Source organism: Solanum dulcamara, chromosome 12 (assembly GCF_947179165.1).
Source record: "Solanum dulcamara chromosome 12, daSolDulc1.2, whole genome shotgun sequence".
NCBI classification, from domain to species: domain Eukaryota; kingdom Viridiplantae; phylum Streptophyta; class Magnoliopsida; order Solanales; family Solanaceae; genus Solanum; species Solanum dulcamara.
The window spans coordinates 60,135,337-60,207,425 of NC_077248.1; the positions used below are offsets into that span (position 1 = coordinate 60,135,337).

Sequence of the window (72,089 nt, forward strand, 5' to 3'; positions counted from 1 at the left end):
GATGTTCCCCTCTCTCCTATGGCCATAAATGAATTATTGGGCACTCTTGAGATGCCAACCGCCGCACTGACGGACCTAAACATTCAGCTACTATAACAAGATATCAGACACACTTTGTGTGGGCCTCTATCTACGGCTAAGTCATCATGGGCTACGTGGGTACCACAATATATTTTATTATGCACATCTTAATAAAGAAGTGCGATTATGGACAAAGATTGTAATACACAGTCTAATTCCGGGCCTACACTGCATAGAGCTAACATAAGACAGGATATGCTTAGTCTATGCCTTTATGAAAAGGATAGATGTGAATATTGGTACGGTGATCAAGTCCACCATCCGGAAGTGCAGGGTGCATAGAGGCAGGGGATATGCATTTCATGGGCTTATTACAGAAATATGTCGGCGAACAAGGGTCCCCGAGGAACAATATGATAATATGGACCCTCTCCCATCAGATTCATTTGATGTCACAAATATCAAGGGGCCAACTACACTTATGGCCTAGTCCTCACTACACAAGAACACGCAATGCGCGATGACATGATCACGACCCATATGTTTGTCCTTGAAATGTTGTGCCACAGCATAAGAGGACGTCTGTCAACTGATGAGGAGCTCTAGGAAGTCGAGAGGCGATACCCACTGAATGAACACGCCATGGCTATTCTTGGATTGGGACCGGACTTCTACGAGCCAACTGAAGATGACATCCCTACGAATGAAGACAAGAGAGGGAGCGACTCGGATGTAGAATCAGACTTGGAAGCCACAGACTTTGAACCACTGGCAGAGGAGGATACAGATGCAGGTGGTCAGAAGGATGAGTAGACAGGGAAGTCTACTATTCTGTGCTCTGAAGACAGTGCCCAACTTAAAATGTGGGGTGGACGTCTGTTTAATTCTATTTATTTTTTTCTAATAGTTTGATGATTTTTTTTAGAATGGATTGACAAAGTGTGGTTGTTTTTTTTAGATTTATGTGTGAGTTATCTAGAGTTATGCTTGTTTATTTTTGTTCTCACTGATATTTTCTTTTGTTGATTTTGGGTTCCATGGCATTTGTTTTCGGTTCTTTGGCCATGAATAGTCTCTTTGAACCATACAAAAAAAGAAGAGAGTTTAGATAGTTATAAGGTATATAAAGTATTTTGTTAAACTACCAGAGTGCAATAGATAGCAGGAACATGAAAAAGTAACTAACTGAAGCACCTAAAACTTGATTGTTAGATTTTGAATGATATTGAGTTCATGTACTGTGGTTAACATTTTTGAAGAATTGTCATCTTGAAATTAAACATGTGCAATGTGTGTTAGATCATTTGTGTAATTCTGGTTGTTTTTAATTGCTAGAACTTGCCCGGCGTGTTGAAGTAGTGAAAATAAAGAAAGTTTTGTCTTCAAAGAAAGGATCTAGGCAATTCTTTGGTAACCTCATTCTAAAACCACCTATGTACCTACATGAAATTAAATCCTAAGTTAGCCTTGTTGAGCCTTTAACTTGATTCTTTGGTAGCCTAGTTTGAAATCTATTCCCATTTCTTTGTCTGAGACCATACTTTTGATCCAAGAAGCCAAACGCTTTAAAAAAATTAATTGGGGAAATAGGAGGTCCATAACTTTAGGTTGTAAAAAATAAAATCAAGGGTGATATGAATTGACATAACATCTTATGTTGGAGAAGATAAACCTGTGGAAAATGAAAAGAATGTCAACCACATCACGGTTAAAGATAAAAAGAAAAATTCCTCTACACAAGGAAAATTAAGTGAAAAGTTGAGCCAATAAAAGATCTCAGTGGTTGGGGTAAGGTTATGGACTACTTTAATGGAATAAAAGAACGTAATGTGTTGAAAGCGCTTGAAAATCAAGACTAGACATGTCCAGTTTTGTACCCACTCATCTCTTTTCCCACATTACAACCTGAAAAGTTCTAAGTGATCCTTAAGTCTTAGCTGCCTCAATAGAACTTCTTAATACACTAAGGGAAAACCTATGGTTCATTATAAGCAACCTGTGATTTCATTTGAGAGAGTGAGCAAATTGTTGTCTAAATACCCATGAATATAATTGTGAGAGTATAGGTAATTCTTTCTCAGTGAGGGCACATGTTAACAAAGGAATGAAAATTCAGAGAAGATTTTAATTCATCAAACCATATGAACTACTACACCACAAAGTTAACTTTTGAGTTTATAAGGTGCTGAAGTAGTTAAGTGCTAAGACAATAGATGTTTGTGAAACGAACTATTTGTGCACTCATGGTGGTTTGACAGAAATTGCTTTATATATCATATAATTGATTAGTATAGAAATAAAACTGGGAGTTTGTTCGAAGACTAACAAAGTCATAAGAGTGGGGTGGTGATCTTGGGCACATTTACGTGCCCAATAGCAACTAAAACCCATAAATTATTGCTAGATTCAAAAACAAAATTCCTATAGTTGAGTTCATATTGTGCATATTTTGTATTGTTGTAACTAAATAGCATGTTTAGAAACTTTCAGGTCTAAGTGAGTACAACTGGACATTAAAAGCATGATTTGATGGAAATTGGAACTCAAGGAAGAAATAAATCACAAGGCGAGTAAAATACACTGCAACAAAGCAAATCGACATCACGGAGTAAGGATCTACACTTTTTGTTCCAAAACATGGAATGTATTTTTCAAAATAGAGTAGTTCGCGCCAGGTACGCATCGCAGATCTGGCCATAAAGAATCAACAAACGAAGAAATGAAATTATTTTACGAGGCGGTATTGTCCATGACAAGTCTGTGTTGCGGACCTTGGAAATATGTTGATCAGAAATCGAAACATGAAATTATTTGGCAAAACAGTGTTGTCCCCGAAAGTCCGCATCGCGGACCTTGGACATGTGCAAGCTGAATTCATCACAAAAGCGAGAAAATGAAATGTTATATTGGAATAAGAAAGGTCCGCATTGCTGACTTCAGTGCGATTGCTTTAACCACGCATTTTTTTGTGCTATAAAAAGCACTTTTATATTTTTTTTATAACAGCACTTGTTCTTGTCGGAAGAAGGCGGAAGAAAGACGAAAGAAGACCTAGTTTGGTGATATTTTTCTCCTTTCTTTTCATCTTAGATTTAAGTTTATGTTACAAATATTTCATTTAATTATCTCACAAACTATGAGAGGCTAAATCCCCTTGTTCTTGGGTTGTAGCCATAACATGAAAGTTTAATTCTTGTTTGCTTTGGTTGAAAATGGGTTTCATATGAAGTTACTCTTATATTCTTATTTTAATTGTTTTAATGCTTTATCACCATTGAAACATATTTGTTGTCTATCCTTAACTCAGAAGATGAAAGAAAGATGGAACACTAGAATATAAGGAGTATGTTTGTTTTAGAGTTGTCTAGAATAATTAGCGTATAGAATGATTGTGACACATACCTATACACCATGTTTGGTTGCTAAACAGGATAAAAAGATTAATGCATTTTTGTTGGTTTATGCTTATCCTCGCTCAACGATGTAGTTAAGATGTCAACAAGAATAGGCAATTAGAGATTAGAAAATTATTATTGTAAAATCAACCCAATAAATCAGTAATTGGGAACCCCTCGGATACCAAGGTAAAGGAGATTAAACCGGAAATCATAAATTGCTACAACCCAAGGACTCTTCTTTAAATTGATAACTCTATTTGACAGCTTTTAAGTAGTTTCACCTAGTTTTGGTAGTATCATTCATAGATATAAACAAACTCAACTTTTTGAGACACACATTAATAATTCAATTCATTGGAAAGTTAACTAAGCCTAGTTGCATAGTCCCTGTGGGTCCGACATTCTGCTCTCAAAAAGAGCCACTGTATTACTTTTGAAACCACGTATACTTCCGTGTGCATTTGGAGACAATAGTGCAGAAGGAGCACGGTTGACAATATAACAAGCTGTGGAGACAGCCTCTGCCCAAAAAATATTTGTCAACCTAGCATTTGAAATCATGCAACAAGCTTTTTCCAAAAGAGTTTTATTTATCCTTTCTGCAACACCATTTTGTTGAGAGGTCATCCTCACAGTGCTATGTCGAGCAATTTCTTCATTTTTGTAAAATTAATTGAACTTGTCATTATAAAATTCTAAGCCATTATCTGTTCTAAGCCGCTTAACATGTTGTTCTATTTTCTTCTCAATCAAAACTTTCCATTGTTTGAAAGTTAAGAAAACATCACTTTTATTTTTCAGGATATAAACCCAAGCTTTCCTTGAATAATCATCAATGAAAGTTAATATATACCTGGCACCACCTTTTGACCGGATACAAGAAGGACCCCAAATATCTGAATGAATATAGTCCAAAGTATCTTTTGTTCGATGGATTGCTGGAGATTTGAAGGTGACCCTTTTCTGCTTTCCGAACACATAGTGTCCAAAGAACTACATGTTCCCGGTACTTTGTCCACATAAGAGACCTCTTTTGCTGAGGATGGAAAGACCTTTCTCACTCATATGCCCTAATCGCATATGCCACAATTTGGTGATGTCGGAATTAGATTACTACCGCTCTGTCCAACTCCTACGTCTACCACGAACTTGAATCATCACATGGCTTCTAGTAGTGGATCCCAATAAAGTGTACAACGTATCAAATCTGCGTGCTTTCATGATCAGCAGAGCACCTAATAAGATTTTCCTATCTCCACCTTCGCTTGTGTATTTGTACCCCCAAGAGATTCCAGAGTACCTAATGAGATGAGATTTCTCTTTAAATCATGAACATATCTTACATTAGTGAGAGTTCTTACCACACCATCATACATTCTTATTCAAATTGTACCTTTACCAAAAACTTTGTAAGGAGCATTGTTGCCCATCAAGACAACTCCACCTCCAACAGATTCTTATATAGTACACAAATCCTCATTGGGAAACATATGATAAGAACAACTCAAATCCAAAATCCACTCATCGTTAGATCTAAAGTTATTACTAGTAGCTAAAAATATTATTCTATCAGACTCATCAGCAGCTACACTTGCTTCAGCGGAGTTAATATTTTGGTGCTCATTTTTATTTTCCTTATGCTTTTCTTTGTTTTTCAACTTATAACATTCAGAAATAATATGACCTTTCTTATGACAATATTTGCACACCACATTTCTGTATCTGGACTTTGACATTGATTTAGACCTCTCGCTACTTGATTTTTTCTTATTAGATCTATCTCTTACAAATAAACCTTCCCATGGATTTCACTACTTTCCCCAGTAATATCTTTATCTATTTGTTCTTTTAATTTTAAGATAGATTTGATTTTCCTATAAGAGATATTATCCTTTCCATAAAGCATAGTATCACTAATATGCTTAAATAATTGGGGTAAGGAAATAAGTAATAATACGGCTTGATCCTCATCGTCAACTAAATGCATCGATAGCACTCAAATCCATAAGAATAGAATCAAATGCATCAAGATGTGCGAGTATAGAAGTACCTTCAATCATACAAAATATGTAAAGATTTTGCTTTAGGTAAAGTCTGTTTTCTACTGTCCTCTTCATATATAAGGTTTTTAATTTTTCCCACATGCCTTTGGCTGTGGTTTCTGTAGATACTTCACGTAAATCCTTATTTGTGAGATTTAAAATAATACTTGATTTTGCCTTTTTGTCTATTACGGCAAACTCCGTGTCCATCATATATTTTGGCTTCTTCTCCTTTTCTTCCAGTGCCATATCTAGGCTATCTTGAATTAGGATAGCCTCCATCTTTAATTGCCACATCCCGAAGTTTGCACTTCGGTCAAATTTCTCAACAGAAATCTTTGTTACTATCATTTTTGGCTACTGAAATTTACCCGATTAGATTCGACTCTGATACCAATTTGTTAGGATTGAGAACTCGGGTAATGCGGAATTTAGCCAAATAATTTTATAATGACAATATCAAAGACAATAGTAAGTTGATAATAATGAAAATAAAAATAAATAAAGAAGACACAAATTTTACGTGATTCGATCTGTGTGACCTGATCCACAGGCGGAGAGGAGGATTTTACTATATCAACAAGAGTACAAAAGAGAGTACAAAATTAGAGTAAATACTCTAATTAATCCCAAATACCCCAAGAGAATAACCTCACAAAATCACTCCAAAGATAGGGTTCACACAAGTGTTTTCCAACACTAACTCTCTTACAAAATAACTCTTAATGAAAATACAAAGAAAGAAAACAATCAAATGTTTTCATATGCTTCAAGGTGTGTTTCAACTAATGATCAACTTCCCTATTTATAGAGAAAAAATGGGTTGCATGATGTCATGGATGATACAAAAATTCAACATCTTAGTGTGAATATATCAAATATTGTGGCTACCAAATCTTTGACATTTATGGTTGTCAAATGTTAACCTTATCAAGTATACCAAATCTTTGACAAATATAATTGTCAAATTTCAACATTTATGGCTTCCAAATCTTTGACAAACAAAGGCCATATTACAATTTGAAATTTACACTTATGCATCAATAAAGAAAAATCATCCGAAAATTCTCAAATCATCTCTCATTTTTTTAGTTTTTCTATATAGTCTATCATATAATATTTTAATTTCCTCATTCAAATATTTTATTTGTACATTAATTAATTATGTTTATTTTATTGTACTTTTAGTCAGTTTTATAACTAAGAGGGTATTCTTGTTATTAGGAAGATATCTGTTATTTTCTTAAAGTTTAATCAGTGAGACTTCTAATTATTATTACTTTCCATAATAAAAATGAAGAAGTTTTCTTTAGCATACACTAGTAGATTTTTAGGGGGGGGGAGTTCAATAGGTAGACATCTTCAAGATATTTGAAGATTAAAAAAAAAGAATGATAACGATTTATAAAATTTAACGATAGCTTATGGTGTTAAGACTTTAGAAGTTAATAATATAAGTCTATGATTAAAAAGTAATTACCTAATTAAAATACATTTTATCTAAATAAGGAAAATTAGAAAAACAATATTAATTTGCTACAAATTTATTTGATGAATAAAAACATGACATCATACTTTCACTTTAATTTTATGAATTATATAATTGTTAATTTAGAAAATTTCAAAGTTCTAATCCCCCCCCAAATAAATGCTCAATAAAACAAAAAAAAACTTCTTTAATATAGAGCAATATAAAGAAGAAGAAAATAGAATTTGGTTCCTCTCCATTTTTATTGTCTTCATTTTCTTCGAGTTCTTACTTGGATGATAGACACATGACATGGGTTAAAATTAATAGTTAAGATTGAGAAAAGACATAAAGTGACACTCAAAGTATCCCGAATTTTTAAAAAGTCATCTTAACTATGCGGGCGTTCTATAACCCCTAAACAATTTTGAATTGACATTATTACATTACTTTTTTTCCTCATGGTATAGAAAGTGTATGCACTCTCTTAAAGAGTATGAGCAACCTAAAACAATGAATATAATTTTATTTTTACAAGTATTTTGTTACAAAATATATTTTCTTGTTTTTCTTGTTACTTTTTCTTTTTCAAAAATTTTGTTGCCATCTCCATTGAAACTCCTCACTTTCAATGCCACCATTTTTACCACAACTAGTCCACCCTCCTTCTTTTACTACTATTAGTTAAACTCTTTTCAATTTTAAAACTTTATCTAAATATTTTTTTCTTACATTTCGAACAATTTGATAAACACATTAGATTTCAAGTTGATCGGGAGGCATCATTTATTTTTTTTTATTCGAATTTCAATCAAGCTTCTTTTAATTTTTGGGGAGTTCATTGATTATTTCAAAATTATCATTTCTAATTTGAAGTTATATGAAAAGGAGATAAAATAATTGACGGTACCTTCAAAATTTTGAATTTGTTTAGAAAAATAATTAATTTTTATATCACAAAATCTATAAAATAGTATAATTTCTTTTTAAAAAATTCACTGAGAAGAAAGAAAGTGGCTAAAGAAGAAGAAGAAAAAAGAAAAAAAGGGGGGAGGGGCTCAACTTGAACGTGAGGGTGGGAGGTGAAGAAGAAGAAAGAAAGAAAGGAAGAAAGAAAATTGGGGGTGGATGTGTGGGTGAAGTGGAATTTAAGGTGAATTCAAAATTAAAGTAAAAAAATAAGTCAAAAAGTAAGAGAAATTTTTTTTAAAAAAAAATGATAAAAAAGCTTTAAATGAAAAATATATATTATATTTTAAATTAAATCAACACGTGCCACATAATAAATGATGCGTGACAAAACTTGCTTTTTAAAATCTGAGCCTGGTCGAAAAATGTTGTAATAATATCAGTTCAAAATTGTTTTAGGGGTGTAATAAAACGCATGCATAGTTGAAGTGGTTTTTTGAAATTTAGGACAATTTCATATGTTACTTAATGTCTTTTCTCGTTACGATTTAATTAACAAAAGTAAATTCTGCCTTTTTTTCTCCCAATTTCTTTGGAAAAAGAACACTTATACCTCAAAAAGTAAAATATTTACCTTTAAATGCCCTTTACTTTCATACCATTTTTTATTTTAAATTCTCCTATTAATATCATGCTGACGTCAGTTCCCAGCTTTTCCCCCTCTCTGATACCATCACGATATATTAAAATATATGAATATACTCTAATAGTATTAAAGAGTAGATGAGTAGCATTTTCATTGAAGGATTGCTTCTTCCTCATTGATACCATCAAAATATAATATACTCTGGTGATATCAAAGAGTAATTGAGCAATGTTTTCATTAAAGTTTGCTTCTATTCTTCGATGAGATTACTCAATCATCCATAATACCATTACGATATATCTACATACTGTCATGGTATATTTCAATTCTTCAATATTTTAATTTAACAACAGTTAAAAAAAAGTCACAATTAGATACAATGTATTTAAAATTTGGAAAAAGACCAAAAAAATATAAAAATATATTTTCTATTAATTTATTATTTAATAAATAAGATTATGACTTTCATAATTTTCTATTAATTATTTCTTATTTATTTCTTATAAAAAGAGACCAATCATATATGATACTGATAAGGTATAAATATACCAATGGAGTATCACAGAGGATTAAGCTCATTCATATATGATACTAATATGATATCACTATACCGAGAGAGTATCACACATAATTAATTCATAGTTATGATGCTGACGTTTAATGCGTGAAATAAGAAAGAGAAAGTGAGGTAGGTACATAAATAGTTTGGGTCATAATTCCATGTAATACCCCCTAAAATGTTGTATGTGATGTTTCAATTCTCGACGAAAATGATATTGTTTCTGTATTTTGGGCATAACTTTTCATAAAATAGTCCATATTAGGTGATTCAAATTTTTAAATAACACTAACAACATGAAAATGAAAGTATACTTCTAGATCTACAATTCATATGAAGAAACCAAATTCTAATTAGGAAGTTATCTTGTTCAAACGCAACTCCAAAAAATGGTATTCCGTTAAAAGAAGATTCATCTCACCAACTATGGAAAGATCTAGATCCATTTAACATCATCCATGAGATCACAATCCTCCATTCAATTTTTAAAATCATTCATTGTAATTATTTTTATTTATTGTTAGGTCCATCCTCCACACCTATAAATACCACCTTATTTCCTTATTTTATTCATCAAGCTTTCTCAAACAACTCTTCTCTCGATATACTTCTTTAATCATTCTCAAATATAGTTTTAGTTTTTAGTAGTGTAGAAATACTATTCTGATGATTCTTATACTCCGAGTAGTACACAAAATGCTCCGGCGAGGAGAAAAGACTAGGGGTTCAAGAGTGGTCATTGAGTTCTTCAATTCAAAGTAAAGCTTCGAATTCCAAGTATGTAAGGCTATTCATAGCATTTGATTGAGTTCATCCATGCGCCCAATATTTAAATTCATCGTAATTAATTTATAGTTGAGTTTTACCCAAATCTTGAATTCTAAATAAATTAATTCTTCTTCTATTGAGTTAGATATATTTATGCATTGAGATTATTATTATTTGTATCCTTCATATTATTGGAATTATTGTTTATTACTATTTTCTCATTAACCCTAATTGATTTGATGTTCATGAATATTTTTATCTGTGTTTTGAATAAAGATGTTGGCTTTTAATATTTATTGACAAAAAAAGTGATTTGAATTAATACTATATATGTATTTTATTGAGTTTTGAAAGAGCAAAAGAATTGAGTTTAAATGAATTTGAGTAAATGATATTTTGAGCAAGATATTTTGATGAGATGTATATAATGTTTTGAAGTGCAATGATTGATGAAGAGGTAATAAGATGAATTTGATATTTTTCCAATAAGACTAGATGATGATGTTAATATGAGCACATATTTTGGGAGTAGTATTGAGTACCGAGTTGGGTAAGAGTTTAATTGACTCAAATTCCAGAACTACGTAGCCAGCGTAGGATGGAGGCTATACCTCTTAAGTCCCAAAACAGGACTTTGATGATTGGATCCAAGATGGTGATGTTTTTTACCCTGGCAAGATATTGGATAGATGTGGCAACGACATCGCTTCATTGTATCATCACTAGCTCATAAGTGATAGTTGTTGGTTAGAGAAACTCCCAACCGAGTAAGCATTGCTTATTATTATTATTATTATTATTTTAAAACTTGCATTACATATTGATGTTGAGATGATGTTGAGTTCTGAGCCGAGTCTTCCTGAGAGGAGTTTCTTGATATTTGTCCTTACTTTCCTGCCATTTTACATACTCGTACATTTCATGTACTGACGTCATTCAACCTGCATCATTTTATGATGCAAATACAAGTGTTAAAGATCCTCAACAGACGCATCGTTGAAGATTATTACTTTCCATCTATATGGTGAGTCCTTCTTGTATTCGGAGGAACTATTTATCCTTTTATTATTGTTGAGTATTATGTTTCTTTTGAGGTAGCCATTGACATGTCATTGGCACCGTCTCATAGTGTTAGAGGCTTCATAGACAAAGTTTGATGATGTAATTGGAATAGTTCTCCTTTGAAACTACTTCTTCTAAGGATTATTTCTTTCATTTGATGTTGATGATGGTGAGCCCACATAACTATTCTTATTTTCACTTAAGTATTCCGCAGATGAACGAATGAGTGATGAGACCAAGTGGTTTTCTCGGAGGCCAGAGATGGTTTCTGAGTGTCGGCCACGCCTAGGGTATCCTCTCAGAGCGTGACAGTCCATTAAGAATAAATATTTTAGATTGAGTCAAATTTGGATAAATAGTTTCACTAATCAATCCAATTTATGTAGTTTTCCCTAAGAACTTTCAAAAATAGGAAAGATTTGAAACATAATTAAGTTTCTTAGCTACATTTTGCTTAATTACGTTCCATAACTATAGTTTCAGTTGTTATGCTAATTTTCGTTTGTATATCTCGCCGCATTATACAAATTGGGCTTTTCTGTTTGTATATCTAGCTGCATTATACAAATTAGGTTTTCAAAGAGATTGCATATGTTCACTTCCAGATTTATATATTCACTTTCAGATTTGCTTTATAGATTTGTATATGAACCCCCATATTTGTATAATAACAAATTTTATTAAACTGTAGTCAATTCACATAATTAATTGAAACTATACCCTTATTGCATAATATAATAGTAATGTTTGCCAATCTACGTAATTTTTCTTTTTATATATGGAAAAATTAGTTATCTACACATCCTTATTTATCATATTTTTTATTATTTCCAACTATTCTAAAATATTTCAAAAATCCCTCTTTTTCCTCCAAAACCCCACAGATCCGGATACATTCTTCCTATTTTCTCTCTTTCTATTTCCGTTCATCCAATCTCTCCTATTTTTACTCCTCTATCAATAGTTACTTTATTCATTATAATTTTGAATTTTAAATTTATTTTCTCTCCAGTCAATTGATTTCAACTTCTTGAATAGATAGTTTTTCGTCTTCTCCATATGAAAATTCATACATTTCTTTCTTTTTTGATTTTGCTATTCAGAGTCTTGATACATATGGATGATGCTCCTTCTTTTAGCATTGGGAGTACCCAATTAAACTTACCTAATATTGATCATGTTTATGATAGATCTGATGACGAAAATTGGGCTAAAATATATCAAACAATTGCACGATCCATTATCAATGACGAATCAGAAAGTTGAGAAGGCGAAGAGAATAAGGATGTATCTTCATCCTTTAAAGTGACCGTGGAAAAGATGCACCCTCCCCCCCCTCCCCCCCCCCAAAAAAGGGTAGAAAAGTTAATTTGTTTTTGCCTTCAACAGATCAGATTGTTGTTTTTTTCGATTTTTGTTGTTCATCTTTTTATGACACATATAGATTCAAATTTTAATGTATCTAGTTATTTTTGTTTGTTAAATTAATGTGTAATGCCTTCGTTTTAACATTATGATACATTAAATTTGAATTGCGTTGTCGAGATGGGTAGCTTTATCATGATACATTACTATTTATGTATCTTGTTTAAATTGATAAGTAGATCTCTACTAAATAAATTAAATAAGTAATTATTACCTAAGATATTAGATTTGATATAGATACATTACTGTGTGGCAGTCGCTATGTATCAAATACATTTATTATAAATTTGAATTTACATATCATGTCCAAAAAAAGAGTGCATGATACATTACTATCCATGTGCATTATTTTGTTAGAGAAATACCGTATTTTATAAAAGATACATTATTAATGTAATTATTAACAATAGCATTTTTTGTGTGTGTAGTACATAACACAGTTGTGAGTTGATATGTATATGATACATGTAATAAAGTTTGAAACTATTGAATTTTAATATATATTATGTATCACGTACATATCAATTAATTTGATACACAGTGCTTTAGCTATAGAACATTAAGATTTATGTATCAAGTGTATTTTTTGGGTAATGTGCACGGACATCTAACCTTCTAATTTGAATAAATCTAAAAAAAGTTAAAGACTGCAGATACATAACAATAATTGATACATGGTAGATTATACAATTTTTAATAATTATGTATCAGGTAAATAATTAAAGGCATGAATACATAAGTTTAAATATGAAAATAGACCAGAACTCATATGTATCAGAAAAAGATTAACAACAAAAATCACACAAAAAAAAATCAATCAGTTGCTCTATCAATGTTGTGTCATATACATAACTATGAATATCATACAAACTAATATTGTTATAAAAACATTAATGTTTATGTATCAACAATTATATTTGATAATGTCTACATATACATAACCTTCTAGTTGGATAAGTTTGGGTGTATGTATCGAGTAGTCAAAGATAACAATTTTTTTAATAATTATGTATCAAAAACATAACTATAAACATGATACATGCTAATTTGTGTTTCAATAAATTAAACAAATTGAGGTTATCAAAACTAATATTTGAACACGATATATTATGCATGATAAAAATATAATGTATCATAGTGTTGAAACGAAGATATTATACATTAATTTAAGAAGAAAAAACTAGATTCATAAAAAATCTGAACCTATATGTATCACAAAAAGATGGACAACTTAAAATTGAAAAAAATTGATAACTGATGAATAAAAAGTAAAAAATGGATGAAGAAGAAGGTGAACAAGAAAATTTGTTAAGATTTGGAATAAGTTGGGGAGAAGAACATTTGAAATTTGAATTATTTGAAGTTTATAAAATTTTGGATGAGATTGTTATCAATTTGTTTTGCATGATTGGTGGAATTAACATTTAATTTTACCTTTAATTTCTTTTTTAAACATAACAACCGAGCTGTCTAATGTATCAGGATGGCTCTTATGTATCCGGATGACATAAATTTAAAGGAATTTTTGTAAATTGAAAAAGGAAAGGAATAGAATGTAATTTGCTCCTTACAGTATGAGATTTATGTAAGTTATACTTTATATATTGCTTTTGAAAAAGCCCACAATTGTAGCTCATGAATTATTTTATCAATAAATAGTTTTCTTTTAAATTCTCTTTCTTCCTATCTTTTTTTTTCCTACGTTATTCTTCATTTCTTACTCACAGTCAACTTCTCTTCAAGTTAATATTTTGATTTCATTTTAATGATCATTTGGCTCCTTTTCTTTCAAATTATCTATAAGTAGAAATGATAACACTTCAATATACTCAATTATCAGATTCCTTATAATTAGGACCGTCTCGGCCATAAGGCCACTAAAACAATTGAATTGGGGGCCCGCACTTTCTCCCAAAGATGTATGTATATGTGTATATTATTAAACAAATGGAAAAACTAAGGTCATGCCTCATAAAAGCAAAATAATTACAAATACAATTCGTAGTCATGCCCCATAAAAGCAAAATAATTATAAACAAATACCCCTTTACAATTCATACCTCTCAAGGCATGAGATTTGCAAGCAAGATACCATCGCAATATCAATATACTGATATGGTATCATTGAAGCTGCTTCAGTCCTTAATGATATCACCATAATATATTTATATACTGTAATGATATCATTGATGTCTACTTCAATTCTTCATCTACATCTCCATGAAAACCATCATATACTCGCATGATATCATTAAGGATCATTTTATATAATCATTAAGGACCCTTTTATACAAATATTGAATGATACCATAGTATTATATATATATAATATGATGGTATCATAAATATTTTTCTAAGTCATTCGATATTACATGAATGTTACTACCACAGTATATTCGTATATTATAATGATATTAAATTTTTTTAATGAGACACTTTTAAAATCATCAATGATACTATAATAATATATTGATACCTTATCAGTATCATATAAGATTGAGCTCTTTTTTTGAGAAATAAAAATAAAACAATTAAGAGAAGATTATTAAAATCATAATTTTATTTATTAAACTAATTAGTAAATATATTCTTTGTGATACTCCGTCAGTATGTTGATACCATATCGATATCATACAGAACTAAGTTTAATCCTCTGTGATACTCCATCAGTATATGATACCCTATCGATATCATGTAGGGTGGACGCTGACGTAAACATGACGTCAGCACGCAAATTTAAAAATAATTTAAAAGAGGTACAAGGGTAATTAGTTTGGCCGAAAGGGGTATAGAAGGGAATTATTTAGGGAAGGGGTATGGAATGATAAAATAATTTATTTAAAGGGTCCGTTTTGTGTAGTTTTTCCTTAAAAAATCTCACGTATTGATAAATTTGAAAAGAATCTTTTGGTTGGAAAAAATACAATAATTATTAACCTCATTCAATATAAGGACTGTTGTAATAATTCAAATGGAATAGTGTTAGTTAATTGTAGCATCATTTCTTATGTGACTATCTATTTTGTTGTCTTATTTATATTATGACTGTCACACCCCGGGAGGGTAACCTAGACGTGGCCGGCACTCAAAAATCATTGCTGGCCTTCAAGAGAACCACTTGGTCCAATCACACTCTCATTCAGTCACATTCTATCAGCGTAAAATTCAACTCACAAGGATTCTATTCATAAATAAGGTCAAAGGCCAACCACATATCCAATTTAACAACTAGTAAGAATGAACTAGTCAAAACGAACAAATCAACATCATCCACACTCTAGTCTATGAAGCCTCTATCAACAATCTAAGAGGTGCCAATGACAAGATCATTGCTACCACAAATCAAAATAAAGGAAAACAAACTTAAAGCTGAAAAGATAACTGCGGTATCCTCCGGAAACAGGGAGGACCACCAACTAGCTGGAAGTGAATAGATCTTCAACGGTGCGCCTGTTGATGATCTCTAATACCTGTCTCTGCATCATTTCATGATGCAGACCAAATAGCATCAGTACATGGAATGTACGAGTATGTAAAATGGTAGGATGAAATATGCATCAGGGTAGGATCACATCAACTCAGAATCTCAACTCAGAAGAAGGAACAACTAAATCAATATGTCCTAAGTTTAAACAAGAATATGATTTAGACAAGACCAATAATATACAACCCAATCCAATCTATTCCAATCCGACTCAGAGTACTATCACGACTATTATGGGAGTTTCTATTATCCGACAACTATCACTTAGGAGCCAGTGATAGTACAACAAGTCGACGTTGTTGCCACGTCCGTTCATACCTTGCCAGGGTAGGAATGAATCAACAATCATGGATCCACAATCAATCAAGTTCTATCATGTCAAGACGGGAAACATCTGATTTTAACGGTCCAATCCTCTCCTACGTTTGGCGACGTAGTTATTGGGTTCGAGTTATTACTTACTCTTATCCAATTCGGTGCTCGATACTCCTTCCAAGACTCAATGCTCATAAAACTCTATCCAATCAGTTTAATCTAATCATATCGACAAGTCTCATGTGTACCCCTATCAATTTATCAATTTTATCACAATCAAACCTTTCAACAAATCATACTATCCAATTAGTCTCAATCACATTTTTCAAGAGTAGTTAGATATACTTGTATGACAACAATAAGTTATGTTCCTATTTTATGTCATTCACATTCCTAGCTATCCCAATTCATGCTTTTCATTCCAATCAATACATATACATAATCATTTACAATCAATATATATATGGCTACAGTTTATGAAATATCATATGAAAAGTAATTGTTCAAGAATTCAAGTCATGAAGATCATCAATCAATTAATACTATGTAAAGATATTCTAGGGTTTTAGGAAAATTCAAGAAAACGTTCATGGAGGGTTCAAGTCTTTCACAATTCCTATCCAACACATATATGGGGCATATGGAAGAACTCAATCCATATTTTAGGTTAGCCTTACATACCTTTAAAGCTCCATAAATCTTGATGAAAAATCTTACCTTGAAGAAGAACAATCAAGAGACCCTTTCTTGAAATTCTTGGATTTGTTTTCTTGAAAACCCTATGGTTAGAATTTAATATTTCTCTTAGCGATACATGAATAGATGAAGAAGTTTGGTTTGGAAAGCTTGAAATCTATGAAGGAGTTACCTTGTTGAAGAATCTTGAAAAAGAACCCTAACTTGATGCTTTCTTGAAAATTCTTAAGTGTTGATGTTTAGAAGTGAATGAGAGGGTTTTAATGAGGAAAACTGATTTCTACAAGTTTAGGGACATTAGAATAACTCCCCAAAGGGTTATAGGACAAAAATACCCTTAAAAATAAAGGGGGCGTCATTCTTCTTAGGCAGTGGAGTCCGTGTCCTCTCCGCGTTGCGGATCCATCGCGGACTTCTGCCAGGATAGAGCATCTCCAGTAAAATAGTCATAACTTTTTACTCCGAACTCCAAATAAGAAAAACATGTAGCGTTGGAAATAATACTAAAAGACCTTTACTTTGATAGGTCATGAGCCACCCAATTCATTATATTTTAGGAGATATGATTATTTGAAGTTGACTCTTATACGGACTCATCAGAAAACTTAGCCGATAGAAATTCTTTGGACTCGACTTGATGTTAGGGATCCCTTATGACCCTAAAACATATCTAATACACTTAAAATACTTAGGAATTGATCCTAAATCATATATACAATTAAAATTCACTGAGTTCGATCCTACACGCTAATGAAGAATGGTTCGAGTCTTGGCGAAAAAAATTAGGGTGTTACAATGATGATTATCATGAACCAATATTATTATTCGTATATTTAACTTTTTTATTCCTCTTTCACTATTTTTATTCTCTCATTATTGAATATTCTAGAGTCTCTCAAACGATCAAACCTTCTACATTATGCAAAATCTATCACTATATGTTTATAAAGACATTAAATATTTTTTTGGTATCTTCTTCAAATTTTAAGCACTAAAACTAATCAACACTATTTTAATATCATTATATCAACTTATCAAATTCAGCGCAATATTATTTCGATATCATTGTATAAACTTTTCTTATTTTTGAGTCAGATTTTATTTATTCTAACTTTATATTATATATTTTTCATTGAAAATTTACATTATTTATATTATTACTTCATAATTTCACGTATATCCTACCTCTCCAGACCTCATTTGTAGGATTACACTCAGCATGTTATAATTATTCAATTTATATATGCCAACTAAAAAAACTAAGGCTTCTTTATAAAGTTTGACTTTAGGCCGCTAGACCTATTGAGACGACTCTGCTTATAAATGTGCTAATTGATTATTTTTTATAATAATATCGCTAATGCTTAATTGTGTTATTATAATAATAATAATATTCTAGACGTATAGATTTATATTCACGAGAATAAAAATTGTGGTCATGTTTTTTTGGTGTTGTCAATTTCTTTTTCCAATAAATGTTGTTTTGGACGAAGAGGAGAAAAGAGAAATTTGAAAGATAAGCGCATATTTATTAATTAGCTAAATCATGGTTAGATACTTACTTTAACTAATTAAATATTAATCATTAATTTTAACTCATGCCATGTGTCTCTCATTCAAGTAAAAACTCTGAGAAAATGAAGACAATAAAAATGGAGAGGAGTCAAGTCTAAGAAATTAGAGGTTGTCCCTGTATAAATTTTATTTGGGAAAAAGCTCAAATATGCCATTGAACTTTGAGAAAATGCTCATTTATGTCATTCATTAAAAGTTTGGCTCATCTATGCCATTGCCGTTTGAAAAAAAGGCTCATCTATGTCATTATTTTTAACTCCAATTTTGCAAAACCACCCAAACAACTTTTAACACTTTTCTATTGGAGTTTTGAATCAAATATACTCTTTTTGCTTCTTCTTCTTCAAGAACACATGAAGAATACCAAGAACTCCAAATTTTGAACTTCTTCAATTTTTTCACGAAATCACCTCAAATTTCAATAGTAGCATCCCTCCGATCTAGATATCAAAACTCAATATCTTTTAAGCTAGAATTTAACCTAACCCAACAAGACACACTTAAAATATCTTCAAAATTTTAAAACTTTAATCTCTTCTAATGGTAGAATTTTCCTCACAACTCCAATGTCATGGCCCAACCCACCAGGCGTGCAGGTACCTACTCTAACACCTAGATAGAAAAACCCTTATAGAAATAACATGTGGAAGTATAACCAATACTAATAATAACTTTAAGAGTCAGGAATACATCATAATTGAATTATCAAAATTTTAGAGTCTATTACAAATCTCTTTTAACATCTCAAGGATACTAGTCTAAACAAGTACAAAAGCTACTAAGAGTAGGAATAAAATACAAGGTCAAGGACCCATCTTCCACCAAGATAAAGAAAAAATAGAAGCTTCTAGAGGATCGCCTTCGTCTTCACCTACGAAACATAATTGACCCTGCAACCAAACTATGTCAAGTGGCATAGCAAGAGTAGTATTAGTACAAATAATACGTACTGATAGGCATCATCATTCAATTTGATACCCACCATATAATATATTAATAGAAAGATAAGAGATATCATAATGTTTAACTTTCTCAATTTAGTCGCCCAGCCCAATAAGTGTACTCCTTATTCTCACCCTTAGGGTATTCACCACCCTAAACAACACGGTTTCACTACCCCCTTAGTCACAACTTAAAACTGTGGGTTAGGGACCCACCTCGCTGTTATTCCTTCACCCCAATAGTCCCCACCTAACAACCGTAACCGTTCAATGATTCCGCCCAACCCTTACTAGTTGGTCTAACTGCCTCACAACACAAAGCATACCCATCTCACCACCACACTCTTCAACTCACCTGATTTCTAAGTGCCCACTACCCCTACCTCCATCATTTATGAAAATCATAATGGTAACATTCTCGAGCAACTAGAAGCCTCAACTCCTAGGGGTATAAATATAGAACAAGATTATATCATAGAGGTCACATCCAGTCCTAACAGAGCCCATCCTCTTACCCATCAATAAGTGTATTTATGATCCTAAATCTCTAATTTTAGCGCACCTCAACCCAAGAATTCATTTATAGTTCTAAGTCCATGATTCATCTACCACTGACCTTACCAACACATGAAAATGCATATATTATCAGTTCCTCTCATGGAACCATCCACACACACATACTTGGCCCTCTCAAGGAACCTAAACCAATCATATTTGTGTCGGAGCGTGATATCCGATCCAAAATATGTATCAAAACATGATACCTAATCCAGATATAACGTGTCGGAATGTAACACTTGATCCAATTCATGTGTCGGAACATGACACCCGATTCCAAAATATCACAATTACAAGAACATGCAATGTTTACAATATTTATACCACCAAGAACAGGTTCATCACAAAAATAGGCCAGCCAATTCTCATTTATATAAAATCTAACCTGTTACCCTTATCTGTACACGTTTAGGTATATCATAAGTAACTCAATTACATATTTAAGACAACTTCGAGAACAATCAACATCCCCATTACCAACCCTTACAGGTCTAACCTTAAAGTCTACTGGTGTTACTTTTCTGTAAAAAGTTTTATGACCTATATAAATTACCTAGTTGCATACAATCATCATGATCGATAACTTCTCAATTTATCGCAACACCTTTATACCCAGGTCTTATTTTATTTTGATCCTATCATAATCGGATCTCTGTTTGTAACCCATAACCCATAGTTTAGTATATGAATTCTGATTAATTTTCCTTTTATATTACAAAGTAGGTATAGATTTACTACTCAGAAGAGAGAAACCTAGCCTACCTGGCATCAGGTAATTCGTGGAGAGCTAGTATTGTTGAAACCATTGATCCTCAACGTCCTACGGTAAGACCAGATTGAATTTCACTAGTTGAAGCCTTCCGATTGCAGAGATTCCCTTCCCTCTTCGCTCCAGGTCAAGAGCAACCTTTTTGGAGGATTTTGCAGAAATCCTCGCTTCTAACATCAACTTGGGAGAAGTGGAGAAAATAAGAAAATTCGCGACTTAAGTTCTGTCCCACGAGTTTCCGCTATGGCGGCCTTATTTCCGCTCTGGCGGCGCCTCCCCAGCGGGATCATCCCGCTCTGGCGAGGTGGTGGGACCTAATCACACCAAATTCTTGTAATTCTTTTTAATAAAAAATAACAATGGTTCGGATCATTACATCCAAATCACTTGAAATTTTGAACAAGACATAGTGAACTTTAACATATTTCTTTTGAGTTTATGTTCTAAATTTTAAGTGATTTGGAGTTGTGGAAAAAATTCTACCATTAAAAGAGGTTAAAATTTTGAAACTTTGAAAAATTTTTAAGTGTGTCTTGTTGTTTAGGTTGAATTCGAAATCAAAAGATATTGGATTTTGATATCTAGCTCGAAGGGATGCTACTATTGAAATTTGAGGTGATTTCGTGAAAAATTGAAGAAGTTGGAAATTTGGAGTTCTTGGTGTTTTTCATGTGTTCTTGGTGTTCTTGAAGAAGAAGAAGCAAAAAAAGTACATTTGATTCAAAACTCCAATAGAAAAGTGTTAAAAGTGGTTTGGGTGGCTTTGCAAAACCAGAGTTAAAAAATAATGGCATAGATGAGTGTTTTCTCAAACGACAATGACATAGATGAACCAAACTTTTAACGGATGGCATAAATGAGCCTTTTCTCAAAGTTTGATGGCATATTTGAGCCTTTTCCCTTTTTATTTTAATAAAAAATTCAATTCAACATCAGTTTTTTAACTTCTATTAGTTGAAATGATATACACCCTCTATTCCATAATAAGTGAATTATTGGACTTTTTTTCAATATTCAAAATAATTGAATTGTTCAAAGTTCAAGAGAGTTGTTGGAAATTTCTTTCACTTTTGCCCCTTCATTTACAATTTCTAGGTAATAATTTCAAGAAAGTTAATTGCTCATATTTATGATTTTACTTTGAATTATTTATATTTTCAAGAATAGTTTGAAGATATCTAAAAAAGCAAAAGTGGAAAATGGTGTTCAATTTATATCCTAATTTTTTTTCTTTACAGATATGTATTGCCTCATAAATTCACTTAATATGAAATAGAAGAAATATTTGTGTCATTTCTATAATAATAGGAGTTTATGTGAATCGTTTTTTAACTAGAAGTATATTACCTATAAATCACAGAGTTAAGGGTTATATATATCACACACTTTTCCTTTTATTATTTTCAATAACTTGTAATATTTTCAACTTTTCTTTTATAATTCTTATAATTTTTTTTAAAAAAATAGGGTAAATCTAACATTTTTCTAAGAGTATAAGAATAAATATACATCTTTTCTGTATTCGTAAATTAGCCTAATGAAAATAGTAAATAAAGACCAAATGGAGTGTGGTGCAGTAATTGATTGATTCACTCTTAATCAGAGATTTTGAATTCGAACCTTGATTATGGAGAAAATTTTATTGGGAGCCCCCAATAGACTATGCAGTGCGCGATCTTAAATTTAGGTGTCATTTGACCCCAAATAGTTTTTGAAAAAAACTTGGGAATTAGTGGAAGTTTTAAAAATTTAAAAATTACCCCAAATTTTTATATTTTATAAAAACACTCATCATTTATTAATTCTAACTAATATTTATCTACCAACTTATTTTATTAATGTGGCCAACCAACACCATTAAATAACATTTTTATCAAGTAATAAAAATGAAAACTTGTCGGAAGAGATTGTTCAAAGAACGTGGGAATATTTTATAAAAGAATAGTTTGTTATTATCTCATTCGAAAAAGAATAGTTTGAATGATAAGATTGGAAAAAAAACAATTTATTTTTAATTCAATTAATTTATTGTTCTTACCCATATTGTTATTTTGTTGTTGTTGATTGTTATTAATTATGTTATAAGATTTTTTTAATGGAACATGTTCATTATAAAGTGATAACACAAATTTATAAGTATTTTAAATAAGTTTTAGAATTTACGGATATAAAATAATACTTTTTAAAAAAACCAAATATTCTTGAGAAAATTTGTGGCTAAATATAGTGAAGTTTCACTAAAACATCATCCAAAAACAACTTACTACGAATATTTAAAAATTTAGGAAAAACAAATAGTAAATAAAGACGAAGAGTATAATAAGACAAAACTGAGTAACCACCCTCTTCCAAAAAGTTCACACTCTTTCTCTCCCCCTCCATTAACTGCATGCACAGTTGATGCAGAGTACTATCTCAAGGAGGAAAGGAGAGAAGACAGCACTCTGTAGCGCAGGTGGCAGAGAACGCCTGCAGAGAAGGAGACAAGCTGGCTATGTCTACAGCCAATTTTTTCACCATTGAAGCTAAAGGACAAAATAAAGCTTAAAAAAAACAATAGAGACTATAAGAGAGAAAAACTGGTGAGTTATTTGAGAGTACAAAAGGATTATGGTCATGGAGATGGAGAAAAACGAGGAAAGTAATTTGAAGAAGAGAATGACTGGGCGCAGCTATAAACAATGGCTGAAACAACGAGCACAACAAAGATCGAAATCATCTGGTGATTTTTTTATTTTTTGGAAAAGAAATATGTAATTACTAAATAAATATAGTTACTGTAGTCTGTATATATAAATATATGTATGAAACCATGAGATTTTATATACTATATTTTATTAATTATATCTGCTTTTTTTTTTTTATATAAAAAAATCTGTTCAGAAGATGCTGCTAAAAAGGAAAATCAGTCGGCTCAAGAACAAGATGACAAGGTGGAAGAAGTAACTGTAAAAGATGCACACAGGTATGTGCTTTAGAGGCGGAGTTAACATTTTTAGTTTATGAATTTTGAATTAATTTTTTATAAAATTATATTATATAAATAATAAGTAAAAGCGTCACTCATTTATGCTATTCATTAAGAAAAAACTTATACACATTATTTGTTAATTGAAATGAATAGATGAGCCAAACTTTTAACGAACGACATTTATGAGTTTTTTCTCAAAGTTTGATGGTATATTTGAACATTTTCAATTTTAAATAATAATTTAGTTAATGAAGTGGTCGAATCATATATCCATTTTGTTTTATTTGTTTCCTATTCCTTTGCGTAAGGGCTAGTGCCAATGTTTGTAAATTCAACTGATGCTATGTTGATTATGTTACAGTCTCTTGGTGGCTCGGGTGTTATTTCCATAGGGGATATCTTGGATGATTTTATTTATCGGAAGTTTGGTGGGGATTCTTATACGAGCATTAGTGGGAATGTTACTCGTAAAATGAAGCAAGCTACCTTGAACAAGTTCAACAATAAGGGGAGTGGGAAATTTTCTGTTTTGATGGAAACTCGTGCTTGTGTTCCCAGTGTCAAGCTTTCGGGAATAGATATAATTATTTTGTTTAACAGTGACTGAGACCCAAATAATGATTTAAGATCCCTGCAGAAGATTACAGTTTATTCACAGTCGGAGCATATAAAGGTACTGCGTCTATATTCATGTTTTACTGTTGAAGAGAAAGCACTAATTCTTGCAATGCAAGGTCTGACAATTGACAGTAATATAGAGAATATGAAACAAGCAGCTTGCCATGGGCTGCTAACTTGGGGTGCTTTTTATCATTTCAATATGCTTGATTGTTTCCATGTACAATCTTCTATCTCAAAGAGATCATCTGAAGCTGCTGCTTTAGATGATGTCTTTGCTGAATTTTTAGGCTTAATGTCTAGTAACTGTGAGAACAGTGATTATAACAGCTGTTCAAAGATATTGAAAGTACAGCAGAATGGAGGGACTTATCCAAGTAAAATATATCTACTTGGTGAACTGGAAATGCAACAAATGGATGATTCTTCTTTTGTGATAGGATTGGTGGAGAATGAATCTCCCCACGTTTTCTGGACAAATCTGCTGCACGGAAAGGTTCCTAGGTGGAAACAATTGCCTAGTCCATCACGAGGAATTAGAAGGAAAGAAAGACTCCAGGGTGATTTGAATCAGCCATCTAAAGGGGAACAGGTTTCTGAAAAAGAGGGCAATAAAGTTCATCTTACTCCAGAGCCCAAGTTAAGGAAGAAAAGGAAATTGCATGTCCAGGGAAAGAGACACAAAATTGGTAACGTAGTGCCTATTTTACGTCTTTGTTTCCAGTAATTCTCCTTTATCATCAGACACTGACATATTTGGTTTTTGATGCCAACCCCATTTTCTAGGAACGCCTCATCTTTCTGCTGGTGATAAACATAAATGCTGGCGTCTTGCAACTAATTCCAGTCCTCAGTGTGATAAACCAGCTGAAGACAATCATCAGAGCCATAAGAATTGTATTAGTTCTTCCGGTCGCCAGGTTTTAGATTCCATGAATTGGTCATAGACTCTTCTATGCAGTGGTCTATAGGAAATTTGCCACTGCAACAACATACAAGTATTGGTGCAGTGAATGGTACTAGTATGAAAATCAGAAACAACCACGAAGATCAATGCCGTCCTGATGCCTCTCCAAACACACTAAACCTGCCTCAATCCCTTTACCTACACCCACTTCATATGGAGATGGAGAGGATACAAAAGGAGAGAACAAATTACGAAATAGCATGAAGATCTGGTTTGTCCTTCTGACTTCTGTTCTTTTCTTGTTCATTTGTCTTTTCATTTATTGTTTATTTTTTTATTTAAATATAACAATGTTTCACATTGTAAAGCTTACTAAAGGTTTCAGTTATAAATGTTATGCAGAAATTGCTCCTGAAATCTGAATTTGAAAAAGAGCTAGATTCAATTATGAAGAAGTATGATTTGCTGCTTCAGATTGCTGAAATGGAATTAGCTCAAAAGCAAGAAGATCTTGATACGATCTACAACAAAGTGCATGTGCATAGGTTACTAGCCGAAGCCATGACACAAGTACAAGATACTGCTGATTCAGTTGGGTCACTGGAGATGACTGTAGGTATGCATTCCTAATGATTCATTTCTTGATTATAACTATGTTATCTGCATATGCTTCAAAAGAGAAGCACTTCAATCTATCTGTTAGTGGAGCCTAGATTTTTAGAACTTCTATTTTTAGCAGTGGACTGTGGACGACATGTTCAAATATAAAGCTATAGTGTTATATTTCTCCTTTTTCTCTGTCCTGATTCTGTCTATCAAAAGCCCGAACTTGTCTAGTCTTGATATAACTTTGGGGTATAAATGTGAAATATAATTAGGATAAATAGCATCTCAAGCTCTCTTACATTCGGACTCTGTTAACATTAAACATTTCCTCTGTCTCTCTGATACTTTGTGTAGTCGTATAAATGATATCTATAATGTGTGCTTTTCTCCAGATGTTGGGAGGTCTATTGTCGGAACTGGACAATCATTACCAAACAGACCAAGTAGTGTCCCAGCAGTGACTGCATCCATCTCAGAACCTGTCAACTCCGAGCAATGAGCTGCTGATCCTCAAATATACTCTCAGAATTTTCCAGTGGCTGCCATTCCATCTCTGAATTCTGAATTGCCTAGAGTGGAAGACTCGGCTGTAGTTCCACGGACAAGTGCAAGGGCCACCTTACAAACAGCATGCTCTGCTGATCTGGCAACACGTGGTTCACGTGCGACCCCAATACCGAATTCAGTCCATCATCATTACACCAAGTCAACTCTCGATCCAAACATTGAGTTGTGCAGCGAGGCCCGTTGCAGGCTGTGAACAGAGGAGACCAGCTCCACATCTCATACATTTTAGACCACTGCCAACAATGAATTCTTGGAATTCCAGCCTGTTGTAGAGCTGACACCACACTTTGTCACCTGGTGGAAATACCAACACGATAGTCCACAATGAAGGTGATGAAACTTCTCATTGGATCACCAAATAGGATCAATTGTCCAATGAGTGGTGCACTGCCAGCAGGAATTTGCTTCAATATCCAGGGCATCATATATTACGCACACTGTTTACAATAATTTCGTATGTGCAGGAAACCAGACATTTGTTACAGGTTTTCAGATATCAACCAATAAACATTCAGCTTTTAGTACCCATGGTCATTCTTTTTTTTCTTTCTAATCTTTGTCTAAGTTGTCATAATTTCCTCAGTTGAATATTACGAAATAATAGCCTCATTAAACTTGTTTATTCAGGATGAATCTTCCTAATACAAAATGATGATGATGATATGAGTTGAACTTTGAAAAATAATGATTCATATAGCCGATACTGACTTATTTGGTACTGAAGAGTGGTGGTTGTTGTGTTAAACAAAAATGAAACTCAACCTATGTGAGTGCCCACGTTGCCGGTATCAAGCGGTAGGTTGGCAACCATTGTAAAACTCATTAATTCACGTTGAATCCTCCTAATACAAATGGTCATGACATGAGTTGAACTTTAATGAAGTATTTATTTGAAACCAAAGCATAGTTATTGTTGTTTTGTGTTTAAATGAGATTCTAAACAACCTGAAACAAACATATCCAAGAAAAAAACAAAGCCAAATCCAAGATATCTTTTTCACCATTACTGCCAAAAAAAAAGGTCCTTTTTTTTCAAGCAAACACCTAACAGATTGGAAGAGGATCACCATTCCAGCTCTTGAGACACTCCAACAATGGATCAATGATTTGTCCATTGCACACTGCTGTGAACACCTTGTCAACATCCTCACCGGGCGATCGGACTCTTTCTCCTGTCAACAGTTCTGTTCCAAGTTCTTTCCTCACAAACCTGTACAATGGATATGATTTGCATTCTGTGATCCTGTTAGGAATTGGAGGGTTGTCATTTTCAAGAACAACTCTTGCACTCTCAACTTCTTTAGGCAACACAACCTTCAATTCGTCCTCGAAAGCTCCAATCTTTTGGAAGATTGAACTGTTCACATTCTTCTCACTTTCACAATTCTTCATTGCATAATCAACAATTACTTGTCTCAGCTTCTGCATCAAAGGGTAGTTGGAACTGCAGGGATCATCAGCATAGGCAAACAAGTATTCCCTGTCCACGACTCGAAGCAATTCCTCTTCGCAGAATCCTGCTGGATGAAGCTTACCATTAGCATCCATTGTCAAAGTTCTCTTAGCTACTTGACTAATTGTGTTCTTGACTGCATTCTTCAAGTTCTCCTCCAAATGTCTCAAGTCTATAGATTGGCAAAGTGCCACTAGATAGGTTGATGACATTAGCTTCAAGATGTCGACAGCCTCAGCTGTTTTCCTAGCTGAGATTAAGCCCAAGGAATTCACATCTTGATTGTGTTGCTCAGCACTTTGGACATGGTTAGTCACTGGATTTGCCAAGAACTGAAGTTCCGAGCAGTAAGAAGACATCGCGATTTCAGCTCCCTTGAAACCATAGTCCAAGCTTGGATTCCTTCCTCCGGTGAGATTAGATGGCAACCCATTACTGTAATAGTCGTTGACAAGTTCCGAGAATTGAGCAAACATCAATTTCCCAATTGATGCAAGGGCCAATCTTGTATTATCCATGGAGACACCAACAGGGGTGCCTTGGAAGTTGCCACCATGCAAGGCCTTTTTTCTTGAAACGTCGATCAATGGATTGTCATTCACTGAGTTAATCTCCCTCTCCATCATCTTAGTTGCAGCACGAATGACTTCAATTTGAGGGCCAATCCATTGTGGAGATGTTCGGAGAGCATAACGATCTTGCTTTGGTTTTTGAAGAGGATCCATTTCATGGAGCTTTTGAGCTGCCTTCACATAAGAGCTTCCATCCAAAATGTGTTCCATAATAGCAGCAGCCTCAATTTGACCAGGATGATGCTTCAACTTGTGTGTCAAATGGTCAGTGAATTCAGGCTTTCCATTCATCACTTCAGCGAAAATCGCTGATAAAACTTCAGACATTACAACAAGAATATTGGACTCAAACAGGACAATTGATGCCATACCAGAACCAACTGCTGTGCTATTCACAATTGCAAATCCTTCCTTAGGCTGCAACTCGAAAAATCCACCACTAACACCAGCAATGCGGAATGCTTCTTCAGCATTAAGGGTCTCACCATTGGGTCCAACAGCCTTAGAATTAGGCCTGCCAGTGAGTAAACCAGCAATATAGGACATAGGGACAAGATCACCCGAGGCAGTGAGCGTGCCACGGAGGGGCAAACACGGGGTGATGTTGCTATTGATCAACTTTGTAATTGCTTCCAAGATTTCAAATCTAATGCCAGAGTACCCTTGAAGCAGAGTGTTGATCCTAACAAGCATAGCTGCCCTTGTTGCTGAATGTGATAATGTGTGACAAGTTTCTGTTCCATTTCCAAATACTCCAGCATTCAAGAACCTGCAAAATCAGTGTCATCAACATTAGATTTTGAAAATTACTAAGTTGCGCGGACTTTTCACTTTTGATGTCGCACCCGTGTCGGGTTCTCCAAAAATACACTAGTTTTGGTGAATTCGACGCGCACCCTTGACATTTTTAAAGAGTCCGAACAACATAAAAAACTTCTACTACCTATATACAAAATATAACACATGTCATCAGTAGAGCATATGATGTCGATGGCCCGAGGAGAAGGAGCACCCAATGGTCTAGGGTGGCCCCTTTTGCCTTATCAATTCTTGTGAAACTCTGAATACAAAACTAGATCGCTGGCATGTACAAACTTACAAATAAAAATGTCATCCTCTCACATCATATTCAAGTGATACTATAATATAATTTTATTTATTTATTTAAATTCTTTTTTTCTGAATTACAAAAAATAATTTAGAAATTACTGAGTAAGTTCTCACACGTCCTTCCAAGTTGGTAAAAGAAAGAGATAAGTATCAAAAACGCACTTAAACTATCACTTTTTGTGAGTTTCATACTAAAATGGGCATTTGCTTATACAAACTAATAAGTGATAGTTTAGATATGAAACCTACGCTCGTAATAGTTTAGGTATGAAACTCAAAAAAAAGAGATAATTCAGGTGTGTTTTTGACACTTATCTCTAAAAAAAATAAAAAAAAACAAAACTTGAAGGAAGTGAAATGACTAAAATCTCCCACACCTATCGCACACACCTTTGCCAACTCCACATGCATAACTCAATTAAAGTAGGAGTAATATGATATGTGACATTATTTATTGACGAAACCTATAATGATAAATAACTTTTAATAGGTTAAATTGCATTAATATTATAATTTGTTTTTCACAATATCACGGTATATAACTTAAATTTTTTACAAAAAAGAATAATACTTTCTCCGTTCCTTTTTAGTTGTCATGATAAAGTTTTGCATAATTCTTAAGAAAAAATAATAATGAGTGTTTTTTGACAAATATATCCCTTATTAATTCTTTAATCTTTATTTATCTACGTGCCTCTTAATTCTAAAATAATTAATGCTAAAGATAAAGTTAAAAAAAGATATTGATTATTTAAATTGATAATTATTATGAAATAAATATTTTTAGTATACATGACAACTAAAAGTAACAGAGGGAGTAGTTATTATAAGGGTTATAGTGGATCATTTATAGCTATCGACTCGAAATAGCAGATGATTAAATTATAAATGCAAGCTATATTTGTTTACTTGGAAAATGGTAAAAATATCATTAAATTATTTAAAATTGAATAAAAATATCTTTCATTAATAGTTGAGTCAAAAAATATCTTTGCTATCAATACTTTGCTCCAAAAATATTTCAGCCGTTAATACTTTAATCCAAAAATGCCTCTATAGTTACTTTTGGACAAAAATGCCCACTTTTCTAATAAACATATTGTTTCTTCTCTTTTTAAACACATTATTTTTTTGATATAATATTATTTTTAAACTTTTTTTTCTTTCAAAATCCTTTTAACTAAAATAATAGTGGAGAATAATCTTTTTTATTGTGTATTGTGATGCCTCGTGGATTGAGCTTGGTTGTGTGATGATGAAAAATGAAAAGGTGATAGCCTATGCTTCTAGATTCTTCTTAATCTCCTTTTATTAATTAAATAGAATTATCCCATTTTTTTTACTTTGATAATATAGGTCATATGTATAAAACCATAATAACCTCATAATTATTTTCAATTAGATAAGGATTAAAAAAAAATTCTAATAAAATAGAAAATATTTTATTTTTTAATCTTTTTCAAATTGAAGTAAAATAAACATTTGTTAATATATTCCTTGACTTTAAAGTTAATATAAAAAAATAGGGTCAATAATAACTCCATCGACGATATTTTTAAAAAAATTGTGATTTGAAGTGATGTAATAAATTTTCATGTTTTATGGTGGCATTATGATTATTGTATCTTAATTTTAAAACCAATAATTATATTAACAAATTTTTATCCTTATTCAATTTAAAAATTATTGAGAAATATGAAAGTCAATAAAAGTTGCTGCAAAAGGGAAATGAAAGTCAATAAAAGTTGCTGCAAAAGGGAGTAAAAAAAAGGGGCCAAGAGGCAGCAACTTTGTTTGACAAAGTTGGCTGCAGATTTGGAAAAAGTTGGCTGCAAATTTACACGGTAAGAAAACGCGTATACGCGTTTTCTTTCTCCTATAAATAGGGTCTCTTGACCTCATTTGAAATCATCCCAGAAAGAGAGAGTAAGAATACAAAGAGAGTTTTACACCAAGATAAATATTGTAGTCTTGAGTGTCCTCTTTAGTAGTTGTTCCTTTTACAAAGAGAAGTGTTAATTGTTGTTTTCTCCTTGTATTTGAGAGTTGTGTACTCCATATAAAATAGTGAGTTCCTTCTACCCCGTGGTTTTTCCCTTCTATCATTTAGAGGGGTTTCCACGTAAAATTCTCGTGTCCAATTTATATTTATTATTTTCATCATATTAAACTTTAGTTGTGGTGCTTCCTCCCCCCCAACAGTGGTATCAGAGCCCTCGGTTATTCTATCTATTTTATGCGAAGATACTATCTGTGAATAGTAACTTTTCGTGAATAGTAAAATTCGGTGAATAGTACTATTCACGTGAATAGTAAATTTTGGTGATGGTACAGTTTGTCATGACTGTTCGTAAAAATATTCAGAAACGATCTAGAAGGGTGTGAAGCAAATAACAATGTCGAGTACAACAAAGTTTGATGTTGAAAAATTCAATGGGACTAATTTCTCATTGTGGAAAATGAAAATAAAGCGATATTGAGAAAAGACAATTGCTTAGCTGCAATTGATGGCAGGCCCACAGACTTTGTTGATGACAGCAAGTGGAACGACATAGACAGCAACGCAGTTGCTGATCTACACTTGGCACGAGCTGATCAAGTGTTGTCTAGTGTAGCGGAAAAGCGGACGGCGAAGGAAATATGGGATACCCTTACAGGGTTGTATGAGGCCAAGTCTTTGCATAATAAAATCTTCTTAAAAAGAAGATTGTATACTCTTCGAATGGCAGAGTCCATGTCAGTTACTGAACACATCAATACTTTGAATACTCTATTTTCGCAACTTACAACAATGGGTTGCAAAATAGAGGGTACTGAACGTGCGGAGCTTCTACTTCAAAGTCTGCCTGACTCGTATGATCAACTCATCATCAACCTGACGAACAATACAGACAGTCTAGTTTTCGATGAAATTGCAGCCGCTGTCTTGGAAGAAGAAAATCGGCGCAAAAATAAGGAAGACAGACAAACAAGTTCGCAGCAAGCTGAAGCTTTGATGATGGTGAGAGGAAGACCAACGGAACGTGGCCCCAGTGGGAGTCACAATCATGGCAGATCTCAATCAAGAAGTAAGAAGAATATCAAGTGCTACAACTGTGGCAAGAAAGGGCACTTCAAGAAAGATTGTCGGTTCAAGAAGAAGAGTGAAAACCCTGAGTCATCAAATGCTCAAGGGAATATTGCATGTACCTCGGATGATGGCGATATTTTATGTAGTGAGGCAATATCAAATAATGAAGGCAGAAAATGTTTCACTGATGTCTGGATCATGGACACAGGAGCAACATGACACATGACTTCCAGGAGAGAATGGTTCCATCAATATAATTCTATCTCAGGAGGGTCTGTGTTCATGGGAAACGATCATGCTTTGGATGTTATTGATATTGGGTCCATCAAAATAAAGATGTATGATGGCACGGTTCGCACCATCCAGGAGGTACGACATGTAAAAGACTTGAAGAAGAATCTATTGTCTTTAGGACAACTAGATGATAATGGATGTTCATATAAGACTCATGGTGGAGTCATGAGAATATCCAAAGGAGCGCTTGTAGTGATGAAAGCAGAAAAACTTGCTGCAAATCTATATGTGCTTAAAGGTGAAACACACCAAGAAGGAGAAGCATCAACCGCGTCAGCAAGTTCATTTGAAGAATCAACGATGATGTGGCATCGTAAACTTGGCCATATGTCGGAACGAGGTTTGAAGATTCTTGCTGAGCAAAAACTTCTTCCAGGGCTCAAAAAGGTTTCACTATCCTTTTGTGAGCATTGTGTTACTAGTAAGCAAAATAGACTGAAGTTTAGCAGTTCCTCTGCTAAAAGCAAGGAAATACTAGATCTGGTTCACTCTAATGTCTGGCAAGCACCGGTGGAGTCTCTAGGAGGAGCGAAATATTTCGTGTCATTTATCGACAATTACTCCAGGAGAAGTTGGGTGTATCCAATCAAGAGGAAGGCAGATGTTTTTTCAGTTTTCAAAGAATTCAAAGCGCGGGTGGAACTTGAATCTGAGAAAAAGATCAAGTGTTTGAGGACAGATAATGAAGGAGAATACACTGGTGATGAATTTAATAACTTCTGTAAACAAGAAGGTATTAAACGGCAGTTTACGGTGGCATATACTCCACAACAAAATGGAGTAGCAGAGCGGATGAACAGAACTTTGTTGGAACGGACAAGAGCTATGTTGGCAACTGCAGGGTTGGAAAAACCATTCTGGGCAGAAGCAGTCAAAACCGTCTGTTATGTGATCAATCGGTCACCATCAACCGCAATTGATCTGAAAACGCCAATGGAGATGTGGACAGGAAAACCAGCTGATTATTCTCGCTTACATATATTCGAAAGTCCTGCTTATATTATGTACAACACCCAAGAAAAATCAAAGTTGGATCCAAAATCCAGGAAATGCATTTTCTTAGGGTATGCTGATGGAGTCAAGGGGTATCGCTTGTGGGATCCCACAGCCCGCAAGGTGGTAATCAGCAGGGATGTTGTATTTGTTGAAAACAAGATACAAGCAAAAGAAGGTAGCACTTCAAAAGAAAAATCAGAGACTACTACAGTTGAAGTTGAAGAAATAGAAGAAGTTCCAGTTTCTTCTGAAGCAGCACCAGAGCACGAAGAACAAGAGCAAGCTAAGATCGAAACTCCAGAAGTTCGACGGTCAACTAGGGAGAGAAGAGAACCAGCTTGGCACTCAGATTATTCTATGGAGAGTAATATTGCATACTGTCTATTAATAGAAGATGGAGAGCCTTCAACCTTTCAAGAAGCTATGAAAGGCCAAGAATCATCTCTGTGAGTGGCAGCAATGCAAGAAGAAATTGAAGCTCTTCATAAAAATAAAACATGGGATCTTGTTCAATTACCACAAGGAAGGAAGGCCATTGGAAATAAATGGGTCTACAAGATCAAACGCAATGGTAATGATCAAGTGGAGAAGTATCGTGCAAGATTGGTGGTGAAAGGATTCGCTCAGAAAGAAGGTATAGACTTCAATGAGATATTTTCTCCGGTGGTTCGACTCACAACAATTCGAGTGGTCCTGGTGATGTGTGCTACATTTGACTTGTACTTGGAGCAGTTAGATATCAAAACTGCATTTCTTCATGGAGAGCTTGAAGAAGAAATTTATATGCTTCAACCAGAAGGTTTTAAAGAACAGGAAAAAGAGAACTTGGTTTGCAGGTTGAACAAATCTCTATATGGTCTCAAACAGGCGCCGAGATGTTGGTATAAGAGATTTGATTCCTTCATTATAAGCCTTGGATACAACAGACATAGTTCAGATCCTTGTGTTTATTACAAGAGATTTGATGATGAAGATTTTGTTATTTTGCTGTTGTATGTTGACGACATGTTAGTAGCAGGCCCCAACAAAGATCGTCTCACAAATTTAAAGGCACAGTTGGCTAGGGAGTTTGAAATGAAGGACTTGGGACCAGCAAACAAGATTCTAGGGATGCAAATTCACCAAGACAGAAATAATAGGAAGATTTGGCTTTCTCAAAAGAACTACTTGAAGAAAATCTTGAGACGTTTCAAGATGCAAGACTGTAAGTCAATTTCTACCCCACTTCCTATTAATTTCAAGTTATCCTCAAGTATGTGTCCTAGTAATGAAGCAGAGAGGATGGAGATGTCTAGAGTACCGTATGCATCAGCAGTGGGAAGTTTAATGTTCGCCATGGTATGTACAAGACCTGACATTGCACAAGCAGTGGGAGTGGTTAGTCGGTACATGGCTAATCCTGGTAGAGAGCATTGGAATACTGTTAAGAGGATCCTAAGATACATCAAGGGTACCTCAGATGTTACAATGTGTTATGGAGGATCAGACTTTACTGTTAAAGGTTATGTTGATTCAGATTATGCAGGTGATCTTGATAAAAGCAAGTCCACCACAGGTTATGTGTTTACTCTTGCTGGAGGAGCTGTAAGCTGGATTTCAAAACTGCAGTCTATCGTGGCTACATCTACGACGGAAGCAGAATATGTAGCAGCTACACAAGCTAGCAAAGAGGCAATATGGATGTAGATGTTATTGGAGGAGCTCGGGCACAAACAAGAGAAGATTGCTTTGTTTTGTGACAGTTAGAGCGCTTTGCATCTTGCAAAGAATCCGGCATTTCATTCAAGGACAAAGAACATACGAGTTCAGTATCACTTTGTTCGTGAGAAGGTGGAAGAAGGCAGTGTGGATATTCAGAAAATTCACACTAATGACAACCTGACAGATATGTTTACGAAGCCGATCAACAGTAACAAGTTCATATGGTGTCGATCTTCTATTGGCCTAGCAGAAACGTAACATCGCAGTAATTGGGTAGAAAGGATGGTGTGAAGACTTAATTGATTCTCAATTAAATCTTCAAGTGGGAGAATGAAAGTCAATAAAAGTTGCTGCAAAAGGGAAATGAAAGTCAATAAAAGTTGCTGCAAAAGGGAGTCAAAAAAAGAGGCCAAGAGGCAGCAACTTTGTTTGACAAAGTTGGCTGCAGATTTGGGAAAAGTTGCCTGCAAATTTACATGGTAAGAAAACGCGTATATTGTAGTCTTGAGTGTCCTCTTTAGTAGTTGTTCCTTTTACAAGAGAAAAGTGTTAATTGTTGTTTTCTCCTTGTATTTGAGAGCTGTGTACTCCATATAAAATAGTGAGTTCCTTCTACCCCGTGGTTTTTCCCTTCTATCATTTAGAGGGGTTTCCACGTAAAATTCTCGTGTCCAATTTATATTTATTATTTTCATCATATCAAACTTTAGTTGTGGTGCTTCCTCCCCCCAACAAAATAAAAATATTTCATGTTTATTAGGAAAAAATATTTATCATTATCTAAATGAATATTAGTGACAAATTACTATGATCTTTTATATATATATATATATATATATATATATATATAATTAGTAGATCATTAAATTATATGTGCTAACCATTTTTGCTCCTCCCATAAAAAGAATGAGAGTTTTAACTTTTATACTTCTCCACAATTTTTTTTTATATGCTATCAGATCACATGAAAAATAATTATAAGTATCGACAAAAAAAAACACAAAAAATAGGGTTATCGAGCTAACATGGAGAGTTATAAAAACCCTTACATTATTAAATCACACGAAGAATAACTAAAACTCTACAAGTATCATCATTATCATCAATATAGTGATGCAAAAAAATGAGGTAATCAACAAGCTATACGTACCGAAAATGCAAAAAAAAAAAATTACACTATCGGTATATATACCGAATAATTTCGATAAAAAGTTGTTTACCTAATAAGTTCCTTTTGAAGAGCACCTCCATTATTGGTTCTTCTATGAGAATTAGCACCAAAACCAGTAGTAATACCATAAATATCTGTTCCTTTACTGATACTATCCATAATCCAATCACTACTAGCTTTCACACCAGCCCTTGAACTTTCAGAAAGTTCCACTTTGACCCCACTAGTTTTGTTATCAGCATTTGCAATGGATGCAACTTGTCCAACAGTCAAATTCTCACCCCCAAGTTTCACAACTGGCTTCCTAAATTCATCCACCATCTTTTTCACTTCATCCAAATGACTCCCTCTTAAAGATTCAGCAGCCATTTCCCAATTCAATGGATCATGAACATGACTTGATGATTTCTTGCACAAATCTAAATCCATGGCCACTTCTTGCTCATTTTGTGTAATTGATGAGGCCATTGGATCAAGAAAATGGCTAGAATTGTAATGGAGAAACTTTAGTGAGGAGAAAAATGGGCATTTGCTTATACAAAACAAATGTTGTGAAGTTTTTTTTCTTTTTTTTGGTTAAGTGATAGAGGGGAGTGTGGTGACTATAAATAGAGGAACAAATGTTGGTATGTAAAGAAAATATGGGAGAGGGTTTGTAGGGAAAGATTAAAAATGGAGGACTTTAAGTGTAATTAACGGTTGAGATTTGAGGATGATGTAGTTACTTCATGCAACATGGATTTCTTATTTTATTGAAAAAAGAAAAGATTTTGGTGGGGTTGGTGGATTAAGGATAGTGTTTGGAGTTGTTTTGGGTTGTTGGGAGAAAAATGAGGGGTAATTTTACACTTCTCCTCTTGATATTGATTGATATAATAAATAAAGGATTGTCCAAGAAATTTAATTAGTGTTTTAAAAGGCAATTTCGAGAGTTGTCTCTGTGAGGCATTTACAAAACGCCTCGAGGTTTACAAAACGCCTCGAGGTGAGGATTAGTTATGCGAGTCTTACGCCGTTAAGCGCCCAATTACACATCTTAAAAATGCTTAATTCCCAACGCTCATCTAAAAATTCCTACATAAATTATGTTTCAAATTTTTTAGTTAACTTTGTTGATCTTCATATATAATCGTTTGATAAATGGATGACGCTTAATAGTTTTTCATCAATAGAAATAAGAAAATTGAGAGTAACTCAAATAATAAGTCGAATTTTACATCTACACATATCATTGATTTTCATGTTTTTGTCATATGTCTCAAAATTATCATATTTTATTATTTGAAAGTAATTTTATTTTCATTCATGAAGAAGTGATGCATTTATTATGATACTAATAAATTTATTGATTATTTTCTTTTAGAGAGATAAATTGCATGGTATGATACTAATATATATTAAGAAAGTGTTATTCTTTTATTGTTTGAAAGTTAAGATGTTATGAGTTGATTTACATCTCATAATAGCTTTTATATTGTTGCATTGTTTATACTTGTAAAATTATATTAGAAGTTTTATTATCTATGAGTTTTCTTAATCATATTTTTAAATTTTTTAAAAACTATTAACGTATTTTTAAAATAATTTTATGTTATTATACAATTTTAATATATTATAAATTAAAAAAAATTAAAGATTCATGGGCTTACGCCTCACTCTTCGCCTTTTAAAACACTGAATTTAATTAGACTCGATCTCTTTAATTATTGAAGTAGCAAAACATAGATAAAATTCATAAATGTTAGTATGCTATATGAAATATATTGTTTAAACGGATGTCCACTAAATGTAATCTCCTTATTTTTCTATTACTTTTCACTGTTATGTTCCACCTCTCCCATGATCTCAAATCCTTAATGCAATGTCTCCCATCTCTTCCATGATATTTCCCCTTAATGTCATATTTATGACATTTTTTTTGTCTACCTTTATGTAATGCTATAATTAAATTGAGGATGAGAACTCATATGGTATACAACACTTGAAAATTTGAGAAACATTTAATTGGAAGAGTAAGAAAGCTTTGCTCTCTTGTCTCTCATTTCTCGTGTCTACTTTATTACTTCATATAATTACTCTTTTAGCTTAATTTACAATACGATATCATCACGAATATCACTTTGAAGCCATCCTTCTCGAAATATTGAGCTAAATGAATAATCCATCATAATTAGTCAAACATATTTCGTGGGTAAAACATGAATTCAGAAATAATATTGGAGTAAAATTGGTTAATGTCTTTGTTTATCTAACTATTGAAAGTTCTTTATGGATGAGGTATGCAGGTACGCACATCTAACATATATTTCAAATATTCTAGCAATTAAATATTACTCTTTTTGTCATGATTTCAACTGTATAATGTTTTGTCTTAGATTTTTAGTCATACGCAATGGGAGTTTCTCTTTGATTTGGATAGACCAATTAAAAAGTTAAAAGAAAGTTGATCTTTGATATATCAATGAGTTGGTGAGCCAAATTAGAAGTTTTGATGCACTATTTCTATTTGTCCAATTTAATTGAATTTGAATGATATAATTATACCTCTTTGACTGAGTAATTTGGTAGGATTAAGTTGTTGAGGGGCGGCTCTAGCTTTAGGCCCCCAAATGTGAGGGGTTTAATTTTTTTAGCAATAATATATTTATTATAAGTATTTTTAAAAATAAAAATTAAAAATTTTATTGTTTATTTTAATCCTTAGTTTAAGATTATAAAATTTAAAAGTATTTTTTAGTTCATTTTGTTAAAGAAAATGTGACTTATGATAAGTATTGTGAATGTTCAACCAATTTTAAATAATGACATGCTGATGTATGATCGGATAAATGTCGTTTTGATAAAAATAAAGATATTATATACTGACATCAATAGTCATTGATCACACGTATTATAGCATGTCAAATCAAAGTAGCTATAATCAAATTCGTCGGTTAATCAAAATAAGGAGAGCAAAGTATCATTTCAATATCATCAACTAAGATACACAACACCATTAACGGCACGTGTGTCATTGGATGGGGTCATCCCTTAATCATAAGTCTCAGGTTCAAGCCCTGGATATAGAAAAATCTTTGATAGGGAGTGTTTCTCCCCGAATAAGTCTTACGCGGTGCAATTTCGAATTAGTCAGGCTCCAATACGAATAATGGATACTAAATGAAAAAAACAAAAAAACAAAAAATTATTCATCACTAATTTCTTGTTTTCTAGTAGTGTTCGATACCAGCTGGCAAAACACAGCCATTAAGTTTTCCCCATCGTGCCACTTACTAGAGAAGCCACAATATTATTCTGAATATACAACTTAACATGACTTAGGAATGTGCTCCTGTAAAAATATCATAATTTTGACAATTATTTCGTGAAACGTATATAGACATTTTGAATAAATTTTCTGGATATAGCATTATCACTAATATAATTAATTTGCTATCAAGAAAAAATAAAGGTTATACAACTGAGTCACTTTTATGTAACTTAATTTACAATTTTATTATCACCGTCTAATGAATGAAACCGTTGCCAAAAAGCAGTGTTTCATAATCTTTGTGTAACATCTCTGTTTTAATCTTTCCCATAACTTCAAAATGATATTTGTAGTCTGCATGGATAAGTGACAATTTGTTGTAGAAAATGAACAAAGATTCAATTGGTTGCAAGTATTTATTCATTTTCTTTTGTGTCCAAACCTATCATACTAGTTAAGATAAATCTACTAAAAGTTCAATTCCAAGACCTAATTTTACAGGATGGCTATGATCACCGTTGACATAGATACACCAATTGCAACGGTTTATTTTTAGAATCCTTATTTTTTAGTAGTGTGCATTGGAGTTTGACTAATTTGGATTCGCGTATTGCATGATCCATTTCTGGGGACGACATTTCCAATAATTTTGTTTTTTATTTCTATGATTCGAACCCTAGATCTTTAGTTACATATGGAACGATCCCAACTATTTCACCACGACACATATTGTGCATGACTAAAAATATTAAAATTCCTTTTAATGTCTATTTTCCATTGCAAAATTATCAGACCACACCCCTAATTTGAGTTGCCATTATTCACTAGTCAATTGCACCATTAATTAAAGAGCACACCTCATCAAGATATCCTAGCTAGTAGGCTCTGTGGCAACTTGTTGCTTCTTAGCATTAACGAAGACTAGAAATCACATGGGCATGCAAAATATGCAGTGAGCCCAAAACCAACTTTCTTTGAGATTTTGACTTGAAACATATACATATTTCTCATGTAGTAGTTCTGATTATTACACAAGTTCCTAAAGTAACAGTCTTTTAATGGAATATGATAGTATATCAAGTGGACAACTTGCCCCTTTTTCTTTAATTATATTCTTTTTGTCATATAACTATATTTTCATATTTTATTGGATCATTGATTTTATTTTAAATCAACCAACCTTCAATTCTACTTTTTTTTCAGATAATTTTTGCACACTTCAAAAGATAGATAAAATAAAACTAAACAAAAGAAACAGTTTCTGTTAAAATAATAATTTATTAATTTAAACAATGCGGACCACAATTATCGTAATAATGAAGCAATTAAATAATTAATTAATATATATTTCGATTACTTTAGTCAATATATATTACTTATTTATTAATAATTTAAGTACTCTTCTAGTCGGAATAAATAATTCATTTATTAACTATTTAGGTTGCTCTTCCGATTACTGTAGTCAAAATTATATGATATTGTCGATTATTGTAGTCGAAAAAGCTACACTTTTAATACATAATATTGTTGTTTATTTGGTATACTGCCTGCTAAATTATACTACCATCCATCCATAAAATTTCAACAATAAAATCATACATCAAATACATTCCTAAACATTCAATTTCGATTCAATATAATTGAATCTAAAAGTTCAAGCATCATCAAAATCAAAGTCTAATAAGTATGCAGTTGTTATTCAAAATGGAAGTAAATAGTTTAAAACAAGTCTAAATATCATTAAAAATGTCTAAACAGCCAGAACACAATCTACACTTCATTAGAGTCAGCCATATGTTTCTCCATGAACTTTTGCACTTAAGCAAAGTTAGCTTCAGCTGTCTGAAGTTGTAAGTCATGTCAGCTCTACAATTTGTCTTCTCATTATTTTCATTTCTTTCGAAGATTAAGAAGTAGAAGCATCAGAAAATAATGGTGATGGATGACATGAGGAAGGTTGTACTCCAAGCCCGTAAACTCTACCTTTCTTCTCATCACCTCTTTCCACATTTATCCATATTAAAGTAATATCGCCATATGATAGTTGGTTTTTGGAAGCTTCAGAAGTAGGTTGTGTTTGTGTCATTCTTTCAAGACTCATTGAAATTCAAACTGAGATAAATGTATAAATAAACGTCATCAGAAAGACAGCAAAAGGAGCAATTAGGATCCATTTGTTCTTAGAGCTATTTACTCGGTTAGCAACCAACTGCCATATCTGATAGAAGATAGTGGAAGCAAAGAAGATAAGGAATAAAAACAGTTAGACATTTGATCAGAATTATCAAATACCTTCTTTTTTTTCTTATGCGTCTCCTCAGTAGGTAACAGAAAGGGAGGGATTGTTGTAGACACCTCTTCATCTTTTAACTTTTTCTGCACAATTAATAAATAAGAGTTAGATAAAGTTCAATCGCATTTAGTTAAAAGTAGAGAAAATCAATCAAAAAATTACCACCATTTTTTGCCGGAGGTCTAAGCTGTCTTTGCTCACTCAGATTTCTTCTTAAATTCTGAAGTGTTCCATTGCTCCAAAAATTTAACCCATAAGCTAAATATTCTCAATGATACATTATAAGCTAAATATGCACAAGTATACGTTAGACAGTAACACAATCAGCTATGTGTAATGTGGCTACTGTACTACAATGTTACTTGTAAAATTCACTTTCTTTCTTTATCTATTATTATAGTTACTACCAAATCTAGTATTTGTAATGATCCATTTATGTCATTATGGATAAGCCAATGGGGAAGAAAATTGGTCCAGAAGAAGTAGTAACTTAGAAATTTCGGGTTAGGCCAGTCTCAGATGAAATCTGAGTGAGGTGAGATCTAGGACAATTCTGGAATGGATTGGGATTGATGTCTAAGTTTGGATTTAATTTTATGATAGCTATGAAGTTAAGGAATCCATAGGGCCTTTCGGAAGTGCATTCGGGTGAGTAGAACTGCCAGAATCAATTGTGGCGTGAAGGGATTATCTTAGAACGTCAAGGTTTGAGATTGTGTTGCGAAATGAGGGTTTAGAGAAGGAATTCTGAGTTTTTGATTTCGCGCAAGACACTATATCAGGAAAAATCCCGCTATAGCGGGCTGAGGGCTGCTATAACGGGAAAGTCGCAGTGTTTAAGTCAGAAAAGTCCCAACCATTTTTATTTCTGCAACTTCGTTCTTAGAGAGCTAGAGATGACCTATGGCTATTTCTTTTTAGTTCCAACAGCTTCTTCGATAAAGATAAGTTAATCAGTCTTCTAACTTGTAATTCAATTCTTAGACCTTAGAATATATGGAAAGTCTCTTAGGGGAAGGTTTTGACTTGAAATTAATGGCGAAAAAGCCCTAGTTTGGTGAGATGATCTTGAAATTGGCCAAAGGTTAGGATTTTGATATAATCTGAGTATGTTAGGCCATTGTTCATTGATTATTTATATTCTTTGTTTGTTTTAGACCAAGAACAAGCCAAGACATTGAAAAAAGGGAAAACTCTAGTTCTTTAGAGCTGCAAAGCTTGTTTCAAGGTAGGTGATGGTTGTGTTTTTCCTGTTTGTGTTACATGTGCCTGTTAACTACTTCGCTAGTATTGCATGCATGATATATGATTAGGGAAAAAGGAAAGAACATTAATTGAAATGATATTTATGATCAAATTGCATACAATGAATGTATTACTTGGTTGTACAAGTGTGTGTGCTATTCATTATGGTTGTGATTGTGATATGTGTTTGCATGTTAGATCGGATACCACACCAGTACATTTGGATCGAATACCACGCGGATATATTTGGAATGAGTGTCACATCGGTGATAAAGGTAATAAGAGATTCTTGATAAGGGTTTTATCTGTCCTAGTGCTTCTCCTTGGGGTGTTCCTGTTTTGTTTGTGAAGAAAAATGATGGTAACATGAGAATGTGTATAGATTATCGGCAGTTGAATCGGGTCACCATACGGAATAAGTACCCCTTTCCTTTATAGATGATTTATTCAACCAGTTATAGGGTACTTTTATCTTCTCTAAAGTTGATCTAAGGTCGAGCTATCACCAATTAAAGATTAGTCTTGAAGATATACCTAAAACAACATTCAGAACTCGATACGGATATTATGAGTTCTTGGTAACGTCATTTGGATTGGCTAATGTGCCGACATTATTTATGATTTTGATGAATAAGGTGTTTAAATCATTTTTAAATTCCTTTGTGATTGTGTTTATTGATGACATCATGATATATTCTGAGAGTAAGGAAAAATATGCAAATCATGTTCATTGTGTTCTGGGTATCCTAGGGAAACAGAAATTGTATGCTAAATTCTCTAAGTAAGAATTTTTATTGTCTTTGATTGCCTTTTTAGGGCATGTGATTTTGAAGGAAGGAATGATGGTAGATCCCCAAAAGATTGAGGTAGTTAAGAACTGGGTTTGACCTAGTTCTGTGACTGAGGGTAGGAGTTTTGTGGGGCTTGCCAGCTACTATCGACCATTTGTAAAATGTCACGACCCTGTCCCGTCGTGACTGGCACCCACACAACCTTCCAATAAGAGAACCATTAATACAACTCAACTATCATATTCATGAGATACAAGAAGTGTAAACGATTTTGGAAGCAGCTTAAGTCAATAGCAATAAGGCTGAGTTACCATAAACTCAGTAAAATCTAATCAACAACCCCAAAACATGCAGAAATACCTAGGAACTGAAATTCAATCGTACCAAAACTCTAAACAAGTCATCAAGTCTAGGAAAAAGGGGATACAATTCTAAATAAAGTCATTTTAAAGTAAACCAAAATTAAACGTCTAAGTCCCAAAAGAAGGACTAGAAATAAGAAAGTCCACGACAGCCTGAAAAAAATAGCTTACCCTTGAACTCGAACAAGTTTTACTCCTCTAAGTAAGGTATCTTCACAGCCGACTGAATATGTCTTGTACTCAACAAAGATAGAGTAAGTGTAGTATCAGTACACAAAATCAACAGTGTAGTGGTAGGATCACACGACTAGCCAGTAAGCAGAGCATGGACAAGTACACTCGATATAGTAAGCACATATATATAGAATAAGCTTAATCAGTTTCATATCAATCAATACTCAGTAAGACTACAGTTAAACAATCTCAATATCATGCAACTTCACATAAGGGTCCTTGTCACGGCTCAAGCCTAGGGCCTAGATGTGATACGATGAATTAAGTACCCGGAGGCACCTCATCCAAGCCTTTTAGCATTTCATTTAGTTTTTCATTGGTAATCTAATGAAACAAGCAGAAATGTATGGGATAACGAGGCTAAGAAATTCCACATAAAATATGAGTCAAGCCATTGAACATCATACATATTGTTGTCCAACCATACCTTCTACTTTAAAGACTTGGCAGGGGATAACACATGTCCCTAGCTCACCTTCAAGATATAAGTGAAAAGTACCAAAAGTAACTCAAGAGTCTATACAAACATAAACTAGAAATATAGGAGTGTTGTTTCCGAAATATGAAAACTCACCAAATAGTGGTAGCCTTCAACGATCAAACTTAGCCATGGGGAGGAGGTGTGAGCAACGCTGGTTCCTACATGGTGATATCATATAGGCAAAAGTATGTATTAGTACTTTGAATGTACTAAGTATGTGCATATGTTATATGATGAAGAACATTAAGACATTTATAAAAAATATGCATAAGTGAATGCATGCATGAGAAATCATCATATGAAACCTTAAAACATTCATTTTGTGAGAAGATGACTGTAACCGACATTTGAGATCATGTGAGCTATTACATAGAATCCAACATAACCCCTTACGTTGGCACGAGGAGACTACTTGCCGAATAGAACTCTGTCAACTTTAATCTTTTCTTTAACTTTAACTTTAATGACTAATCGTAGATCCACTAGCCTAAACCTACAAGGGCTACTATATTGACGTATAATTAATGCAATATTAGACTTTACTTAAGGACACCTTAAGTCGAGTACCCATCTACATGCTACATTCGGTGCTAGGTCAACCCCACGAAATAACATTTATATATCATATTAACATAAGCAATTATATAACTTTAGACATCAAAACATCATTTGGTGGAATAGCTCATTAAAACATTTCATTTGATTCAAAATGTGAGAATTGTCCTTTCTCATTGAATCCTTTCTTTGGCTAAGAAGCACCTTCATCATCAATTAATCATTTCATATGACTCCCTTAAACATAAACATTTGCTTCATAAACTTTCATTTGAAGTCAAAGCTTTCATTTCAACTTTACTTTAACACAAGAAAAAATAGGTGGGTTCATTTCATTACCTTCAAATACATTTAAAGGATACTTGTATACATGAGAGTGATGGAAATGCATCGAATTAAACATTTTAAAACAACCCACCATATACACTTTAAAACCACTTTCAAGCCTTCAAATAAGAACCTTAACAAATCCATTTTTTCCTGAAATCGAGAGTTATTATACATCAATATAAGTAAATAAACTTCAAATATATCATAATCTATGCATTTAGAGTCATCATGTAAAAGCTCATAAGAATTCATCATTTAGAATTTGAAAATCAAGTTAAGGAAAATATTTGGGCTCCATGGGTGAAACAACCCTTGAATGAAACCCACATACCTAAGAGAAACAAAATCCCTAATGAAGACTGGAGGAGGAATATAGACTTGAAGACGCCTTGAGATAAAATCCTAGCTTGGCTTTAAGTTCTTGGGAAAGTTTGAGAAGAGAGGATTTAAGTGTCTTGAGTTTAAGTGTGAGGAATGAGGGTTTTAGAGGGTTTAGGGTCTTTAGATGAGAGAATCCATCCCTCAAAAAATATCCCTCTTAAAATCTGACTGGAAATGGCTTCATGGGGACTCTTCACGGTCTGTGGTGCTTACTATAGACTGTGGTAGGGTCCTATGGTAGAGGACTTGGAAAAATATTTTAGAAAGACCGCAGGGAAAGTCTCTGAAGTTTCTCCATGGAGCCCCTTCACGGTCCGTGAAGGGCATGACGGGTCGTGAAAGGTGTCCGTGGTATAGGTCCTACACGAGGCCTACAGAGTGACCACCACAGGGATACACCATAATCCATGGAGTATTCCACGATGCGTAATGGTCATCCGTGGCCTTGCCTTGGGGAATTTCCTGAGGGTCTTGGGGAAGGGTCATCACGGAGGGCTTCATGGTCCATGGTGCTCACCACGGTCCGTGGTCCTCCATTTTGGTCCCTTCCCTACAAGTTTGTCTCTAAATCTCTACCATGGTTGCTCACCATGGTCCGTGATGCTTACCACAGCCAGTAGTGGCTTCCATGGTCAACTCCTAGTGCCAATTCTGTAGGTTTTCTGAGATTTTCTCCTTTGTTCCTTGGTTTAGGAACTTTCACATTTCTGAAGTCTTATAGTTCTCTCATGGGACTTGCAAATACTTAATTTATGTCAGAACGTGACACCTGATTTAAGGTTTGTATCAGAACGTGACACCCGATCTAAATATGTTTCAAAATGTGACACTCAATCCAATTATGCAAATCAATCATAGATTACCAACAATAGTCCATATTATATCACCATGAACGGGTTTATCACAGAACAGGCCAGTAAGTGATTATTTCACATATTCGATAACATGATTCCCTATTCATATACTCGTGCAAAAATGAAGCAATTTAACAAGTATATAAAATACATACGAGAAACAAAATCATCACCTACCTCGAATTCAAGCTTCACCACTCTAAGATGTAAGAGCTTTCCTTTTCCAGATTTGTTCCACTTGTTCTTGGTCTAAAAATAGTAAATATCTACAAAGGATCAATATAATGGTCTACTTTAGTCGAATTATAGTATAATTTCCCTCTTAGACCAACCCATGTTCCTAAACCCCACCTAGGGCTAATTTACACCATTTCCACAGGCCAAAACCCTCACACCATGATCACCCATCCTAGTTTATGGGTTTTAGAAATTGAATTCCAGTTTAGGGAGTAGAAATCTTACCTTTGATGTGAGAATCCATGAAAAAGTGATTAAAAGAGCCTTGGGTCGCCTCCTAACATTTAAGAACAGCTTTTGCAGAAGAACATTTCTATGGGGTTTTCCCAACTTAAGTCCCGACTGTCAAGCCACAGCGGGACTATCCCGCTCTGGCAGCCCCGATCGGTGGGTTGCACGGAAATAAAGAGCTCAGATTTTGAGCTCCAAATTTTCATTTCAAAACACACCCCTATCCCATGGCATCTTAAATCATACCATTCATACCGAATCCAATTCTGACAGTTTTACAAACCCAAATGCGATTTTGTGACGCCATAATAGCTCTGTATCATCTTAGCTATACATTAATTTAATCAAATCATTGATTAAATCCCCCACCTATTATCAGTCACCGTAGACCTCGCCTTCCTCAGAATTCATTCAAGTTTGGCCTAGGCTTAAATTTTTTAAAATTAATACCCGAAGTGTTATGGCCCAAATTTCTTTTTCCTTGGCTTATCCATAATGATGGGGACACGTCATTATATTAAAATATTTGTTGTTATTGTTATTCACCTGACAAGGCTAGCTTTGAAAGAGGTTTTTTTTGAGTGGCCTGATAAATGCGAAGAGCGTCCAAAAGCTCAAGACTCTTTTGACTACAATATATATCCTGACATTGCTGATTAAAAGTAAAAAAACTTATTATTTATTATGATGCTTCACATTCGGACTTGGATGCTTTATTGATGCATGACAAGAATGTCATAGGCTATGTCTCAAGGTAATTGAAGATTTATGAGAGGAACTACCCGACATATGATTTGAAGTTAGAAGTGGCAGTGTTTTCTCTCAAAATTTGGCGACATAATCTCCATAGTGTCAAGTGTGAGGTGTTCACTAATCATCGCAGTATATAATATATGTTCACTCAGAAATAATTGAATCAGAGGCAGAAAAGATGGATGGAATTACTCAACAATTATGATATCACTATTCAGTACCATTCAGGTAAGGCCAATGTGGTGGCAGACACATTAAGCCAAAAGATAGTTATATTGGGAAGTCTAACTTATTTGGGTGAGTCTAAGCGACCCTTGGGAAGAGATATTCATACTTTAAAGTTTAAGTTCATACAGTTGGCATTTCAAAGAAGGCTGGGATGTTAGCCAATATTGAGGTTAGACCCACTTTTATTGAGGAGATCAAAGTTAAGCAATTTGAGAATGAGAATTTGGACAAGCTCAAAATTAAGGTGGTGTCTGGTGAGTACCAGCATGTCACTCTCGATGTAGGCGGAGTACTCAAATTTAGGGGAATGATTTATGTTCCCTGGATTGATGATTTGATCTAAAAGGTGTTCACAGAGTCTCATAGATCTCAGTACTCTATCCATCCAAGTGTGAAAAAAATGTATCGAGATTTGAAATAGATTTATTAGTGGCTTGGAATGAAGAAAGACATAGCTGAGTTTGTGGCAAAGTGTCAAAACTATCAACAATGAAGTATGAGCATCAAAATCCTGTAGGTTTGCTTCAAAGAATACCCGTTCCTAAATAAAAGTGAGAGAGGATAACTATAGATTTTGTAGTGGGTCTTCCTAAGACTTTAGGAAAGCATTACTCAATTTGGGTTGTCGTTAATAAGTTGACTAAATTAGTCTACTTTATTCCTGTCAAAGTGGATATAATACTCAACAGTTGGTGAAGATCTATGTCAAGAAGATAGTAAGGTTGCACGGGGTACCCCTCTTTGTCATCTCAAATCATGGTACGCGGTTCACTTTGAAGTATTAGGAAAGTTGCATGAGGAGTTGAGAACTCAACTCATTTTCAGTACAACTTTCAACCCTCAGACGGATGGACAGTCGGAAAAAATAATCCAAGTGTTAGAAGACATGTTGAGATTATTTGTGATTGACTTTGTGAACCATTGGGACCAGTTCTTACCCTTATGCGAGTGCTTTTATAATAATAGATATTTCTCCAGCATTGGCATGGCGCCATTTGAGGCACATTATGAGAAGGGATGTAGATCGCTCATAGAGTGGTTTGAGGCTGTAGATGTGAAACCTTTGGGAGTTGATCTAGTAAGAGAAGATCAAGATAAGGTACGGAGTATTCAAGCCAATCTTTTGGAAGCCTAGAGTTGGCAAAAAGAGTATGCAGATCGCAAGGTGAGAGATATGACATTTCAGGATAGAGAACAAGTACTGTTAAAGGTGTCACCCATAAAAAAGGTTATGAGGTTCGGCAAAAAAGGTAAGCTCATCCCTCGCTATATTAGCCTATTTGAGATTCTTGTTTATGTAGACCAAGTGACTTATAGGTTTGCTCTTCCGCCTAGCTTATCTGGAGTTCATCCCATTTTTCATGTATTCATACTGAAGAGGTACCATGGACATGGAGATTACATTATTAAGCGAGATTCAATCTTATTAGACAAGAATCTTTAGTATAACGAAGAGACGATTGCAATTCTTGATAGTGATGTCCAGAAGTTGAGGACTAAAGAGATCAAGTTAGTGAAGATACAATGGAAGCATCGTCCAATTGAAAAAGCCACGAGGGAAACCGAGAAGGACATATGGGATAAGTTCCCTCACTTGTTTGATGATTCAGGTATTACTCTACTCTTGCCTTAACCCAATTTTTCCTGTTTGATCACTCGGGAATGAGCGATGAGTACATTGATATATATCATAATGACCTACTTCTGTCATTATGTATAAGCTAATAGGAAAGAAATCGGTCCAGAAAATATTTGAGCAGTAACTTAGAAATTTTGAGCTAGGCCAGTCTTTAAAGGAATTTGAGTAAGGTAAGGCCTAGGAAAATCTAGGACGGATTTGGGATTGATGTCTATGTTTGGATTTAATTTTATAATAGCTAAGACATTAAGGAATCCATAGGGACTTTTATAAGTGAATTTGGGTAAATGAAACCATAATCAAATTTGGCGTGGAGGAGTTATCTTAGAATTTCAAGGTTTGAGGTTGTGTTCCAAAATGAAGATTTGGGGAAGGAATTTCGAGTTTCTGACTCTGTACTATGGCGGGACAATTCCCACTATAGCTGGCTCAAGGCTGCTATAACGGGATAGTCGCGTGGTTTAAGTCATAAAAGTCCCAAAACTGTTTTTATTTCTGCAACTTTATTCTTGGAGAGCTAGTGACAACCTAGGGATTTCTTTTCAGTTTTCCACCAATTACTTCGGTAAAGGTAAATTAATTATTCCTATTATTTATAATTCGATTCTTAAACCTTAGAATTTATGTGAAGTCTCTTAGGGGAAAGTTTTGACCTTAAATTAATGGTGGGAAAACCCTAGTTGGGTGAGATGATCATGAAATTTTTCAAAAGTTATGATTTTGATCTAATCTTGGTATGTTAGACCATTTTTTATTGATTCTTTGTGTTCTTTATTTTTTTAGACCAAGAACAAGTCAAGACATTGAAAAAAGGAAAAACTCCAGTTGTTTAGAGTTTCAAAGCTTGTTTCGAAGTAGGTGATGGTTGTGTTTTTACCGTTTGTGTTATACATGCGTGTTAAAAAATTCTTTATTTTTGCATGCATGATAATATTACTAGGAAAAAAAAGAAACAACATGAATTAAAATGATATTTGTGATCAAATTGCATGCAATAAATATATTATTCTGTTGTGATTGTGATATGTATTTATATGTTGGATCGGGTACTATGACGGTACATTTGAAATAGGCACCACACTGATACACTGACTATTGAAATAGGTACCACGTCGGTACATGAACAATTTGGGTATGAGTTCCATGAGAGGATCGTGTTTTGATTGTTGTAACATGATTGACCATGCTCATTGTGCATATTAATTCAAGTGTAAGGACTGGGAGTCCAATGTTGTATAATTGTGATGTGATTGTGTATTATCTGTTTTACTAAGGTGCAGTTTTTTGTTCATTTTATTTACTAGAAATGGCCAAGTGATCCTTCCAATACACTGTTGAGTACATAGCATATTCAGGTGGTTTTTAAAAGCCTCAGTAGAGGGGCACGTGATCGTTCGTATTCAAGGGTGAGTCAATTCTTTTAGGCTACCATGGATTCTTCCTAGTTCTTAGCCTTTCCCTTTTAGGGGCATGTGATCAAATTATGTTTATTGTGTCACGACCCAAAATTCAGGCGTGATGAAACTTATTATTTCCCACCGAAAAGTCGGCCTAAACCCACTAATTGCGGAAGATAAAAGCAAAAAATAGTTTAGATAGATAAAACACACTTAGTTAACTACAAAAATCCCCCATGGACTAGATGTCACATGTACAAGTCTTTTAATTATAAGATACAAAATAAATATAACTCTTAATCTTTGTCTCTCGAATAGAACAAAGTAATAAGTAAAGAGGAATAGGAAAGACAGTCAGCATCAACAACTACCTCTCGAATTGCCTCATAAAGCCTCGAATCAAAATAAGAAAAATTGGGTCATTGTTCGAGATCAGAACCTACACAAGTGTAGTTAGCAATGAATGAGTACCAACAACGCGGTACCTAACAAGTAAACAACTAAGACTAAGAAAAGCTAGTAAATACACGTACTCCTATCATACCATCTAACCCTCAGACTATAACCTGCATAGAAATCAGCCCAGTCTAACAGTTCTAACAACGCAATATTCATAGACCTCAACAATAGTACTATTCAATTCGCAAGTGAATCAACACAATTAGTAATACAAATCAGGAGAATATTAGGGGTAAATTATTCCACATTAGCAAAAGATGTATAATGCAATTGAATGTAATGCAATGTCATATATCGTGATGCATGTCTACCCTAAATGATACACATCCGCTGATCACCTCAAATCGGAACCCATGAAGGTCTCACATGGACCATGTATATGCCAGAAGAGACCTTGACTATAATATTCTCCACAATAAACCTCATCCATAATATCCACAAAAAAAGAATTCGGCCGTCGAAAAAGGCCTTGGCAATTCACCTCAACCGATAGAAACCTCGACCCTAATATCCAGCATCTCGCTCATATCACTTTTCTCAATAATCACACATAAATATATGCACAAGTAATGAGTGAATACATAATGAATATTCACATATAATTTCATATAGTCCACAATCACCCAATTATTCAATATCATAACAACAATATATATGTATATATATACACATAATATATATATATATATATATATATATATATATGGATATATATATCCAAACATCCACAACAAGCCCAAAGTTCTCTCATATCAAACACAACATGCTATCTCTTCTCAATTTTCCATTTATTACCCCACTCCTTATCATCAAGTTCATTTGAATATCAATAGATCTCAAAACCACTTTCTATTAATCCCCAACACGTAAAATACGAATACATGATCCTAGCAGGTTAAGAATAGGCTTAGAAATTCACTTGCCCTTAGTTAAGGTCATAGTCAACTCAAATCCAATATTTTTTATCTTCGATGATACTCTAAATCACCACAATATAATCAAATATAGACTCACATTTACATTTCAAAGCCAATAAAACTAAAATCAAGCAATTCATGTAAAAAAGGTAAAATGGTCAAAATTTTCACATTGGTAAATGAACTTGAAATATGATTATTTTTAGATGAAAATATTTCACAAGTAATCAGGAATCTAGTGGTGAAAATCATTTTTAAAATGGAGTTAAAATGAGTTCACAATCCCAATTTTTCTTTCAAAAAATCATGTTCAAGAAAACCCCAAAATCTCTAATTTGAAACCCAAATTTTTGAAGTTTGATTCTGAAAATATTCAATGGGGATTGAAGAAAAGTATTAGAAATGCATTACCCAAAAGTTTTGTCACAAGAAATCTTGAAGACATCGCCTAATATGAGCTTAAGAACTCAAAAATGGGATGAATGACCCAAAATCCATTTTTGGGCTTCTCAAGTATCGCAAAAGCAACATGGGATCGCTAAAGCGGAGGTTCGCGGGATCGCTTTCGAGAACACCACTTACCTGAGCCCATTCGCTTAAGTGATAGGTCTCGCTAAATCAAAGGTTCGCTTTAGCAAACCTGGTCTGCTTAAGCGGACCCTGCACCAGTAACAGAAAACTAAACAAGGATTAGAACTCAAGCCTCCAATTGGACCTTTGAGATTTGTTCGGAATCCCATACATACAAACTACATATGCAAATTCACTAAATTTGACGTTCCGATGTCAATGACATCATTGGAATTCAAATTTGAGGTCTCCTTGACCCAAAATTTGATAAGTCGCAACTAAACTAGTTTCTGCACTTGAAATACCAAAAATACCCTTAAAACCTCTAAAAATTACAACGAAGCCATTTCTAACGTTAGAATAACCCCCGAAACTATTGGAACCATCAAAAATCCAATCTGAGTATCTGAACCTTATTCAGAAGGTCCAACTACATTCGACTAACTCTCCCATCATAATTTAAAACTCTTTTCAATTCTACTCGAGTGGTTCCCAACACATCATACAAATTTTCATATAACTACGCTACTCATCAAGTGGTAGCAACTGCAATCTTAGATACTCACAAGTCGTTATCATCATACTGGATCCCCTTAATCGAAATCCATCACCACACAGTTGCATCCTAATTAAAGTCAATCCTGAACTACTATTACTATGCTTAGCAACCCTTACCATTATCACAGAATCAACCTTATAGTCTACGTGATACCTCAAACTTATTATACTGTCTAATCTCGTGAAATAACCAATTCCCATATATATTCTCTTACTGGCACACCCACTTACCTTTATGCGTTTATACATGACAGACTCTCTCCACCTATAAGCTTACCCTTTCAATGTCAATCCACCCCCTTTGGCTCAGAACGAACTCACTGATCCCCAATTGGATCCTCGAAATAATCATCACCATTCAAATATATTAATTCCCCACCAAAGATCCACCACTATAATTTTCCTTATAAACCATGCCTAACTCCAACATCCGTAGTAACAAACAGTTGGTTTCCCAAATGTGAATTCATTGCTCGAGTAGGTAAAACAACTGATAAACTCCTCAATAGATAGTATTCGCGTTTGCCAACTAATGTCTCATTTCCCATATATCACTAGTACTATATCATGAGAGCCCGACAGACCTACCACTAGAATACATCAATTCCATCAAAGAGATCATTCCCTAATGGTTAAATATCTAATTTGATTGGATAAGCTGATATCCAGGATTATACAGAGTATTTACGGCTTCGTAAGATAGTATAAGGTTGAGTAAATCTTCTGGAATCGAAGTTGGTGTAAAGGACATACTTTAATACATATTTGGAAGTGGATATGTTGTGAAATAAGGGCTTGGAACACAAAATTCGAGCTCACTATTTTTGAATATCCCGCTAGAGCTGGATTATTTCTGCCAGGGAAGGATGGGTTCCGCTAGGACCATGAATTTGGCCTAGGGTGTGAATTGTGTTATATTTCATAATAGTTAGGCCATTATATTGATCTTTTATATGTATTTATTATTTTTTAGACCAAGAACGAGAAGAAAGAATCCAATGAGGGAAGGCTCTTGCATTGTAAGGTTGTTGAAGCGTGAATTTGAGGTAGGTGATGATCTAGTTTTTTTATATTATCTCATATACTAGTTAAATTGCTTCATGATATGCATGTGTGTATATGAATAGGAAAAAATGCTAGATAATATGTAAAATGATCACTTGATGACTTATTTTTATGATGAACCTGTTCTTAGTGATATAAATATTGTAAATACTGAATGTATTTGTGATTAATGTATCTTTGAATTGTGTCACATTTTGACATATATTTGGATCGAATATCACATTCCGACATAAAGTTGATTGTTTGTAGGTCCCTTGAGAGGACCCTTATGTGAAGTTATAATATATGGAAGACATTGAGTTGTGATATTGATGAATGTGGTTAAACTTAAGATTAGTTGACTTATTCTGTATATGTATTTGTCTATTGTGTTTAATTTACTTATCTATGAACTGCGTACTGGCTAACCGCGTGGTTCTACCAGTACACCATTGTTTTTGTGTACTGATATTATTTTTGCTCTACCTTTTGTTAAATATAGGGCATATTCAGCCAATTATAGAAAGACCTCGTCTAAAAGAGTGATTATGTTTTCAAGTTTAAGGGTAAGATGTTCCTTCGGGCTGCCATGGACTTTATCATTATTCCTAGTCTTTTTCCTTTCTAGGATTTAGATGTTCTCAGAATGGTTTATTTGTTACTAGTTTCTATTTGGAGTTGTACTCCTGTTCTAGACTTGTTGGTTTTAGAGTTTTGGTACGATTACTTAGGGTGTGTTTACTTTTGCATAGTTTGGGTATATAACTAGTTGGTTTTTGAATTTATGGGAGCTCACTATTTATTTTTGATTTAAACCAGCTTTCGCATCTATAATCTTGTGTATACATTGTGATTATTGTTGTTGGTTTGTTAGAATGGTTCTCCCACCGGAGAGTTAGAGTGAGTGTCAGTCACGATAGATCGGGTTCGTGATAGTTGGTATCAGAGCCTAGGTTCATTGATCTCGTTGTACCAAAATAAGTCTAGTAGAATCTTGCGGAATGGTACAGAGATGTCTATATTTTTCTTCGAGAGGCTATAAGATTTTAGGGAAAATTTCATTGTATTCTTTCTTTCGTGTTATAACTTGATTCCAATTGGTATCTCACGATACAAATTGGTATCTAACTATTTCACTCTTTTATCCATAGATGGTAAACAGTCGCTATAACGGTGTGAGTCTCATAGCTCTAGTGGATCCATAAGAAGAGCCAGTCGTTCGAGGGTGTGGCAAAGGACAAAGCAAGGACAGAGGGAGAGCAGCACTTGCCAGAGTGGAGATCCCTATTGAGGAGGTGTTGGTAGATGAGGCCCCTCCTGCTCCCCAAAATGAGTTAGAGGGAGTGGAATAAGCTGGAGAAGAACAAGAGCAGGCTAAACAAGAGGAGAACACCCAAAATGAGGCTGTTGGTATTCCTCTTTTATATCCAATATTAGCTCAACAGATCATGGCCTTCCTAAGTGGGCTGGCTGGCACTGGATCCATCCCCACTATGCCTACAACACCTGCTTCTATTACTCATCCATTTGTTGATACAACTCAGCCAACAGATGAGGCGGTAGGCACAAATGCATTTTTTTAGGCCACAAATAGGTCATGTGATGACTGGTACTAAGCATGACATGCTCACCAAGTTCCTCAAACTCAAACCTCCAGTCTTTCATGGTACTGAAAATAAAGATGCTTATGAATTTATTCTTGATTGCTATGAAAGGTTACACAAGTTAGGTATAGTGCATCAACATGGAGTGGAGTTTATGAATTTTCATGTGCAGGGTGAGGCCAAGCAGTAGTGGAGGGCTTATGTGGAGTGTCGTTCATCTTTTTTTTCCCCACTCACTTGGGTTCAGTTTCATGCTTTGTTCCTAGAAAAGTATGTGCCCTGTACTCTGAGGGACAAAAAGAAAGATTGAGTTTATGGCCCTTGAGCATGAAGGTTATCAGTAGCTGCTTATGAGGCCAAGTTTCATGCATTATCCAGGTATGATACTCAGCTGGTTACTACAGAGGAGGAGAGGATCAGGTTATTCGTGAAGGGTTTGAACCCCGAGTTGCAGGTGCTTTTTGTCCATATGACTTCATCTAGCAGGAGTTTCAATAAAATCATAGACTTTATTAAGAAGGTGGAAGGTGTGAGGAAAGATTGGCAAGCCAAAGTTTTGTCTAAGAAGCCCAAGAGTCCAGGGAGCATATTCTAGAGGCTCTACCTGGTGATTGCAGCCAGTCCAATTCAGTCAGCACTACCCGCTTCTACTATAGTTTTTTAGGTACTCCACAACAACATCTGGCCCATAAGGGTTAGAGAGCATCATTTCTAGGTAGACGCCCATCATTTGATTGTATTTGTTTTAATTATGGAGAGACGTGCCATATACAGAGGGAGTTCCCTTACCCTGTAGGACAGTTTCAGCCCCCAAGTAGGCCAGAACAGAGGTCCTAATAGCTGGAGAGAGCAATAGTAGAGGACGTCCACAGGTTGGGTGAGGAGGTAATTTAAGAGGCTGTGGGGGCCGAGGTAATGGTAGTACAGGTCAAGGAGCAACCCAACTAGGCAGGGAGGTAGCCCATTAGGATGATCGAGCTTAGTTTTATGCATTTTAGGGTAAGACTGAGGCAGAGTCATCTGATGCAGTTATCATATGTACTATTCTTGTCTATGATTGGATGACTACTATTTTGTTTGATTTGGGTTCTACTTATTCCTATGTGTCTTTGAAATATGCCTTAGAGTTTGATGCATTATTGATATATTAGATGCCCATGTTCATGTTTCTACCCATGTTGGATAGCTAGTCATAGTCACCCATGTGTATCATGCTTGTTCAGTTCTATTTATGGGATACCAAACTTGGGTTGATCTGGTGATTTTAGACATGATAGATTATGATGTGATCTTAGGCATGACTTGTTTGTCCCTCCTACTTTGCTTTACCTAATTGAAATACAAAAATTGTGGCTCTAAAGATCCCAGAAAGGAAAAGGTTAGAGTGGGAAGGGGTATACAAGCCTAAGCCAGCTTAGGTCATATCATTTCTCTAAGTTAGAAAAATGGTGGGGCAGATTTGTTTGGTTTACTTGGACCATATCCGTAATATGAAGGTAGATTCTCCTACTATTGAGTCTATTCCAGTAGTGTGTGAATTTCCAGAAGCTTTCCCTTTAGACTTGCCTGATATGCCTCCTGATCGAGATATAGATTTCTGCATTGACCTAGAATCGAGTACCCATCCAATTTCCATTCCTCCCTACCGTATGGATCTAGTAGAGTTGAGAGAGCTTAAGGCTTAGATTCAGAATCTTTTTGACAAGGGGTTCATTTGTCCTAGTGCTTTCCCTTGGGGTGCTCCGATGTTATTTGTCAAGAAAAGGGATGGTAGTGTGAGAATATGCATTGACTACTGATAACTGAATAAGGTCACCATTAGAAATAAATACTCTTTTCCTCATATTGATGACCTGTTTGACCAGTTATAAGGTATTTCAGTCTTCTCAAAGATTAATCTTGGGTTTGGGTATCATAAGTTGAAAATTAGGCCAGAGGATGTGTCTAAAACAACTTTTAGGACTAGGTATGGGCACTATGAGTTTTTACTAATGTTCTTTGGGTTGACCAATGCACCTGCAGCTTTTATGAGTTTGATGAATAGGGTGTTCAAACCATTCTTGGATTCATTCGTAATAGTGTTTATAGATGATATATTGGTGTATTCAAAAAGTGAACAGGAACATGCAGATCACCTTCGAATTGTGTTAGGTGTTTTGGGAAGATAAAAGGTTTATGACCAATTGTCTAAGTGTGAATTTTGGCTGCCTTCAACTACCTTTTTAGGTCATGTTATTTCAAAATAAGGGGTAATGGTGGACCTACAAAATATTAAGGCAGTTAAGAACTAGGCTAGGCCCAGCTCAGTGATCGAGGTTAGAAGTTTTATAGGGATGGCTAGTTACTATCGCCGGTTCATGAAAAAATTTGCTTCTATTGCCACTCACTTGACCAGGTTGACTAAAAATGAGGTATCATTTGAGTGTATTGATAAGTTTGAAGGGAGCTTTCAAAAGCTCATGACTCTTCTGACCGCAGCACCAATCTTGACTCTGTCGGTCGAAGGTAAAGACGTTATTATTTATTTTGATGCTTCACATTTCAATTTGAGTGTTGTGTTGATGCAGGATAAGAATGTTGTAGCATATGTTTCGCGTTAATTGAAGGTGCATAAGAGGAACTACCCTACTTATGACTTGGAGTTGACAGTGGTAGTGTTTGCGGTAAAAATCTAGAGACATTATCTGTATAGTGTCATGTGTGAGGTGTTTACTGATCACCGTAGCTTATAGTACGTGTTCACCCAGAAGGACTTAAATTTGAGACAGCGAAGATGAACGGAGTTGCTTAAAGACTATGATGCCACTATCTAGTACCATCCAGGTAAGGCTAATATGGTAGAAGACGCATTAAGCCGGAAACCAGTGAGCATAGGAACCATAGCTTGTGGGGGGGCCTTTACGCAGCCCCTATATAGAGAAATTCAGGCCTTGGAGGCCAGGTTTATGAGACTAGGCATCTCAGAGAAAAATGGGATAATGGTCGGAGTTGATCTAAGGCCCACTTTTATAGAAGATATTAAGACCAAGAAGTTTGAGGATGTGAACTTAAATGAAATTAGAGGAAAAGCGTTGATGGACAAGGCTCAAACTTAACACTTGATGCAAGTGGGGTGCTTCACTTCAGGAAAAGGATTTGTGTTCCCCGAGTACATAAACTAATTCAAAAGATTTTATCTGAATCTCATGGTTCATGATACTCTATTCACTCGAGAGTGAATAAGATGTATCAAGACTTGAAACGATTGTATTGGTGGCCTGGTATAAAGAAAGACATAACCGACTATATAGCCAAGTGTCAGAACTGCCAACCGGTGAAATATGCGCATCAAAGATCTACAGGTTTGCTTCAAAGAATTCCCATTTCTGAATGAAAGTGGAGAGAATAGCTATAGATTTTGTGATGGGACTTCTCAAGACCTTGGGAAAATATGACTCCATTTGGGTGGTGCTTGATAGGTTAACAAAGTCAGCACACTTTATTCCTGTTAGAGTGGACTACAGTGCATAACAGCTGGACAGGAATTATGTGAGGAGATAGTAAGGTTGCATGGGGTGCCCCTTTCTATCATTTCAGACCATGGTACACAATTTACTTCTAAATTTTTGGGTAAATTGCATGAAGAATTGGGTACTCAACTCACTTTCAGCACAACTTTCCATCCACAGACAGACGGGCAGTCAGAAAGGACTATCCAAGTACTGAAAGATATATTGAGGGCATGTGTGATAGACTTCAAGGGACATTAGGACAAGTTTTTTCCCTCGTATGAGTTCTCCTACAATAATAGGTACCACTCCAGTATTGATATGGCCTCATGCAAAACCTTGTATGAGAAGGGATGCAGGTCTCCCATATAGTGGTTTGAAGCTGGGAAAGTGGAGCCATTGGGGGTTGACTTAGTGAGGGATGCTCAAGATAAGGTAAGAAGCATCCAAACTAAGCTTCTAGCGGCTCAAAGTTGTCAGAAGGAGTATACTGATCAAAAAGTAAAGGATATGACATTTGAGGCTGGTGAACAAGTACTTCTAAAAGTTTCACCTATTAAAGGGGTAATGAAATTTGTTAAAAATGGCAAACTCAGTCCTCGTTATATTGGCCCTTTCAAAATTCTTGATTGTGTAGGGCCAGGGCATACAAATTGGCCTTACCACCTAGATCCTCTAGGGTACACTTGGTGTTCCATGTGTCCATATTGAAAAATTACCATGGAGAAGGGGACTACATCATTAAATGGGACTCAGTATTATTAGATAAGGAACTTCAGTATAAGGAAGAGCCAATTACAATTCTTGATCGTAATGTCCGAAAGTTGAGGACTAAGGAGATCAATATAGTCAAAGTGCAATGGAAACATCATTCGGTATTCGAAGCTACTTGGTAGACTGAGAAAGACATGCGAGACAAGTATCCTCAATTGTTCGACGAAACAGGTACTGCTCTATTTTTACTTTAGCCCTGTTTTCCCTAGTTAGTCACTCGGGGACAAGTGATGGGTAAATTAGTATCGATTGTAAAAACTTTTCTCCTTATTAGGAATAGGCCAATGGGAAGGATTTCGGGCAAAAAACTTCGGGTAGTACCTTCAGAAAATTTAACCTAGGCCAAACTTGGATGAATTCTGAGTTAGGTGAACTCTAGAGTAATCATGTGAATCATGGTATGTCAAACCTCTAATTTTATTGGATAGGCTGATAGCTAGAATGATATGGAGCATTTATGGCTTAGCGGAATCGTATTTAGACGAGTACAACTCCCAAAATCGAAGTTGGCGTGAAGGGTATATTTTAATACGTCTTTAAAATAGAGTGTGTTGTGAAATAGGGGCTTGGAGCACAAAATCCAAGCTCACTATTTCTGCATATCCTACCAGAGTGGGATTATTTTTTCCAAAGCGGGACAGTCGCGACTTAAATCATGACAAAGTCTAGAAATGGTTTTTTTCTGCAAAATCAATTTCTTAAAATTTAAGAGGAGACCTAGGGAGAGTTCTATCAAGTTTCCGGGGATTTCCACACTTAAAGTAATGTTTTTACTCCCTAAATTCATACTTTGATTCCTAGAACCTAGAAAGTATGGTGGATAATCATTTGGGGGGGGGGGTGAACTAAAAACTTATGGTAAAAAATAGCCCTAGGGTGAGGTTAGGATCATAGATTTGGCCTAGGGTGTGAATTATATTATATTTTATGATAGTTAGGCCATTGTGTTGATCTTTATATGTATTTCTTATTTTTTAGACCAAGAACGACAAGAATAAACTCGAAAAAGGAAGGCTCTTGCATCATAAGGTTGTTGAAGCGTGAATTTGAGGTAGGTGATGGTCGAGTTTCCTGTATGTGTTTCATGTAATTGTTAAATTGCTTCATGATATGCATGTGTGTATATGAATAGGGAAAATGATAGATTATGTGTGAAATGATTAATTGCTGGCCTGTTTTTATGATGAACCTATTCTTGATGATATAAATGCTGTAAATACTGAATATATTTGAGATTGTTTCATGTAATTGTTAAATTGCTTTATGATATGCATGTGTGTATATGAATAGGGAAAATGATAGATTATGTGTGAAATGATTAATTGCTGGCCTGTTCCGATATATTTGAGATTGTGGTATCTTTGGATCGAGTGTCACATTTTAACATATATTTAGATCGGGTGTCCTGTTCCGATACATATTTGAATCGGGTGTCACATTCGCACATATATTTAGATTGGGTGTTACGTTCCGACACAAAGTTGATTGTTTATAGGTCCCTTGAGAGGACCCTTGTGTGAAGTTATAGCATGTAGAATACATTGAGTTGTGACATTGATGAATATGGTTGAACTTGAGATTAATTGACTTATTATGTATATGTATATGTCTATTGTGTTTAATTTATATGTCTATGAACCACTTACTGGCTAACCATGTGATCCTACCAGTACACTATTATTTTTGTGTACTGATACTACTCTTGCTCTACCTTTTGTTGAGTACAGGACATATTCAGTTGGTTGTGGAGAGACCTCGTCTAGATGAGTGATTGTGTTATCGAGTTCAAGGGTGAGTTGTTCTTTCAATGTGTCGTGGACTATATCGTTATTTCTAGTCCTTTTCTTTTCTAGGACTTAGATGTTCAGACAATGGTTTATTTGTTACTAGTTTCTATTTGGAGTTGTACTCTTATTCTAGATTTGTTAGTTTTAGAATTTTGGTACAATGACTTTCAGTTCCTAGGGTGTGTTTACTTCCGCATAATTTGGGTTGATAACTGTTGGTTTCTGAGTTTATGGGAACCCAGCGTTTATCTTTGATTTAAATCTATTTCTGCATCTTTATGCTTATGTATACATTGCGATTATTATTCTTGGGCTGTTAGAATGGTTCTCCCATCGGAGAGTTAGAGTGGGTGTCAGTCACGGTGGGTCGGAATTGTGACACTGTAATAAGATCCATTCAAATAAGCAGTACCAAATATGTGTTTCACGACTGTATAGAAGGGGAGTGGTTCTTTAGGCTTACAACCTTACACTATCGCGCTAAGAGACGGGAGTATTGTTGCGCCACTGTGCTTGCTGGACTCTAAAGCAATGATTGTGAGTGCGAGTATGCATGAGTCGTGACTAATGGTAGCAAAGTGAGCCCATAGTTTAGTAACTGACCGATGTATACCCCTAGTCTAACTAGAATACTTTATTAGAAATTGTGGGATGCAACGAAAATAAGGATTAGTTTGAGTGTCTAAAGAATTGGGGTGAGAATAAATATCGAAAAATCTAACCAAAGTAATTCAATTCTGTGTAAGGATCACATTTCTTCGATGCACCAAGGAACCAAAATTTTATTAAATAAATTTAAAATAATATTTTAAATTTAAAATATTTTAATTTTGACCAATTCCATTTCAGATTTTGGCCCAACTAATTGAATTTGGATTCCTAATTCCTGAATCAAAACTTACAAAAGAGAACAACCTCCCACCCTCTCTTATTAGTTATCTGTTCTCTCATACTCTCACATACACGAATCATGACTCACGCACGCCTCACACTCACAATCACTCTATTGGAGACCAAAAAGAACAACGGCTCAACAATACTCTCGTCTCTCTGTATAAGATTGTAAACCTAAAAAATCACTCCCCTTCTATATTGTCATGAAACACACATTTGGTATTGCTTCTTTGAATGGAGCTAATTACTGGCTAATAAAAGGGGTTTCGCCGTTATAACCTTCACCATTTATTATTCAACTTTGAGAGGGAGATATTTTAAGATATCGAAGGGTCAAATCGTCAATATGTTCATACTTTTGTGTTGGGTTTGATGTTGATTGATGATTCCATTGATATTTTAAACTATAACCTATTAATATGTTTGAGTATGATATATGTGTAATGATCCAATCAAGGATCTAGAACAAACTTGTTACATTTCAATGCTTTACCGAAATTAAGTTTTGTTATGATAGTACATTATTTCTCAAGTCCTGATGTCAAAATCTAAAATGCCTCATCTTGTTAGTTCGAACATTATAGGAGACCAGGTGAGAAGCTTCAGTTGTCAAAATAAGAGAGCTACTATAACAAGTCTTAATTTTAGTGAAGCATTAAAAGTTAACAAATTTGTTCTAGATCCCAGATTGGATCTTTACCCATATATCATACTCACATATTATATGGGTTATAGTTCAAGATGGCTATGGAACCATTAATCAACATCAAACCAACACAAAAGTATGAATAGATTGACGATCTGACCCTTTGATCTCTTCAAACATCTTACTCCCAAAGTCATAAAAGAATGGTGTAATTATAACAGCGACCCTTTTTTATCAGCCAGTAAAAATTTTCATTCAAATAAATAGTACCAAATGTGTGTTTCACGACTATGTATAAATGGAGTGGTTAAGTTTACAGCCTTACATTGTCGCGCTGAGAGGCGAGCGTATTATTGCGCCGCTGTGCTTGCTGGTCGGTGGCACAGTGACCATGAGTGTAAGGCGTGCATGAGCTGTGACTAGTGATGGCAAAGTGAGCCCATATTTTGATAACCGACCGATGTATACCCTAGTCTAATTAGAACACTTTATTAAAAATTGAGGGTTTCAATGAAAATAAGGATTAGTTTGAGTGTCTAAATAGTAGGTGTGAGAATAAATATAAAAAAAATCAAACCAAACTAATTCGATATTTTGGTTTTGGATCTTCATTATTTTGTTTCGATGTCAATTTTTATTCCGAAAAATTCAATTCGGTGTAAAAATAACAGTTCTTCAATGCACTGAAGAACCAAAATTTTATTAAATAAATTTTAAATAATATTTTAATTATATTAATTATATATTTTGGCCCAAAATATTTTAATTTTGACCCAACTCATTTCAGATTTTAGTCTAATTAATTGCATTTGGAGCCCTAATTTCTAAATCAAAATCAAAAAAAGAGAACAACCTCCGACCCTCTCTTCTCAGTTCTCTCAAACTCTCATAGTCATGATTCACACACGCCTCACACTCACAATCATTGTATCAGCGACCAACAAGCATAGCTGCACAAAAATTCTTTCGTCTTTCAGCGCGACAGTATAAGGATGTAAACCTAAAGAACCACTCTCTTTCTATATAGTCATGAAACATACATTTGGTATTGCTTATTTGAATGAAACTTTTTACTGGCTGATAAAAGTAGGCCGCCGTTATACTTACACCATTCTTTTATTCAACTTTAGGAGTGAGATGTTTTAAGAGATCAAAGGGCCAAATTGTCAATCTGTTCATATTTTTGTGTTGGGTTTGATGTTAATTGATGATTCATTGCCATCTTGAAATATAATCCGTGTAATATGTTTGAGTATGATATATGGGTAATGATTGATTCAGTGGTCTGGAACAAACTTTTTACCTTTCAATGCTTCGCTGAGATTATGTTTTGTTATGATAGTATATTTTTTCTCAAGCCCACATGTCGAAATCTGAAATATCTCGTCTTGTTAGTCTGAACATTATAGGAGACCAGGTGAGAAACTTCAATTGTCAAAATTAAAGAGCTATCATAACAAGACTTAATCTCAGTGTAGAATTGAAAGATAACAAGTTTATTCTAAACACCTGGTTGGATCATTACCTATATATCGTACTCAAACATATTACACGGGTTGTAGTTCAAGATAGCAATGGATTCATCAATCAACATCAAACCCAACAAAAAAGTATGATCACATTGACGATCTGGCCCTTCGATCTCTTCAAACATCTTACTCCTAAAGTCGAATGAAAGAATGGTGTAGTTATAACGGGGGAGCCCTTTTATTAGCCAGTAATAAGCTCCATTCAAATAAACAGTACCAAACGTGTGTTTTAGGACTATATAGAAGGGGAGTGGTTCTTTAGGTTTACATCCTTATAATGTCGCGCTAAGAGACGAGAGTACTGCTACGCCGTTGTGCTTGTTGGTCGCCGACACAGTGACTGTGAGTGTGAGGCATGCATGAGTCGTGACTAGTAATGGCAAAGTGAGCCTATATTTTGGTAACCTGCCCAATTCATCCATATTTTTTAGAATGGTAAAATATGAATTTAAACCCATATTCAATTCATAGAAATATGGGTATTCATTGATAAAATATGGTCTAGCCAAATGGGTTAAGCTATTCACTCAAAATTCACGATATCCCCAAAATTATTGTAACTTCCCCTACTTAGTATGTTCTTCATCAAAATTAATTAATCTCCTCTATAATTAAAAATATAAATAATATAATAAACAAATAAAAAAATAAAATAAATTAAAAAGGTGAAGTCTCTGGCCCTCCTATATATATATATATATATATATATATATATATATATATATATATATATATATATATATATATATATATATTAAATGTACATTTATTTTGTTAATTATAATGAGATTTTTTTATTTATTCAATTTTATATTGGATAACAAATAATAGTGTAAAGCAAGAAAATCCTATATTAGTATTGATATTGCTTAAACTGCATTAAGCACGTTTTATTGTATCCTGTAAAACGTGCTTAATGCAGTTTAAGCAAATGGGTTGGGTAAAATACATGTTGACCCGTATTTACCTATATTTAAAATACATGTTAATCCGTATTTATTCATGAAAATATGGATAAATACGGGTTAACATGTATTTTAAATATGGGTAAATACGGGTCAACATGTATTTTATCCAACCCATTTGTTGTCCAACCCATTTGTTACCCAATTCATTTTTATGCATATAAAATATGGGCGGATTGAATGATTATCAATTTTATGTTGACCTATTTTCAACCCGCTCATTTGCCACTACTAGAGACAGTGAAAAAAAGATAGTAAGTAACAAGAAAACGGTGCAAAGTCTACCAGAAAAGAGCAAAGACAATAACAAAATAGTGCGATAATCAATAAACAACATACTTAGGACAGATTATTAAAAACTAGAATAAACAATGCTATATATCAAAAAGCAAAAACTACAATAAAACAACTAGTAAAATAACAAACACCAATCACCCTAAGCAAAACAATCTTACATTACCTGCTAACATGTTATTTTAATACGTGTCCTCCACGAGACATAAATGGCCTAGATATAAAATAATAATAATCGATGCATGCAAGATTATATTGAACTACATATCATATTGTTTTTCCCTTCCATCATCTTCCATATCAAGTTCATAAGGAGAGATTTCATCGTAGTGAAGTATAAAGAGCCTTCACATTGTTGAATTAAGAGGCAACTCCTAATAGATCAAAAATAGAGCTTGTAGAAGAATGTTGGTACTTATAAACAGCCTTCACATTGTTGAATTAAGAACAACTCCTAATAGATAAAAAATAGAGCTTGTAGAAGAATGTTGGTACTTGGATCCCGATCCATATTATTTGTTTACATTACTAAAAAACATTTATTTTGAATTAATAAGCAATTTACAAAATCAAGATAAATTAATTAATTTTTTTCGTTCTATTTTGCCGTTAAAATTAATTCTTTTTGAAGGTATAAACCGTTTTGATCACTTACATAAATATCGTAAAGCATCAAAAGAGTTCCTCCATTGCTAAAAAAATTTCCACGTATACATTTAGTCAAAAGAGTGCATGGATAAAATTAGTAAATATGTTTATTCTTATTTATGATTTTTTAAATGGCTAGTAATTAAGGAAAGTAGTCAAAGTAATATGAGAAAGTAGGAAAGTAGTATTTAGATACCCATGCCTAAATGTAGAACAAAATTTAATATGAGAAAGAAGAAAATAATAATTAGATGATCCGAGATCCCATCCTAGACGTGACATGTCTCTCGGAAGCCCATTAAGCTTGAAAGCACCAACCAACCTGCTTATTTCGAATAATCTGATAAAAATACCGATTTAAATATCAATATGGGAAATAAGACGCATTTCTATTACTATTCAAAAGAGGAAATCTCATTCGACTCTTAATAAGAAAACAAAATCCAACTAACCTTAGGTCTACGAAATCTCTATTAACAAAATAACAATGTCTACGTCAGACATGTTTCTGTACATAAATAGGTAAAAGGCATAAATTTCTCCCTGAAATTGTACCGAAAAGTCAGTTACACACTTAAACTATCATGACAATCTATTACACACCTAAACTACCTAAAAGTGAATTTATTACTCCCAACCCCCACATATAACACCACTCTTACATTATGTGATGTATTACACTCGCTGCCACATCAGCGCCACGTCGGAAATTATAATTTTTATATCTTTTTTCTTTTATGTTCTTTATTAATTAACTTTTCTTTTATTAACTATATTTTATACTAATTAACTCCTAATTAATTATTAAAATTCTCATAACACCACTCATCCGACCCACCCTCTGTAGCAAGAAATTTCAACTAAATCCAACAGTAATTCCTGAAAGAATGCACAAGAAATTTGATACTTTCAAGTTTATTTGATTTCTTTTTTATTTAGAAAAAAAAAGAGTTCCCCAATGGATCTCAACGCAATTCAACACAAATTACCACCATATATTAGCACATTATACTTGAAAAGGAAAAAAAGGAGCAAAAGCAAATTTCAACTGAATCAAAACTCCTTTATTTTGATATTTTTCTTTTATTTTTTGTTGGAATAATTTCTAGGATTTTCTCAGCAAGAAAATGGATCGCAACAACAATTAGGAGGTTTAATTTGCTTGAATTTGAACAATTTGAGTAAAAGATAATTTCTATTCCATATCTAAAGTGGAATAAAAAAGAAGTTTGACTTATAGGTTTTTAGCTAGAATTCTTCTTCCTCTTAATGGGTTTTGAAAAGAAAAAAAACCAAGATACAAAATGGAGAGTAAATAGAGGTGGGTGTGAAGAACTTCTTCTTAACGAGTTTTAAAAGAAAAAAAATCAAGATTCAAAATGGAGAGTAAATGGAGGTGGGTGTGAAAAAGAAGAGGGTAGGTGGGCGTCAAAGAAGAAAGGACGTGGGGGGTGGGGTGATTTTGCTTCTTTTTTTTTCCTACTTTAATTTTAGTTTGATGCACTTTTTTAATTATTTTTTTTAAAGTTTTTTTGCCACGTTGGTTTTAGGGAGGTAATAAATTCAATTTTAGGTAGTTTAGGTATGTAATAAATTGTCATGATAGTTTGAGTGTGTAACTGACTTTTCTTTACAACTTCGACAGGAGGGGGAGGAATTTATGCATTTTCCCAACATAAATACATACATAATAAAGAAGAAGAAATACATGTCAGCAACGGCTGAGCGCATGACATTCACGACGTTAGAATCAGTGAGATGAGGCATACACTGATACATGTGTTTATTTGCATATGTATTTATACATACATACATATACATATATATGTACATGCATATATACATACATAAATATATATATATACATATATATATATATATATATATATATATATATATATATATGTCAGCAACGGCTGAGCGCATGACATTCACGATGTTAGAATCGGTGAGATGAGGCATACACTGATACATGTGTTTATTTGCGTATGTATTTATACATACATACATACATACATATATAATATATATATATATATATATATATATATATATATATATATATATATATATATATATATATCGGGGAAAGTTATAAAGATTTTTGGTTTAAAAAAAAAATTGAAAGATAAATGTTTTAAAAGGGGAAAGTTTGATAGAATGAATGTAGTATATGTAGGATGCGTTATGTAGCAAGTTCTAAGGAGAGAGAAAATTTAAATTGTGGAAATTCAAGTAATTATTCAAGAGAAAATACATCAAATCTCCTGTTAATTCGGAAGTAAAATTTACTTTAGCATTTTAACAATGCAAGCGTTTAAATAGCCCTCTTAATAATTTTTAAGTAAATTAAATACCACCCTAAAAGGTGACATGGCAGAATAAGTGCACTCACTCTCCTAAAATCGTGTGAAGAATTTTTTAAAAAAAAAACTAAATTTATAATATCATACACTGTCACAATCCCGATCCTCCGTGACTGGCACCCACACTAATTCTCTGATGGGAGAACCATTTTTACAGCCCAAGCTAACAACACTTGTGAGATATACACAATTTAAAGATTACGAAAGTAGGTTTAATCAATAAGAAATACTGAGTTCCCATAAACTCAAAAAACAATCTAGTCAACAAAATTAACATGCGAAGAACATCCTAGAAACTGAAAGTTATCGTACCAAAACTCTAAAACCAAGCAAGCCTAGAAAAGGGAGTGCAACTCCCTAGAGAAATCATTAACGAATAAACTAATTGTCTAAACATGAAAGAATAGCTCACCCTTGGACTCGAACACAGTCACTTCCCTAGGTGAGGTCTCTCCGCAGCCGGCTGAATATGCCATGTACTCAACAAAAACAAAGCAAGTGTAAGATCAGTACACAAAATCAACAGTATACTGGTAGGATCACGCGGCTAGCCAATAAGCGAATCACAGACACACACACACACACACACACACACACACATATAGAGAGAGAGAGAGAGAGAGAGAATAACTTAACCATTTTCACCAAAATCAGTACTTAACAAGATCACAACTCAGCCATGTCAATATCATGCAATTTCACATAAAGATCCTCTCATGGGACCTACAAACACTAAACTTGTGTGGAACGTGACACTCGATCAAATGTTTGTGTCAAAATATGACACCCAATTCAAAGATGTGTCGGAACGTGAAACCCAATCCAAACATACAAGCAACCACAATTTCACAACCATAGTCAACATCATTTCACCAAGAATAGGCCCATCACAAAATAGGCCAACAAATGATTATTTCATATAAAATCTAGCATGTTTCCCTATTATTATACACATATGCATACTATGAAGCAATTTAACAAGTACATGAAACACATATGGCAAAAAAACCATCACCTACCTCGAATTTGGGTTTCAACAATTTAAAGTGCAAGAGATTTTCCTTTTCGGGTTCGTTTCGCTTGTTCTTGGTTTAAAACAAGTTACATATATACAAAGTCTCAATATAATGGCCTAATTCATATGAATTATAACATAATTCCCTTCCTAGACCAAAATCCATGATCTTAACCCCACCCTAGGACTATTTTTCACCCACAGACCAAAACCCTCGCACAATGATCACCCATCCTAGTTTATGAGTATTAGGAATCGAATGATGAGTTTAGGGAGTATAATCCTTATCGTAAGCGTGGAAATTCGTGAAAAAAAATGATAAAAATCACCTTGGATCGCCCTCTATCATTTTAGGAACAGTATTTGCAGAATAAAATCGTTTCTAGAGTTTTTCTTGTCTTATGTCGCGACTCTCCCACTCTGGTGTGACAAATCCCGCTCTGGCGGGTTTCACGAAAGAGAGAGTTCGTAACTTTAGTTTCAAACCCCCTATTTCACAACGTAACCCCTCCCCAAGATGTATTAAATTATACCCTTCACGCCAAATCCAATTTCAGGAGTTTTATTCGCCCAAATACGATTTCGCGAAACAGTAAAT

The 72,089-nt window shown here is 34.1% G+C and overlaps 1 protein-coding gene and 1 pseudogene across 1 annotated transcript; one reads left to right on the forward strand and one right to left on the reverse strand.

Moving 5' to 3' along the window:
• Positions 1-23,926: 23,926 nt before the first annotated feature.
• LOC129875809 (uncharacterized) lies at positions 23,927-26,724 on the forward strand (annotated as a pseudogene).
• Positions 26,725-27,196: 472 nt separating this feature from the next.
• LOC129877809 (phenylalanine ammonia-lyase) lies at positions 27,197-37,244 on the reverse strand. Its single transcript, XM_055953341.1, has 2 exons — positions 36,722-37,244; positions 27,197-29,099 (listed from the first exon to the last, which is right to left on the reverse strand). Exons 1-2 carry the CDS (start codon positions 37,138-37,140, stop codon positions 27,350-27,352), a joined length of 2,169 nt encoding a protein of 722 aa, XP_055809316.1. The 5' UTR covers positions 37,141-37,244; the 3' UTR covers positions 27,197-27,349.
• Positions 37,245-72,089: the final 34,845 nt, after the last annotated feature.

Excerpts from the sequence above, each read along its gene's own strand:
- LOC129877809 (XM_055953341.1), bottom strand. The coding sequence starts at position 37,140 with ATGGCCTCATCAATTACACAAAATGAGCAAGAAGTGGCCATGGATTTA. Across the intron at positions 29,100-36,721 it reads CTTCAAAAGGAACTTATTAG|GTTCTTGAATGCTGGAGTAT; the intron begins GTAAACAACTTT and ends CTGATTTTGCAG.